We start from the raw sequence: 72,089 nt of genomic DNA, 5'->3' as shown, positions 1-72,089 counted from the left end.
GTTTTCATGGGACCTACACCTAAATTCTCACCAATTTCAAAATGTTTTGTTCTTAGGCCAAACAAATATTGTTTGGAAAATTTCCTGACAATTGGATAACAAAATGCATAAATCGACTCAGAAAGTGGTTCTATGAAGATCTTCAAAAGTAACTATCACGATTCCTTCTCCATATTACAAACAAATGCACAATGTGGTGAAGGGTATAAAAATAATTTTTAAAACTCCACTAATGTAGATGTAAAAGACCATTCGGTATCCACTCAAAATCCACCAAAAATAAGTCTAATTGAAGAAAAAAAAAAAAAAAAAACGCATGCGATAAAAAATATGACAAAAATTGAAAAAATCGACAAAAGTTATTCACTTTTTTGTTGTTATATTTTTCCGCGATTTTCTGCTTTTCTGGCAAAGGACCACTCCGGTTTTTGATTTATAAGCAGAATAAGTAAGATCAATTCTTTTAAATATATATTGTACCTATTTTGCTATATATCCGATTTCTTGGCTATTAGCATCACTGTAATTGTCAGAAGTGATCTTTTAATGTATTTGCGATTTGGCTGGGGTTGAAATTATTCGAGGTTTAGTGGAAATTTTCCTATTTTCTTACATAAAAGTTAGGGTCTATTTTATCCGCTAATTATTGTCCGATGGCCGCCCAAATTGGTAGGTTTCTGCCCACTCCTACACTCTAACTCCATATACGATTGGTGCATAATTGTGTCCTATAGAGCAACTGCAAAATCAGGAAATTTTTATGTTTTTGGTCCATTTCAACCCCTAAATATCGTGCGATCATCTCCAAAAACAATAGGGTTCTATTCTTACCTTAAACCCACCTACATTTTAAATTTCGTGAAGATTGGGCCATAATTGCGACCTGTAGAGTGATTACAAATTAACATGGACAGACGGACAGATGGACGGACGGACATACATAGCTAGATCGACTCAGCTCGGCGAGATAGGAAGATCCATATATACTTTCCTATGTGGGAAATCAATATTTCGTGGTGTTACATAATTTTTGGCCCAATCAAACTTATAATACCCCCAACGTATAGTGCTATAGGATATAAAAATCTGCAATTTTACCTATGGAAGTCAATTTACAATTTTTCTTAAAATATAATCTATTAGAATATAATTTCCTTTTTCATTATTTCTTTTCGAAATAAGAAAAACGTTACTTTTGAAAGTTACCGAATTTTACCCAACTTTACATACGCACCTCATATACACTTGAACGATGACATTGTTGTACTACATCAATTCTGGTTGCATAGGGAATTTCATATGCATAATTTAACATTAAGTTAATACATTTTTTGTTTTTGGTCCCCATTTCCATATTGACATAACCCCCCTCCGAAAAGGCTAGAATAAAGGAAGCAAATAAACCCGCCAACACGGTGGTCTTGCGACACCGTGTGACACCGCTACTCGGCAACCAAAATACATACACACGTCCATACACTCAACAATTGTGATGTGAAAACATATTCCTCGCTGGTGGCCCATATTGTGGCAGATTCGTATTGTCGTTGTCGCAATCATCCTGAACATCATCGTGAACACCGGAAACTAATGTGTTCTCCCATAGAAACCTTCAAAATCAAATATCTATGGATTCCCGGCTCATGGAGATCTTGAAAAAAATCGATCTATGCATTGGTTTCTTGGAAAATTACATTTTTTCCCTTTTACAACAAATGTTCAAAAGTGAAAATACCAAACAATGGGTATATTTCCCAAATAACTGTGAATTACAACTGTCAACCTCTTAATTCAGGTGTAAGTGTGTGTGTGTGTGTGTGTAGTCCTGGCGGTGGGTTTAGAGGATCTTAGCAGGATGATGACACTACAGAAATCAACAGAACAAAAGGGGGACAATTGAATGTTGTTAAAACAAAAACTCAGGAAATGTCATCGTCATTTGTTCGTAACGTTTCTATTAAGACAGTCAACGACAACAAAAGTAATATAAAGGAAAACAGAGAGAAGGTGAGAGAGGGAGAGATTGAGAGAGAGAGAGACGGCACAATGCATGTAAATGACAAAAAGTCATTTATGTATGTACTAGGACACACACCACATCCTACAGCCATTGACTAATTCTCACACATGCCCACAAATGGACAGCAAATATGTTACATTTCATTCATTAATTCAAATACACCATCGCACACACACATTTGGTGTTTTGGTTTTGTATTTTCATTTGTCATTAACTTCCAGTTGTGATCTTAACCAAATAATGTCATTAAAAACGATGTAATGGTTTTTCAAAAGATTAGAATTTACAAGATACGCGGTTGGAAATATATAGTTTAAAGTATTTATTTATTATACCCTCCACCCTCCATGGAGGGTATATTAGTTTTATCATTCCGTTCTTGACTCCTCGAAATATTTATAGACCCTACAAGGAATATATACAGGGTGAGATAAAAAAAACCAACCAACTTCAGACATGATGTCATTTCTAAGCCACTCGTCCGACAGCTATTAACATTGTTCCAGTGACAGCTCATTATATTGTTTATAAGCGTACAAAAGCATTTTGGTGAGAATTTTCCAGAAAAAAAGTTATTCGTGATGGAATTCAAGCGTGGTGGTGTGATTTCTTTATATTTGGCTGGAAAACTACAAGTGGCTATCGTTAGAGCATTCCAGCATTTGAATGTTAAAAAAATATTTTATGTCTCGTACTATCGCTCGTTATCGTGATACGGGTAGTGTAGCCCGAAATCAAGGGAGTGGACGGAAGAAAACAGCAACTTCAGCATAAATGGTTCGAAAAGTAAAGAAGCGACTTGATCGTGTCGGAGTGGCCGAAAAATGGCTCGGCCATTTTTCAATTCGGCGAATATTTAAAAATAAGCTCGGGGCAAAGCTATTGAAATCCCAAAAAGTGCAAATATAGACTCAAAAGACCTAAAGAGTTCGCGTGGCCGAAAGTGGTTACCTACCGAATTTGGTTTTCTACGTTGAGAAAACATTCGTTGCCCAGCAAAATGATCGTGTTTACTTGCACAAAGAGGTCAGCTGAAAATGTGCGCCACTATAACAGCCGCTTGTATTGATCTACCGTGGCATCAGAATAAATGCCGAATATTATCGTGAAAATACTCTGGAGGGTGTATTAAAGCCTTGGGCTTGCAAATATTTTGACCGCAGACCTTGGACATTCCAACAGAACTCCATCGCACAGCACTTTCGCACTCAGCACGCGCCACCAAAGAATGGTTACAAAATGAGGTTCCTCCTTTCATTTCCAGCGCACAATCGCCACCAAAATCTCCGGATACCAATCCGTTGGACTATTCTGTCTGGAGTATTTTGGAAAGCAAGGTTGGCACTAAAAGTATCAAAGTGTGGATCACCTCAAGCAAGCGCATCGCCGTGAATGGTCCAAAATACCACAGAGCAACATTCGGGCAGCGTGTGAAGGTTTCACTGGCCGTTTGAAGGCCATAATTCATGCCAAAGTTGACCAATCCGAACAAATCTAAACTTATTCTAAAAATTGATGCTACTTCCGACATCATTCAATAAAATTTAAAATACGTAAAAATTATGACTTTTGACTTTGTTACAGTTTTTATACCCTACACCATAGTATGGAGGGTATATTAACTTTGCCATTCCGTTTGTAGCTCCTCGAAATACTCATGTCAGACCCAACAAGGTATATATATTCGTGATCAGCGTAAAATTCTAAGTCGATTTAGCCATGTCCTTCTGTCTGTCCGTTTGTTGTAATCACACTGTCTTTCGAACGAATTGAGATAGAAGGCTAAAATGTTGCACACGTTTATTTTTCCAGTAGGTAGTTTAAGTTCGTAACTGGGCCATGTAGGTCCACGTTTTAATATAGCCCCCATATAATGGTACCTCCCTATATTCGGTATTTTGATAATTTTAGCGACATTATTCACCGGAATTGTTTCAAATTTGATATTTGATATTCGTAATGGATACCACAGCCTAAGACAGAAAATTGTCTGTGCAGGTCCATGTCTTCATATAGCTCCCATATAACGGTACCTCCCTATATTCGGTATTTTGAGGATTGTAACGACATTATTCACCGGAATTGTTTCAATTTTAGTATTAGAAGTTCGTAATGGATAATACAGCGTGTGATAGAAAATTGTCTGTGCAGGTCCACGTCTTCATATAGACCTCCGGATATTCGGTTTTTTGATGATTTTGGCGACATTATTCACCGGAATAGTTTCAAATTACGTATTTAGAGTTCGTAATGGGAACTACAGTCTGTGACAGAAAATTGTGTATGCAGGTACAGATCTTCGTATAGGCCCCATATATGAGTACCTCCCTATATTCGATATTTTGACGAGTTTAGGTACAATACCCACCGAAAGTGTATGAGATGTCGTATTTCAAGTTCGTAATGGATGCTACAGCCTGTGACAGAAAATTGTCTATGCTGGTCCAGGTCTTCGCACAGCTCCGATATAACGGTACCTCCCTGTGTACGATATTTTAATGATTTTAGCTACATTATTCACCGTTTATTTCAAGTTTTCAAATTCGAATATGGTAGTGGCTTATGACAAACAACGCCTATGTAAGTCCATGTCGTATAGACCCCAATATAACGGCTATATTCCGTATTTTTAAAAAATTAACAGAATTTTTTAAGGATTTTTTTCTTGAAAATTTCCAAATTCGTTGCAAATGTTGGAGCGTATTCAAAGTTCGGGAGGGCTGCTTTTTAACTTGTTTTATCTCACCCTGTATAACCATGTATCAAGTTTGAACTAAATCGGATACTCACCTTGAGAGTTATGGATAGATGGACACCTCTAGATCAAATTCAAATGTCCTGAAACAGATTTGCGCCAAGATCGTTATTCCGATGAGGCACGTTTTGGCCGTATCAAATCTGGCCACATGGCTGAGTGTATAAAAATTATATTCTCAATTTACAAATCAAATACATTTAATGGAACATTAATCGTCAACGTAATCACATCCACTGTTTTGTAAACAAATACATTGTCTAAAACAAACAAAGAGCATTTTGGAAAAAAGAACCCATTGCCCGACAAACGCAGGGATCAGCAACGAGGTGATGTGAAGTGTAGAAAATCATGTTAGGTTTACTGACATTTGTTTGTTTAACAGATTTTGATCATTTTTTAATGAACTTCATTCATGTTTGTGTGTTTGTATGTATGTACAAAACCGATTAAGTGATGGAGCTAGTAAGTGAGTGTGAGAGTGCATGAGTGTGTCATGTGTTTTTACTGTTCTTCCTCTCTATGCATTCATGTATGTATGTATGTATGTCCGAGTAGCCTGGATACGTACCATGTAGACGGGGTAACATACCTTTATTTTTTTGAATGACTTTGATCCAAGCCGTTGTGTGTGTTTTTCACTTGACTGTTGTTTTCTAGTCTGCTATATTGTATTTGGGTTTTTATTTCTCTTGTTTTTTGACGTACATATATAAAACTGTCAAAAAATTGTTTGGGTAAACAACGTTGAAGTACCTCTCTGTTGCTGTGCGTTGCTATGATTTCTTTAAGAGATTGCACGGGTGAGAATTATGAATGAATGCGGGAACGAACGAGGGAACGAGTTGTTTTAATGTGTTTTAAATTAACGGAAACGAAAGGAAGTTTATTTTGATGTCGAAAATGTAAATAACTGCGCAATAGAGAGTTTCAGCATTAGAATGTGTGTTTCGATAAGAAAGCTTATCTGCATTAAGAACAGAATACAATACAATTGTATCATTGACTGAACTATCAATTGCAAGACACAACGGTTGATTTTTGCACCATGAGAGTGATTGATGATGTGACGGGGTGAGATAAGGTGAGATTTTTGAAAAATTCTAGTGCGGTTCTATTACCAAGCAAATTTGAAATTTTGTGTGTCGCCCCTGATATATGGAATGATTTTAAAATGATGAATGATAGTGTCGATAAGAGCTAGGCATTTGAAATTAAGCCTGATCGTAATTTTTATACCCTACATCACACAGTGGTAATTACTTTTAAGGATCCTCATAGAATAACTTTATGAGTCTATGCATGCATGTCAGTCCGTCCGTCAGTCTGTCTTTGTAATATTGTAAACAAAATATCGGTCGCATTTATTGGCCGATCAAGATGGAACTTTGCACAAATTATTTGCTTGATCCAAGGACAAACCCTGTTGAAAATGGAGATAATCGGTCGAAATTTAGATACAGCTCCCATATATATCGTTATTCGAGTTCGGGCCAATATCAGTCCCCAAGTTACCTGAATTTTGACACATCCGACTGACTTCAGTCTAGAAGCAAGTACATGAAATTTAATGAAAATCGGTTTAGGTATAGTTGTAGCTCCCATAGACAGAGCGAGATAAAAAAAAAAACTGCAACAAAGTCGAATGCCATAATTTTCAATTTTTTTTTTTAAATTTTATTGAATGAAGACAAAAAAATGTCGGAAATAGCATCAAATTTTAGAATAAGTTTAGATTTGTTCGAATTGGTCACGTTTGGCACAAACTATGGTCTTGAAACCGTCACACGCCAATGAAACCGTCACACGCTGCCCGAATGTTGCTCTGCGATATTTTCGCCATTCCCGGCGAAGCGCTTGCTTGAGGTGATCCACACTTTGGTATTTTTTTAGTTTCAATACTCCAGACACAATCGTCCAACGGATTGGTATTCGGAGATTTTGTTGCCCACTGTGCGCTGAAAATTAAGCGGGGAACCTCATTTTGTAACCATTATTGGGTGGAGCGTGCTGAGTGCGATGGTGCTAAGTCCTATTGGAATGTAGAAGGTCTGCGGCAAAAATGTTTGCGTGCCCAAGGCTTTAATACATCCTCCAGAATATTTTCGCGATAATATTCGGCATTTATTCTGATGCCACGATCGATAAATACCAGATCTGCAGAAACTTGACCACAAATTGTAGTGTATCAAATGGTCGGCCCGCCCGGCTATGGGTTGAAAACTAAAATTCAATTGGTATCTACGGTAAAGTTAATGGCTATGGCGATATGCTATGTCACCAATAATCAGTGATACCCTATAAGTTTGGTTTCAACAGCTGCTTTATGTGACTATCTATATTCTACAAATTTGTTTGCTCTCCTTATATATCCTACAAACTATTGTGGAGGGTATGAAAATACAACGATTAATTTTTTATACCCTCCACCATAGTATGGAGGGTATATTAATTTTGTCATTCTGGTTGTAACACCTCGAAATATACATCTTAGACCCCACAAAGTATATATATTCTTGATCAGCATAAAATTCTATGTCGATTTATCAATGTACGTCCGTCTGTCCATCTATCCGTCTGTGAAAATCACTCTAGCTTCCGAACAAAATGAAGTAGGTTGATAAAATTTTACTCAAATATTTACTATGTCTGCATTACTTTTGGTATTGAAAATGGGCCATGCACCCATATAACGGTACCTCCCGATATTCGGTATTTCGATGATTTTAGCAACATTATTTACCGGAATTGTTTCAAATTTAGTATTTGAAGTTTGTAATAGATACTACAGCATAAAACAGAAAATGGGACATGTAGGTCCACGTTTTCGTATAGCCCCCATGTAACGGTACCCCCGGTATTCGGTATTTTGATGATTTTAGCGACATTATTTACCGGAATTGTTTTAAATTTCGCATTTGAAGGTCGTAATGGATATTACAGCCTATGACAGAAAATTGTCTGTGCAGATCCATGTTTTAAAACCACCATGGTGCCTCCCTATATGACGTATTTTAATGATTTTAGCTGCATTATACACAGATAGATATACCCTAATATACAGGGTTGCCCATATTCGACGGACCCATCTGGCAACGCCATAACTTTTGACAGAGATGTCACATCGCTTAATGACATACCGCGGACGATCGGCGATCGGCCGAGAATATCGCTGCCGTACGAACCAGTGTTGAGAGGTCCCCAAGAACATCCCAAAAACGCCGTTCTGAGCAGTTGGGCATGGCTCGGTCCACTTTACAACGGATTATTCGCATTGATTTGCATTTGTTCCCGTACAAAATTCAATTGACGCAAAGAATGTTGCCTGCGGACAAGCCTCGTCGATTGGAATGGGTCATGGGTCCGTGGAATATGGGCAACCCTGTAATAGCTACATTCGGTATTTTTAAGATTCTAACAGAAGTTTTAACGGATTTTATTGTTTTTGAGAATTGCCAAATTCATTCCAAATGGGGTATTCAAAGTTCGGCCCGGCCGAACTTTCAGATTTTTCACTTGTTTTTATCTGTTAGCAAAAATATACAATAAATATAGATTTTTCTTGTCTTTGGTTTGAAAATTCAGGATTGAAGAGTTTACTGGACGCAATTGAATGAAGCGAAAAATCGACTTTTGAACTCAACTTGAAGAAATTTTAAGGGCGAACAAATAGCTGTAATTTCGAAACATGTGAAAGTGAAACTAAATTTTGATCAATGTTGGTTTTTCAACTTCAACTGGCGTAATGGTAGGAGGATTTTGAAAATATCCCAATAAATTTGAAAATTTTTTGAAATATCATTATTCGTATATTATTAAGTAGAATAGAGTATATTTTTCACAGATTTACCATATGGTCGTCTTCCTCTGAGTGAAATTATATTCCAGGAAACCAGCCACCTCTAGAGACTCATATGCAATATTTCTAGTGACAATATCAGGCATTGATTTTGCGAAGGACACTTTTGTAAGGTTAGCATTTTCTATGCTCAGTGTGCTATTTAAAATCCATAAAAATAATTCTAAAAATTCCCTTTCATCCCCAATGCACACGCCATATGGTCAGGCAGTTAATCAGTCAAATTCCGCAGACACTTGTTGCATATTTACTTTCCCCTGATTGGCGAATCGACCAAAATCAACAAAGTATCAAATATTATTTGGGGCCATCATCATGAAACATGCAACACTTAACCAAAATATCAAATTTCTTGGCCAGTTTTTTTCCGACACTGGCTAACCTGTCAAGAATTATGAGAACTATAAAACGTTAACGGTGGTGATGGTGTCGTGGTGGTGGTTGGTGGTGATTGTGGCGATGGCGTGTGCAACAACCGCAAATTTGCCAACCTGTCAACTGTGCAGCAAAAACACACATCACCACCAGGACAAAGAAATGTTGATTAAAACATGGTCGAAAATAAGTGTGGATGATATTAAATGTCAGCGCAGACAGTTAAAGTCACATCATAAAAACCAACGCACACTCACTTCGGCCAAGAATTGTTGAAAGAACCCTTTCAGATAAAATTTAAAAATGGCGGCAGCATAAAAGTGAAGCCTTGTTCTTTTACTGTTCCACCATCCATAAGGCCTCGTGTCCGTCCACAGATGGTTAGAGGGAAATGACAAGTCTTTATTAACTATCGCCCTTTATTTGGGGGTCTTGTTGGTATTTTATTTCAGTTTCACACAAACCCTTTGATGTCCATAAAAATGTTATTTTTATTTCGAGACTGGCAATCTTATGAGAATCATCTCTTTTTTGTTTTATTTGAGTGGAGTTTCTGGGTTTTAGAGGCTAATAATATTTTTTCGCTTTTTATAATAATCAAACTTATCTTAGGAAAACATCATGTCTGTCCCACCCGTACTTTAATATTTTGTGATAATCGGTGGGTGATAAGAGAAATAATCCTGCTGCTGTACAGGTGACAGTTTAATGAAAAGGGAACGATAGAAGAAAAGTTACCCAGCACAGTTTTTGGTAGACATATGTGCCACTTTCAGCATTACTAGTAATGACAACTACATTCTCATTCATTCAAAAATGTTTCTATACAACTAATCTGATCTGATTTTTTAGAGTAGCTTCATAGCGAGTTAAAAATAATGTAAACTTAAAATAGGGAAGATTGGTTCCATATAAAGGTACCCTCCGTTTGAATGTAATTTGAAGATTTTAGGCATATTTTGTAATTGAAATGGACTGATGGACCTGATGTTCTTGAAAATGATGTTAATATGGGACCACGATTTGATATAGCTCCCACAGCAACCAAACCCCTATTTTACTTCGTTGAAGGGTTTTTACCATATATTTCCAATCGATTTTGCTGAAATTTAACATTCTTATTTGAGATAGGGTAACAAATTGATGTGTCATAAATCTTCAACATTGCACAAGTTTTTGATATAGCTCCCATACCAAAAGCTCCCTACCCAAAATTTGAGGAATTTTTCAAGATCTTGGAAAAAAAGTTTAACATATGTAATTTGGATTTTGCATAAATTATACAGGGTGAGATGAAAAAACTACAACCAACTTCAGACTGCTGTCTGAAAACCAATCGTCCGACAGCTGTTAAAATTATTCCAGTGACAGCTCATTGTTTACAAGCCTACAAAAGCATTTGGGTGAGAATTTTGCAGAAAAAACAGTTATTCGTGATGGAATTCAAGCGTGATAGTGTGATTTCTATATATTTGCCTGGAAAACCACAAGTGTCTATCCTACGAGCACTCCAGCATTTAAATGTGAATAAATCTTTTGTGTCTCGTAACATCGCTCGTTACCGTGTCACTGGTAGCGTAGCCCGACGTCAAAGAAGTGGACGGAAGAAAACAGCAACACCAGCAGAAATGGTTAGAAAAGTCAAGAAGCTACTTTATCGAAACCCGCGTCGCAGTGGCCGACGAGCTGAAATGCCTCGTGAGCTGGACATATCACAATATTCCATTCGGCAAAAATATTTTTAAAAATGAGCTCGCGGTAAAGCCATTGAAATTCCAAAAAGTGCCAGAACTTACACCGCAACAGAAAGAAAATGGACTCAAAAGAGCTAAAGAGTGGCTTCGCTTGGCCGAAAGTGGTTTTCTCCGCTCCGATGAGAAAACATTCGTTGTCCAGCACTTTGTAAACAAACAAAATGATAGTGTTTGATTGCCAATGGGGGTAGCTGAAAATGTGCACCTTTGGTTGGCCCCCAGAACTCAAGGCCGGCCATGGTGATGTCGTGGGGCGGCCATAACAGCCGATGGTCGCTGTCCGCTCGTATTAATCGTCCGTGGCATCAGAATAAATGCCGGACACGCAAACATTTTGGCCGCAGACCTTGGACATTCCAACAGGACTCAGCACAACACACTCAGCACGCGCCACCCAAGAATGGTTACAAATTAAGGTTTCTCGCTTCATTTCCGGCTCACAATGACCACCAAAATCCCCGGATACCAATCTGTTGGACTATTGTGTCTCGAGTATTGTGGAAACATATACCAAAGTGTCGATTACCTCAAGCAAGCGCTTCGCCGGTAAAGGGCCAAAATACCACAGAGCAACATTCGGGCAGCGTGCAACGGTTTCATTGGCCGTTTGAAGGCCATAATTCATGCCAAAGGTGACCAATTCGAACAAATCTAAATTTATTCTAAAATTTGATGCTATTTCCGACATTTTTTGCTTTCATTTAATAAAATTAAAAAAATCATGGCGTTTGACTTTGTTGCAGTTTTTTATCTCACCCTGTATGGGAGCTATATCTATATCTGAACCTAAATTCTGTCTTAATTGCCGAAATTCAGTCCATTTGGGCCAGCTTTCGAAAATAAACAGTATGGTACTGTACCGTAGTGTTCTGTACCGTTCCGAGGTGGAGTGGTACACTAAGATAATGTACCGTACCGGAGCACAACCTTTATAAAATATTTTAGTGATACTGTACCGGAACACAACGAAAATCGTACTGTACTGCAGTCGGAGCACTACAAAATCGCTCCGACTGCGGTACACTACGATCATCGTTGTGTTCCGGTATCACTAAAATATTTTTAGTGGTAGTGTACCGGTACACTACAGCTAAAATTTTTTTAGTGACACTGTACCGGCACGGTACACTATGTTTGTGTACTGTTTATTTTCGAACGCTGATTTGGGCTGATATTATCCATTTGATGCACAATAAACCTGATATCGGAAAAATATATATGGGAGCTATATCCTAATCTGAACCGATCTCGAAAATTTGACAGATGTGTATTTGAGCAGTATCTGATGGGTGGTACCAAATATCATTCTTTTGGGGTGCATATTACGCATGTGAGGGACTTAAAACCCCAAATCGGATGAAACATATACATGGGAGCTATATCTGAACCGAATCCAATTTTGATTAACTTGCTGCTGGATTGAATTTGGTGGGATGTACCGAAACACAGGCCAATTGGACTTATATTGGCCATTTGGTGCACAATTAACCCGAAATTATTGAAGATATATGGGAGCTATAAATTTTATATTAATCGGATAATAATTGCGATCCGCATTTTGTTCACCAGACGGACTGACATCATAGATCGACTCAAAAAGTAGTTCTATGAAGATCCTCAAAACTGACTACGGATTTATCTCGCTTCCTTCTTCATGTTGCAAACAAATGCCGAAAGACATAATACCCTTACCACTATGTGGGTATAAAAAGGCTTAGAGCTATGGAGAAGTCTTCTAATTTTGATTGATATTATTATATAGTGGGTGAAATAGACCATAACATTTGTTATAAATAAATTTTTCTCAAGGCTGGGATTAGGCTCAGAGGGTCTAGGCCTATTGTTTTCAAAGATGTCCGCAATATATTTAGGGGTTGAAATGGACAAACAACCAGCCATTATAAAGGTCACAAAAAGATACCAAAGGACACAAAATCGTGCTTGAAGTTCGAGCATAGGACAGCGGGTTGAATGGACCACTACTTTTGTGTGAAAAATACCAACATTTCCATTCTACCGAAACGCTGAAAATAACTTACAGACGATATCCAAAATACACATAAAGGCGAAATTCTGGCTTTTTATGCTGGTTTCGTTGACGAATATAGCCAAATATCGTAGACAATCAAATCATATAGATGAGTCTAAATTTAGACATTCAATGGGCCCTCTTGGATGTGATCGCAAAATATTTAGGGATTCAAATGAACCAAAAACAGAAAAAATTTCCTTGTCACACAAATGACGCCAATCGATACGCCTGGGAAGAGAGTTTAGGGCAGGAAAGAATTGTAGAATTTTGGCTGACTATTCGATTATATTTAGCTGTAAAATGGACAACAACAACAGTAACAGCATGATGAGTGCGTAAATATTGGGCAAATATCCCTTGTCAATATGCTAAGGGTGGTAATATCCGGACAGTGCCCCGTGACATAATTTCAAAGGAGAAATCTTCCAATATCGATTTGGACATAAGTGGTCTTCTAACATATTGTAGTGTTGTAGGGTAATATATGGTTGGCCCGCACGCAGCCTTTGCATACTTGTTTAAATTATGAATATTAAAATAAATCCCTTTTATATTTCATAAACATAGTAAATCTCGGAAATTTTAAAAAAAGGAAAAAGAACCAATAATAGTACACCATACAACAAAAGGGAAAACGAATAATAAAGAGCACCCAACAATGAAGGCAATAATCACAAGAGAAAAAAAACGCACGCCCTCTTATCTGCGTAATGATCTGTAGAAACAAAATTGTCATTATATTAACCGGGCTAACAAGGCTAACCAACCGAAAAAAACCAAGACACAATGTAACCCACAAAAATTCAAACGGGCGCGATGTGATTATATGCATCATCTTCATCTGGATGAAAAGGAGTCACAGTAAAATATTTTATCATTTTTTGTTTCTGGTATTGTGTCGGCGGTCGTAATGTAGTGGTGGCACTTAATATGCAACTGATGCAACACATAACCCACCAACAAAAAAAAAAGAGGCTATATAAAAAAGATTCCACAGAGATGATTATCGCTGGGACACACCACCAAACCAAAAAACAAAAAAAAAAACCATAGCATACCGCATACAACTATGACAAATCGTAGCCAAAGATACGTTGCCCAGTTAACAGAACAAAGATCATCTTGGCCATTGATAAAAAAGACGACACAACAAAGTACGGCATTTTACGGGGCGGATAAGCTAAAAAAAAACGGAAAATCTGTGTTTCTTTTTCCAACCATGTCCACCTTCCATTTTTTTTCTCGTTTTGGCTTCTACTTCTGTTGCTTGCTGTCTGACATTTAACAAGTCTTTCTTTTTCTTATTTTCGGTTAGATGGATGTAGTTTATCTAACTGCGTACGTGTGTTTATAATGATTTTATTTGTAGTATTTAAGGTGCCACACGTACGCATGCGCAACAAACATGTATGAATGTCAGCCAGCCTGCACTAGATCTATTGTTGTTGTTGCTGTTGCTTGACGTTTGATAATGTTGTAACCAATTTTTTAAATGTTTTTTGTTTATGTCATTTTATTATCAGTTTCCTTTGCCTTTGTTGTCGTAGTTTCCTTTATTATGGACCTAGTTATTATTTTGGATTCCATAATTGGAGAAGTACCATAAAACGATATAATCTCTGCCATGAAAGGAATGTATATTCTTATATATATGTATATTCGAATTATATGAAAACTATGGAAAATTATATTTTTAAGTCATGACAATTTTACAAAATAATTAATAAAACGGCGCTAGGTTCGCCCGGAACGAACTTCGAATACCTTTCAATTCTAAGGAAAAGGAAGCCTTGGAATATAAAAATAAAAGAGTCAAAGAGTCAATTGGAAATAACAGTAAAATGATGGAATATATTAAATTCGGTTAAAGCCTTTAAGGTGCACACAAGTAGCTGGTGCCGTTATGTAGCGGATAAACAAAAATGGAATTTCACTTCCAGATTTTTGCATGGATATTGTCTAAATTGTAATTTCAAATTACAGACATTTCGAAATTTCATTTTGAAACGTTCAGAATACCAAATACCAGGCGATATCGTTTGCACTTACTTTCTGATGGATAGGTACCTATTAAGAACTAAAATACCAAATTGAAAACAATTCTGGGGGAAAGCGTGAAAGAAGTCGCCAAAATGCCAAATATAAGGATGTCCATTAATAAGGCGGTTTTCAGAATTAAATTGTCATAGCTGCTTGTCGGCACCGATTTTTTATTTTCATGGGGATCTTGATAATAAACATATCAAAACCAGTAAAGAAAGATTAAAAGTCGGGCGGCGCCGACTTTATGATACCCTACACCACTTTGCTAATGTAGTAGAGCTCCACATAACAATTATAAGTTTATATGGGCGAATTCAATCATACACGCTATGATTATAATTATAATCTAAAGTTCAAAAGACTAAATATGCCGAAGCATTTGTATCTTTTAAATTCGGACTTGTATTGCCCATTTGATATATATGGGAGCTATATCCAAATCTTAACCGATCTTGATAAAATTTGGCAAAGATATTTCTGAGCTGTATTTGATATATTTCCCTGAATATCGTTGTTACATAGTGCATATTACGGCTGCGGAGGACAAAAATAACAAATCGGATGAAACATATATATGGGAGGTATAGCTATATCTGAACCGATTTCGATCAAATTTGGCATACTTATTTTCAGGCCGAATCTGGTTGTATGTGCATATCGATATTATTCGGGCTGATATTACACGTTTGGTGCACAATAAAAGGCAAATCGAACGAAGATGTATATGGGAGCTATATCTAAATTTTTAACGATTATCTCCAATTTCAATAGGGTTCGCCCTTGGGCCAAACAAATGATTTGTGCAAAATTTCATCTAGATCGGGTAATATATGCGAACTGTACTCTGTTCACAAAAATACATGGACAGACTGACGGACAGACGGACGGACATGCATAAATCGACTCAGAATGTGATTCTATGCAGATCATCAAAAGGAACTATGGGTCTATCTCGTTTCCTTTTGTCTGTTACAAACAAACGCACAAAGACATAATATCCGTATTACCTTGTGGTGTAGGGTAAAAAAATAAGGATTCCAAAATGGCGGGTCAAAATATTTCGAAAATATGAGATGTGTTGTGGCCCTAAAAATGAAAAATGTTCTCTTTCGAACAATAAATAAACAATTTTTTTGGAGAAAGAACAGCCGTATAATATCCTCTACCATACGATGGTGGGTCCTTTTAGATTGTCATTTCGTTTGAAACTGCTCGAAATATCCAGTTGAGACGAAACAAGATAGCCTTGGCCGGGTTTCTGTCTCTCCGTCCATGGAAAAGATGTATTTTAGTCAGTAGAATTTGTAGGTATTGCAAATATAATAACTTTCCAACCGAAGTTGCTGGTTATAGGCAGTTGTAGGTTCTGAGTATGTAAAAAGTATTCTTGCAAAGAACTATCAATATAGGTCCAATTATGATATAGTCCTCATATATTTATGCATTTTCGTACATTGTTTAACAAAATTACATCAATGTTTAAATTTGGGCCCAGGGTAGATACCTTCTACGCTGCGAAAAATCATCAAAAAGGTGTAGTTGCTGTTATTATTACTGCTCTTTTTAAGAATCACCTTTGGCACGAATTATGGCCTTAAAACGGCCAATGAAACCGCCACACCCGTTTGCCCGTATGTTGCTCTGCGGTATTTTGGCCCATTTCCGGCGAAGTGCTTGCTTGAGGTGAATGACACTTTGGTATTTTTAGTGCCAACGTTGCTTTTCAAAATACTCCAGACATAATAGTCCAACGGATTGGTATCCGGAGATTTTGGTGGCTATTGTGCGCTGGAAATGAAGCGAGGAACCTCATTTTGTAACCATTCTTTGGTGGCGCGTGGTAAGTGTGCTGAGTCCCGTTGAAATGTCCAAGGTATGCGGCAAAAATGTTTGCGTGCCCAAGGTGCACATTTCCAGCTGATCTCTTTGGCAAGTAAACACGATCATTTTGTTTGTTGGACAACGAATGTTTTCTCATCGGAGTAAACCAAATTCGGCAATTCACCACTTTCGTCCAAGAGAAGCAACTCTGTAGCTCTTTTGAGTCTATTTTCATTCTGTTGCGGTATAAGTTCTTTCACTATTTGAAATTTCAATGGCTTTACCCCGATCTCATTTGTCATTATTTGCCAAATGGAATATTGCTATGTGTTCAGCTCTCGAGCCATTTTTCGGCTACTACGACGCGACGGGTTTCGATCAAGTCGCTTCTTTACTTGTCGAACTATTTCTGCTGATATTGCTGTTTTCTTCCGTCCACTTCCTTGACGTCGGGCTACGCTAATAGTATTACGGTAACAAGCGATGGTACGAGACACAAAAGATTTATTAACATTTAAATGCTGGAGTGCTCTAACGATAGCCACTTGTAGTTTTCCATCCAAATATAAAGAAATCAAACAAAGAATAACTCTTTTTTTCTGTAAAATTCTCACCAAAATGCCTTTGTTCGCTTGTAAACAATGTAACGATCTGTCACAGAAAAAATTTTAACAAATATCGGACGAGTGGCCAGGAAATGACAGCTGTCTGAAATTGGTTGCAGTTTTTTCATCTCACCCTGTAATGTTCAATTCAATATTGTAAGTCAATTTGAAAAAATCTCATGCGATAAAAATATGACAAAATATGAAAATGAAAATATGAAAAAGCAAGTAAAAAATTTGTCATTTCAACCGGACCGAACTTTCAATACCTTTTACTATTCGCAACGAATTTGGAAATTTTCAAAAACAAGAATTTAGCCGTTACATTAAAGTCTAGCAAAAAATCGGTGAATTGTTTCAAATTTGACATTTGAAGTTCATAATGGATACTACAGCCTATGACAGAAAATTGTTTGTACAGGTTCACGTTACCAAAACGTGAACCTGTACATACAATTTTCTGTCATAGGCTGTAGTATCCATTGAATTGAATTGAATTTGTTTTTATTAAATTGGCAAAATTTGCAATTTTACTAAAATAGTAGTTTTTTGCCAGTAGTCGGCCCCATTTTCCAATGCTCGGCATGTCTATTTGCCAGTAGTCGGCATATGGTATTTCAGTAAAAAAAATATTATTTTATATGTTTTTTTATTTCAAATGGTATAAAACAATGCTATATTTAATCCAGAATTTTTAATTAATTTCGATTTTAAATAGTGTTTTATTTAACTACCATTACCTTCAGTAACGTGTGATTTTTCAATTAAAATAAAAATGAGATTAAATAAAAAAAGAAAAAAGTACCATTCTTATATTTGGAATTGGTGAATTGTTTTTTTTTTTTCCTCTAGATAGCCAACATTTTTTTTTTTCAAAAATTTCTCAGCTGTCTCATAAGTCAAATAGCTAATTTAAAAAACTTACTTAATTTAGAGAAGTTGGTCAAAAAGCACAAATAAAAGCAATTGCCGACTAAAACCTATTTTTTATTTGAGTAGTTTTTGGATTATTTTTGAATACTTTTCTCAAGTTTTGGTGAAATTGGTCAAAAATGATATTTTTCTAGTAGTCGGCACCTCCAGCCGACTACTGGCAAAACTCATTTTTTCTGTTCCTAATGTCGGCATTAAATAATATAACAGAAAAATGCTTGATTTGTATATTTTTAAGTTATAAAATGATCTTTAGACTGTTATTTACTACTATAGAATATTTCTGATTCCTAAAGTATTAAATTTAATTTACTTAAATCGATTACTAAGTTGACGCCACCACTATTTTTTTCTTTTCTTTTTCACTCACTGACAAAAACCGTTATTCTCTCGTAATAAATGACCGGAGCTCATTGTTTTTTACAGAAAGAGAGCAGAGAACACTGTTGAGGTTTTTTTTGCAATTATTTAATTATTTGGTCAATTCTATTCTTAGTGATTTTAGTTTTAATTTCAAAACTGCCGACTAGTGGGACATGCCGAACTTAGGCACACTTACATCCCTACATCCCAAAATTTCACGTCAACAGTTAAAGGTTGACAAGAACACCTTCTTGCTCAACGTTGATTTAAATATAGATTGGCAAGCCTACAATATTTTGATTTTTCCTTGTAAACTTGATATCATTTTGAAGACCTGCTATTGAATTCTTCCCGTAGATGATGAAAATTACCTCATGTCATTTGTATTTTTTTTTTAATTAAAATTTAATTAAAAAAAATTAAATTTTTAATTTTTTTCCACAATTACAATATTTTTTAAGGCTGGTTAATGATTGATCAAATATGCTATGAATTGAATACACTCTTAATAATGCAGTACTTGTTCGGGTCTCAAATAAAACATAACCAATTATTATTAAATATTTTCTCTAGGGTGGCGCTCAATGAACCCATCCACTTTTGTTTGGTCTTGTTTCAATGAGGATTTTGTCACATACAAAATGGAATGTACAAACGCGAGTGTACCCATACAAGAGAGAAAAATAACCTTTTTTCGGGGGCAGGGTAACAACACGAAGTGACATGTACAACATTGTCATGTTCTTTCGTGTTGGTTGGTTCGGTTTTTTTTGTGTTAGCTGATTTTTATCTAAATGTTTTATTACGTTTGTTTTTTCATTAGCTACAAATACGTGATTACATTTGCCAAAGAAATGCCCATAAAAATTGGTAACATGTCTAGGCCAATTTCGTAAGGAATGTTCGAAAGAATGAAGACTGCATTGAATTGGTTCCCAAAAGGTTAACCAACCATTTATTGTTTGGTATATTTATTAAATATGTTTTTTTTTAAATTTCATTTTGTTCTTGATATTTTGAATTATGATTTCCGTTTGTTGTTGATATGATTTTCCTGATAAGGAGACACCAAAACATGTTTTGTTTTTAAGTTTTCTGGGTACATATATTAAATCTGGAGTGAAGGGAAAGACACATAAAAATTATAATGTGATATTGATCGATTTTTTGTTGTTTTATTTTAAGAATCATAAATATTTCCTTAGTTTTACACTCCGTCTCATAATTGAATATCCTAAAGTCATTAATAGTTTGTTTTTATACCCTCCACCAGAGTGTGGAGGGCATATAAAGTTTGTCATTCCACTTGTAACACCTCGAAATATACATTTTAGACCCCACAAAGTAAATATATTCTTGATCAACATAAAATTCGATTTAGCGATGTCCTTCCGTCTTTGGATATCACTCTAGGAGGTTGATAAAATTTTAGCCAAATGTATATTATGTCTGCAGGAATTTTGGTATTGAAAATGGGCCATGTAGGTCCACGTCTTCGTATAGCCCCTATATAACGGTACCTCCCTATATTAGGTACTTTGATGATTTTAGCGACATTATTAACGGGAATTGTTTCAAATTTGGTATTTGAAGTTTAAAATGGATACTACAGCCTAAGACAGAAAATTGTTTGTGCAGGTCCACGCCTTCATATAGCCCCCATATAACGGTCCCTTCCGATATTCGGTATTTTGATGATTTTATCGACATTACTCACCGGAATTGTTTCGAATTCTGTATTTTGAAGGCAGGGTCTGTGCCGGTCCACGTTTTCGCATAGCCCCCATATAACGGTACCTCCTGATATTCGGCATTTTGGAGATTTTTTTTTCAGTTTCGCATTTGAATATTGTAATGACTTATGACAAAAGTTTCCTATGCAGGTCCATATCGTCATATAGACCCAAAGATAACGGCTACATTTGGTATTTTTAAGATTTTAAAAAAATTTTAACGGATTTTATTTATTTGCCAAATTAGTTTCAAATGTTGAAGGGTATTCAAAGTTAGCCCTAGCCGAACTTACAGCTTCTTTCTTTGTTTATTTATTTATTTATTTTTTTTTTTTTTTTTTTGGCGGAACACTTTCGACCTTCCTGGTCTTATAAAATATTAAGAATTCCCGATTTTTTATCTGGAAGATTTATAAAAAATATTTTCAAAGAATCTACAATTTTTGTCGAGAAAGGTCTTAAAATTATTTTAAAAAGTCCACAATTTCTGTAGGGGATAATCCTACAATTCTCGGAAATCCACTATTCTTGGCCCAATAAGTAATACCAAGAATTTCAAAAAAAAAATTTTGGCCATGATCCTATTCAAATTTTTTTTTTCCAAGAGGAGTATAAGGCAGATGTATCCCATCTTTACAAAAACCAGTAAGGAGGAGTCAAAAGTCGGCGGGATCGACTGTATGATACCCTACACTAGTATGTGTATTTAGTGGAGCTCCCACAAGAAATTAAATTATTTGAAATTTTATTACAATTTGGTTCCGATATAAGAGGCATAACCAATTCTGAATTGATTTTCACTAATTTAGATGGAAGTATTTTATTTGTTTATACCAAATAACATTGCTATAAAGTACATGGTATCATTTCGAGAAGGATTATATTAAATGATGTTTCGCCACACGAACTAAGACCCGTTATGACCTACAAATACCAATTTTTAGACAAATCAGATGCTGATTATGAATATATATACTTTATGGGATCTACGACGAATATTTAAGGAAGTTACAAACGGAATGACATTGTTCATTTACCCTCCTTTCCAAGGTGGAGGGTATAAAAATATGTAAAGGAGCCGAGTTCCACAAAATGGAAACATACGTCCCGAAATTCACTCCATGTGGACTGATATTAGCCAAATAGTGGCACCATAAACTTGAACTCGAATAAAGAATATATATGGAAGCTATATCCAAATCTGAGCTCCGTAAGCTATCTGGTACCAAACATCATTGTTGTCGAATGCATATTTCAAATCAAAGGGACTTAAACCCCAAATCGGATGAAACCTATATGTGGGAGCTATAGCTATATCTGAAACGATTTTCACCAAATTTGATTCTAGACTGAATTCGGTTGGATGTGCCAAAATTCGGACGTATATTGGCACTTTGGTGACCAATGAACCCGAAATCGGCAGAAGATATATTGGAGCTATATCTAAATCTGATCCGATTATCACCAATTTCAGTAGGGTTCGTCCTTGGACAAAACAAATATTGTTTCCAAAATTTCATCTCATTCGGATAATAAATGCGACCTGCATTTGGTTCACAAAAATACATGGACGGACCGACATGCTTAAATCGACCCAGAAAGTGTTTCTATGAAGACCTTCAAAATTAACTATGGGTCAATCTCGCTCCCTCTTCATGTTACAAACAAATGCGCGAAGACATAATACCCTTGCCACTATGTGGTGTAGGGTATAAAATTTTTTATGCCCTAAACCATTTCGAAAGAAGTTGCAAAACGTTCCTCTCCATGGCGAACTGCAAATACCAAATTTTATGCAATTCCGTTAAAAATTTCGACATAAATCATGAAACTACCGAATATTTGGGGACTATACCGAAACTAAGTTCTATATAGACAGTTATATGAAAGGATGTTTCCTATGTGTTGTCCTATGACAAACTGACAATTTACAGCAAATTCGGTCTAGAATTGTGACGACAAGACCTTAACTCTAACACTATGTGGTGTAGACTATAAATATTGGGATTATGGAAAATCACGTCGCATATGGAGTGTAGTAGAATATTGCAGATGCCATAGTGGATCATAACTTGTAAATGCTCTACAATGTTTTGGAATCGTTTTAGTGAAGAAAATTCTGAGTTATATGTCGATATTTCGACATGGCCGGGTGTAGTTCTGATTCATTAAATTTTGATTTGCACTCAAAGGAATAATGAATTATTCGAAGTATTCCAAGTTTAAACGCCATTTGAATAAATGTTGTAGTTCCTGATTTCAGGAACACGCCATACCTTTAAATTTTTAAACTATTTTTACTGCGGAATCCCATTGGCCATCCATCATGGCCAATCCAAATAGCAAATGATTGTATTTCATTGAATAGTTTCAATCTAGCATATCCAGCTTTGAGTCGTTTATCGACTCAAAACCTAAATCTTTGAAAAATCTTCCACAGCAATTGTGTGTGTGTGTTTATTGCGCATTAGATCGCTTGCCACAAGACTAGCTTTTTAAAAGCCCATATCAAGTTCGTTCATTATTGTCACCTACCCATTAAGCTTCTGGTATTTTGAAATCTAAAATAAACAAAACATTTATTTTCGAGATTTCAACACCACAAGAGTGGCCAATGTGACACTTTTAAAGATTTAAAAAAAAAAAAAATAATGATTGAAATCTCACAAGATCAGCATAAAACCATTGCCAAATCCCTGAGAGTGGGAATTATTTCTCAGTGGCTACATTAAATGCGCGGTGATCTGTTCTTTGTTTGTTGAAATTTGCTGACTATATCTTTTCACAGCGTTTATTGCGAAGAACATTTGTAAATTTCAGTAGAATTTATTTGCTACAATTCAAAAAAGCATTGCAAAATTCGGACGACAATATATTTTTATTTACATGGAGCTAATGGAATATGGGTCAATGAAAAAAGTCAAGATTTGTTTCTCAATGTCACTTTGAGGAGTTGTTTGATATTCTCCTATATATGTTTGTAAAATGAAGAGAAAGTTATGATAGATGTAATGTTACATTATGTGGTTTTCTACTTTTTATCCATGTCTATTTATCCCTCTGCTGGGTCTAAAAATGGTGACATACCTACGTAGCTCAAAAAAAAAAAAAAACAAGTAAGCAAAGACTATAGACGTGCGAGGCCGACCATGTGATACCCTACAACATGTTCGAAGGCTCCTTATATCCAAATCCATTTTGGTAGATTTCGATTTTGAAATAATGTCAAAAAGGATCGGACGGTAATTTCGATATGCATATAATACCCTCAAAGCGTAGTGTTGAAGAGTGTAAAAATTTAGAAAATTTTCAATTCAAAATTGTAAGTCAAAATGAAAAAATCATATGCTATATAAAAAATTGACAAAAATTGAAAAAAATCGACAAAAGATATTCACTTTACTATTGATATATTTTTCCACGATTTTCTAAGATTTTATACTTTTCTGGCCAGAGACCATCCAGAATTGAGGGGAATTGGGTATGTTAAGTTTGTCATTCCGTTTGTAACACTTTGAAATGTACATTTTAGACCACACAAAGTATACATATTCTTGATCAGAATAAAATTCTATGTCGATTTAGCGTTGTCCGTTCGTCTGTGGAAATCACTTTAGCTTCCGAACGAAATAAAGTAGCTTGATAAAATTTTACTCAAATGTATATTATGTCTGCGGGACTTTTGGTACTGAAAATGGGCTATGTAGGTCCACGTTTTGGTATAGTCTCCATATAACTGTACCTTCCGATATTCGGTATTTTGATGATTTTAGCGACATTATTCAACGAGTTTCGCATTTAAATATTGTAATGGCTTATGACAATAGTTGCCTATGCAGGTCCACTTCTTTATATAGAACCTGATATAACGGCTACTGAGCCGATTTATGCATGACAGCCTGTCTGTCCGTCCGTCCATCTGTTACGTCTATTGGACAAGATTCGTTCTTATATTGGAGAATTTTGCCCTAAGATATCCGGGCAAAAAAAATATATATATACATAAATAAAACAGAGCTTCAAGGATTTCCGGCCCAAGACCTGTGGTTATATTCATAAAACTTTTTCACGGAATTCCGGACCCAGAATCGAATATCTTTTTATGAAAGTATTTCAAGGAACTCCGGGCTTAGAATTGTGGTTCTCTGTAGAAATATTTTAAAGAAAACCGCATCAAGAGTCGTGACTACTTTCAAGGATTCAAAGTCTTTGAAAAACATTTTCATGGACTGCTGGGCCTAGAAGCGGCCTTCTTTTCAAAACTGTGATGCAAAGACTTGTGGGACAAGAATCGTGTTTTTTCCATTAACTTTTATATTTCAAGGACTTTCGGGTCAAGAAATATTAATACTATATAAACTCATGGAGAAGGAAATGAGATATACCCATAGTTATTTTGAGGAGCTTTATGAGTCGATTTATGCATGTCAGTCCGTCTGTCCATGTATTTTTGTGAACAAAATGCAGGTCGTATTTATTATCCGATTGAGATGAAATTTTACAAACAATATTTGTTTGGCCCTATATCCCTGCTCTCACCTATATCTTTAACCGATTTCGGTTCAGTCTAAGATTAAGATCAATTCAAGTTGGATATAGCTCTCATATATCTATATCCGATTTTTCGTACGCCAAATGGCTAATATCAGCCCAAATGGACTGAATTGTGGCACTTCCTACGGAGTTCCGCCCAGAAACAAGTACTTAAGATATTGGTGAAAATCAGTTCAGATATGCCTATAGCTCTGATGTATATGTTTCATATGATTTGGTGTTAAAGTGCTTCACATGCATAATATGCACTCCACCACAATGATCATGACATCGGATACAGTTATATTTTATATATTATATTTTTTTAATATAATCCTTATCGAAGTCATATCATGCTGTATAAAGCATTGTTAGTTGATTCATAGTTGGTATGATCTACTTCAAATAAATTCCCAAATATGCATAGTGGTGTAGGATATCATATAGTCGGTCCCACCCGACTTTTGACCTTTAGATACTGTTTTTTTTTTCAATTACGATTTTTTTACCAATTTGTTTTCTAAAAAAATCCATGAATTTTCATTAGACATCTCTGATATTTTTTTTCAATATCAACGATTTCATATTGTTGGCAATATCATGGATTTGGAAAGACAATTTGTTTGGGGACCTCCAACGTAACTTCAGCCTGCGAAGAAAATTTTTCCATATCGTAACTCACATACCTATATAAACTCTCATAGACTGGCTGCTTTTATATATTTATCGATAAATCAAATTATATCTTCAAAACTTGTATTTTCGCATTTCAATGAATATTGAGTATTTGTAGTTAGGGTAGTTAATTCATGAATTCATTTATTTAATTATTGTGGAAGATAGAAAAATGGATCTTATTTTCGATAAAATATCGCTCTGTCCTAGCTAGATAATCAAATAATTTAGTAAAATTTAACTATTTGCCATTCGCCCAGCCAACAACCCTTTGTTACTGCACTTTAACTAAATATTAGACAATTTCTATTTCCTTGGCTAGGAGAGAGAAAGTTATTTGCTCTTAACATTGTTACGTTAAGTGTGATCACTTTTTTCTTCTTTTTTTGATATTTGATTGCCGAAGAATGCAATGCAACACAATTCGTCTGTCAACATGACCATAACCTAATAAGGCGGTGAGCCAAAGTCCTTTGAGACGCATTCAAGCACAACCAACATTGTTTTGCTGTTGTTGGTATTGTTACCCTTTCGTGTGTCTGTTGCATTCGACATTCATATTTACCCATAGCATTTTTGATGTGTGAAAAAGGGTCATTAACGTAGACAAACGAGGAAATGCGTCTCCGCGTTTTTAGATAGGGTTAAAGTTGGCTGAAAGGGGTTTTACAACACAAACACCAACCAAGAACCATGCCTACGTACATACATACATACCCGTACACACATCATTTGGCTAATGCTCAATCGGAATTAATAAATATTGACCGACAACTTGTTAAGGCGTAAAGATATTTGTCCAAGTAATGAAATGAATCGGTCTGGAGAAAAAGTAATGCGCCCGCTCACACACAAATCAAAACAAACAGACAAACAAAGAGACAGACAAACGGACAAACATATTAGGGAACACACATGGACAAAAAGAGTTTTTTCTTGTTTTCCTTTGCGTTGTGTTTGCAGAGTGTGATAAGAATGGCCAGTGTTTGAGAAACTGGGAGAAATGCCCGGGCACACTGCTTGGGCAAATAAATGCTGCCCTCCAGTTAAGTAAGGTGGGTCAATGGAGGAACCAACAGTTCATATGCAAATGTTGACAGTTAACTCACACACACACGCACATGGATGAACGTATGCCCGTTCATACACACATCTATGATAGACGTGATTGAAATGGAATTTTATCTACATACAAAGGGTGTAGTTTCGAAGTGTAGTTCCCAACAACTTTTTATCGATTTAAAACTATATTTCATACACATCTCAGATTAGAATTTATACAATTGTTCTATTGTGAAGCCTTTGGCAATATGTGGATCTACCAAAAAATCTATCTACAACTACAAAATCAAATAAAATTGGTAGAAGAATGAATACAACAAGGTAGATAAAATCTGGCGTTACCTTTTTTATGCGAAGCTATGTTTAGGCAAGGTACAGGGACCGACCATTGGATATCCTACATCACTATAGTTTATGGTAAAGTTTCTGTGAATCTGAAACCATTGAAATAGTAATGAACGAATCCCACAAGATATTGGGATACATAATAGGACTACTATCAGTCGTGGTTCTTTCGGGTTTACAAATAGTGTCATTATTAAATTACGCCGTTCGAACATGACCAGAGCCACAAGATAATGCCTGTCCTGTCCTAAACTTTCCAAAAATATGTTTCGATCAGTTTGTAATGTTGACCTATAGACCGACAGCAGAATCATAAAAAAAAACAAGTAAAAAAGTTTTAAGAGAGGCCAGGTCGAACTTTTCACACTCCATTATTAGGTTTTATATTAAAGAATTTGAGTTGAAGCATGTTCCACTTAAGTTACATACTACCAGTGAGGCCGTTTGAATAATGCAGTTAAACTTTTCAAAAAACCATAAAATGAGTTGATGCCATACCAAATACCGACTATCGGTGGGTACCGTTGTATGTGCGCTATAGGAAAACAATGACCTAGATATTCAATGTTTTGCCACCGGAGCGAGAATCCATTGAGAGCTACAGATAACCATTTTTAGACAAATCCGTGGAAAAATGTGACAAAAGTCATTAAAATTTCAAATTTAGTGAGGTACAGTTACATGCAATGTTCCGCCACAGCACCTAGAACCCATTACGAATAATACGTGGAAAAATGTGACAAACACGGACTATCGTGAGGTACTTTTATACGGGGGCTATACCAAAACATAGACCTACAGGAGCCACAGGAGCTAGAACCCATTATGACCTAAAAATTCCAATTTTTAAACAAATTCGTGGAAAAATGTAGCAAAAATCATCAAAACACCGAATATGGGGGGTATACGAAAACGTGGACTTATACATTTTATTTTCAATACCAACTATCCTGGACACAATAAAAATTGTTGTGCCAAATGTTGAAGCTTTACATCATATAATATTGGCTATATTGTGATTTCGACAGACGGACGTCGTTAAGTCGACTTAGAATATTATGCTGATCATGACAGGGTCGTAAATAAAAATAAAACTCTGCAATTTGGCGTAGAGTTTCTGCAGCTATGAAACCCTCTCGACTAGAATGACGATACACCTAAGAAACATTCAATACATAAATATAATCCAATGGTCATCCAAAATGCTAGACTTTTTTCCTGTCCTTAACTCTCTTCTCAAGCAAAATTCCGTGTCGATTGGTCACAATTGTGTGATCAGGAAAAATTTCCTGCGATCATTTCCAAATGCAAGAAGCCCCTCTGTTTCTCCAAATTTAGATTCATCTTATGATTTGCTTGTCTACGATATTTTGCTTTATTTGTCAACGAAATAAAATGGAAATGTAGGATTTTTTTCACACAAAAGTAGTATTCCATTCTACTCGCTGTCCTAAACTCTAACTTTATGCGAGATTTTGTGTCCTTTGCTTTCTATTTGTGACCCTTATAACGGCTCAAAATCAGGAACATTTTTAGTTGTTGGTCCATTTCAACACCTAAATACATTGCGGACATCTTTGAAAACAATAGGTCTAGCCCTTCTGAGCCTAATCCTAACCTTATGAAAATTTTCGTGAGGATCGGACGATAATTGCAATCTGCATATAATAACCCCAATCTGTGTTGTAAGGTGAAAAAATATTACAAAATATACACTTCAATATTATAAGTCAAATTGAAAAAATCGCATGCGATAAAAAAAAATATGAAAAAAAAAAAAAACAAAATATATTAACGTCATTTTCGGCATTTTTTATGCGATTTCTTTATATTTTATTCTTTTATGCCAAGAGGGCAATCTGAATTGACAAATTTTGTAAAAATCGGCCCAGCCATTTTTGAGATATAAGCATTCTAGCTGACATCCCTTTCCTTTGTATATACACATTGTATATTTTTCGCTATATATATCCGATATATTTACTATCGACATCTAGGCAACGGTCAGAATTGACCTGTTCGCCTATTTGTGATTCACCGTTATTAAAAATATTCGCGGATTAATATAAAATTTGATTTTTATTTAACAGAAATGTTATGGTCTATTTCACCCACTAAAGATAACCCGATGGCCATCCAAATTGGAAGACTTCTGCCCAGCCCTAAACTCTAGCCACATGCTAACTTCCTCTGCGATTGGTCTATAAGTGCGACCTGTGGAGCAACTGCAAAATCAGGAAATTTGGCAGTTTTTTGGTCCATTTCAACAACTTAATATTATGCAATCATCTTCAAAAGTAATAGGCTTCTATTCTGACCATAACTCCACCTCCATGCAATTTCGTGAGAATCGGGCATAACGTAGACCTGTAGAGTGATTACAAATTAACATGAACAGACGGACGGTCGACATACATAGCAAGATCGCCCCAGCTCGGCGAGATAGGAAGATCCATATTTACTTTCCTCTTTGGGAAACCAATATTTCGTGGTGTTACATAATTTTTGGCCCAATCAAACTTATAATACCCCCAACACATAGTGTTGTAGGGTATAGATATACACTTCAAATCAATTTTCAACAACATAAATTCAGTAGAAGTTGCATATTCTCTATTCAAAATAATTTCTGTTAGAAATCGAAATCGAAAATGTGACAAATCACGAATAACGGTGAGTGTGTTTTTCTTGGTAATTTGAACAAAATATGTTCCCTTAAAGTGATTACCAATAAATATTGGCCAATAATTCATGTTCTACACGGCGGCGCAACATCAAACGTGTAACAAAAAAGGACTGAGTGTCCATCCCAGTAAAACTCTCCCTTTTGTTTCAAATTTTTTTTTATTTCATTTTCTGTCCGTCTGTCTCAATTGACAAAAATCCCCTCAGACAATTGACAATTGTCACAGAAAAAAAATAACAAAAACACAAAATCGAAATTAAATTGAAATGAAACGAATTCAATTGTCCGCAATGTGAATTTGATTTGTTGGCATTTTAGTCATACACAGCACGTACCTCGTTTTATGGCAGATGATCGTGTACTCCGATAGCATTGATGGGTACAACATTACCTACCAAATTTATCCTCATCAGACTCACACTCACGCACTCGCATTCAATGCACTAAACTGCAATAATGCCCACCAATAACAACAACAACAACAATAACAATGCAATATTTAATTGTCAATGAATATATATGTGTGTAGGTACAATGTGTCGATGTGTATGTATAGTTGTGGGCCGCTTCGATGGCTGGTCGAATGGATAGATGAATGTGTGAAACGTTGTGGAACAATGTCAACCAGGACATAGATTTATAACGCTCATTAGACGCTCAATAGGATAACAATGAGTGGATGTGAGAGGCATTTACAAGGAGGCACTTCAAAATAAACCTTATTCCACAGAGGTAGCAGCAGCAGCGTTTTTAAGTGGCGCCTGTGTGGTCAACGTGTCAAAGGTGAACAATTGACAATGACAATTGTCCAATAGGTCAGTACAAATGTTTTCTTTTGTTGTCGTGATTTTTGTGAGGCCTGCACTAAAATTTACAGCTGAAAATTATTTCATTCGATTCGTAAGCCAAAAATTATGAAATATGTTATTCAACAATGGATGACGTATTTTTTGCAGCTGTAATTTCGCTGTCTATAGGGCCAATTAATCGAGACTGTTTTTAGCCATATTTAACTCGTGGGCAATATGGCATCTGCTAGAATAACCAGAAGATAAAGGCTAAATTCGGGCGGGGCCGACTTTATGATTTACGAATTTACAAATGATTTAATTCCAACTATGATCGTTTTGGAATGCGTATTATGGTTTTAAAGCACTCATAACTTAAAACTGAACGAAACTAACATATATGGGAGATATATCCTCCTCTGAATCGATTGGTAATAAAAATGACGGAGGCATTTGTGTCTGAAGCAATAATAATCAAAATCCATTCCATTTGAACTGATATTACACTTTTTAGGCACAGTAAACATGAAATCGGATGAAGATATATATAGGAGCTATATCCAAATCTGAATAGATCTCTATAAAATTAAGCAGAGATATTTCTATCCTGAATCTGATAGATGGTACCAAATATTGTTGTTGTGGAGGGCATTTTAGTGCAAGTGTGTGGTACATAAATGCCAAATCGGATGAAATATAAAAATATGGGACATATACTCGACTCCAGTTGACCTATATTGACTTCTTGAACTCCACCTAGCCTGTGTAGACTCCCTAGATTCTAGTTGGCCTATATAGATTTCTGGAACTACTCATAACCTATATAAACTCCCCAGCCCAGATTAGATTACCTGGATTGCAGTTGGTCTATATAGACTCACTGGACTCCAGCTGGCTAGTATAGGCTCCCGGACTCTATATAACCTGTATAGACTTCCTGGACTCCAACTTGGTTAAATAGAAACCTTGGACTTCAGCTGGTCTATACAACAATGGCCCGATCCTCACGAAATTTTTCCATATAGTTGGTGTTATGGTCAGAATAGAAACCCATAGTATTTAGGGGTGAAAATGGGTCTTAAGAAAAAATTTTCGTAATGTTACAGACTCGGAATTTAGCATGGGTTTAGGGCTGGGAAGAATCCTACCAATTTTGATAACCATCGAATATGTATGGGAGCTATACCCAAACATCAACCGATTTCAATATAATTTGGCAAATGTATTTTATAAAAAATCCCGTCACTCATTCCAAATTTCATTAAAAACGAACATACATCTGAACCGATTTTATTATTATCTGACAAATTTATTTTTGTACCAAATTTAGTCACTTATGCCGGATTTCATTGGAATCGGATATACGTAACGTGTTGGGTGCATCAAATATGTAAATCGGCCGAAAATATATATGAAAGCTATATCCAAATCTGTACTGATTACAATATAATTTGGCAGATATATTTTCTGATCAAATCCCGCCACTCATTCCAAATTTGGAGACTGTATCTGCAATCGATTAATTGCAAAATATAAAATCTAAATTTTTGGGAGGTACCTTCAATTCTGATGCTATATTTCCAGTTCCAAGTGGAATTTCAAAAATGAATATAGCATACGTTACTTTCAGGCGATGTAGTAGTATATTTGGAAATTTTCAAGGAAATCTGTGCGGCGGTTTTCGAGCGACATTATTCAACGGAATTGTTTTAAGTTTGTATTTGAAGGTCCTAATGCATGCTACAGCCGAAATCACAATTGAATTCCATCACGAATCATTCAGTGGAATAATTTTAACAGCTGTCGGACGAGTAGCTTAGCAAAAACAGCAGTCTATCTTTCGAACGAATAGATATAGAAGGCTAAAATTTTGCACACATGTCTATTTTGCCAGTAGGCAGGTTAAGTTCGTAAATGGGTCATGTAGGTCCACGTTATCATATAGCCCCCATATAACGGTACCTCCCGATATTCGGTATTTTGATGATTTTAGCGACAATTTTCATCGGAATAGCTTCATATTTGGCATTTGAAGTTCGAAATGGATACTACAGCCTCAGGCAGAATATTGTCTGTGCAAGTCCACGTCTTCGTATAGCCCCCATATAACGGTACCTCCCTATATTCAGTATTTTAATGATTTTAGCGACATTATTCACCGGAAATGTTTCAAATTTGGTGTTTGAAGTTCGAAATGGATACTAAAGCCTGAGACTGAAAATTGTCTGTAAGTCCACGTCTTCGTATAGCCCCCATATATCAGTACCTCCCCATTCTCGGTATTTTGACGATTTTAGGTACAATACTCACCGAAATTGTTTGAGATGTCGTATTTGAAGTTCGTAATGGATGCTACAGCCTGTGACAGAAAATTTTCTATGCTGATTCAGGACTTCGCACAGCTCCGTATAACGGTACATCCCTATATACGATATTTTAATGATTTTAGCTACATTTTTCACCGTTTATTTCAAGTTTCAGTTTTAATATTGTAATGGCTTATGGCAAACAATGTCTATGTAGGTCCACGTCGTATAGAACTCAATATAACGTGTATATTCGGTATTTTTAAGATTTTAACAGAATTTTTTAAGGATTTAATTTTTTTTAAATTTCCAAATTCGTTCCAAATGGTGGAGGGTATCCAAAGTTCGGCCCGGCCGAAATTACTGCTTTTTAACTTGTTTGTGTTATTTTTTACAATTTCAAGTTCTATCGGGCTTAAAAACACCCTTTATTAGATACAATCATTTCAGAAAGAAATAAAACAACAATAGTTTTTTGTCTTTTCTGTCTTCAGCATTTGCAATTTATTTTTTGTATTTAATTTTATTTTACATACTATGAGGCAAAATGTGTAAAAGAATATATATTTATAAAAAAATGCTACAATTTATAATAATAATAATAATGAATACTAACTATATCACAGTAGCTGTTAAATAAATAATTAATACAGGGTGATAATAATAAATATGGGCATGCATACAGTTGATAAAAAGGCGAACTAAAAAATAGCGAATAAAATCAATAACCAAAGAATTCGACTTTGTGATTGAATAAATAATTAATTTAAAATCCAAATGGAATATAATATAAACAGAAATTGATAATTATGTTTGTAATTCAAAATGAAATTGATGAATTCAATAACCTAAGGCGAAAGTTTTCATAAAAAATTGATGTCATGGAATTATTAGGTTTTGTAAAATAGAGAGGTTTTTTCTTTTCAAAAAATATATTCGTTTTGAAGCCTAAATCGGGTGATAGACTCATTCGAGTTAAGCTGCCTTGTGGGCGGTGGTGGGTGGTTGGGTTTCGGTTGTTTTTTTTTATTTCGAAACTTTTCATAATCTTATACTCTTTATTGTTTCCTTTGCTGCCTTCTCTGATTTTTTCTACCATTTCCGGCTTGTTTTCGGCCACTCTGATTTGCAGTGGAGCCTTGTGACATTTTCGACGTTTGATTCTTTGGCACACTCATTCGATTCGTTGTTCGGCGTAATAACTTAATGAATTTTCTTAAATAGGTTAAATAACGAGATTTAACAAATTTCAAATCTATTGGACTAATATGTTTCAAATTGTTGTCATTAATGTCTGCGTTTTTGTTCCATCTCAGCGGTGAAACCTTTTTAATGTCAGTGTCGAATTGCAGTAGCTTTTCCATTCTTCGCCGTGATATTAGCAGCGAATTAATGGTCCGGGCTGCTTTGGATTTCGATGTTGTATTGTTGACAGCATGCTCAATATTGCAGAGAATCGAACGGGCATTGTTACGCAATGTCAGAAGTTCACGTGAGGTTTGACTCTGCTGCATACCTTTGTTGTAGTCCCAATCAAGTTGGGCCCGATGCAAGTAGTCGAAGGCAGCAACATAGGTTTGCATTTGACGATGGCAGCGACGGAGAGATATCTGCAAGTAACAAAGTAAAGGACATTGTTTTAATATTAGAATATTTTTTAAAAAATATAAATTATTACAAAAAACGAAGAGGAAAAATTAAAAGTCGGGCTGAGCCGACTGTATGATACCCTACACCACTATACATATTTAGTAGAGTTGCCGTAAAAAAAGAATTTATTTGAAGTAGATCATACCACCTATCAACATTTAGCATTAGAGCAGTTTGAATTTGGCTTTAGAGGAAGTAATACATGGGGCAGCCGAGTTCCACCAAATGGAAACATACGTCCCAAAATTCACTCTATTTGGGCTGATATTGGCCATTATTTGCACAATAAACTTGAATTCGGATTAAGAAATATATATTGAAGCTATATCCAACTCTTGTCCGATCTCGATAAATTTTGACAAAGGTATTTCCGAGCTCTATGAGATATCTAGTACCAAATATCATTGTTATTAGCTACATATTACGAATGTGAGGGATTTAAACACCAAATCGAATAAAACATATATATGGGGGCTACAGCTATATCTGAACCGATTTTTACCAATTTGAACGTACTAGACTGAATTTCGCCGGAAGTGCCAAGAATAAGTCCATTTGGGCTGATATTGTTCATTTGGAGCACAAAAAAACCTCCAATCAGATAAAGATATATATGAAAATTTTTTTTGTTGTTGTATTCTTCGATATATATGAGAGATATATCCAAAACTCAACCGATCTTGAGAAAATTTTATAGATTTATTTTTGCGCTGAATCTGATATCTGGCACCAAAGATTATTCCTGTGGTCATGCATGTGAGAGACTTAAACACCAAATCGGATGAAACATTTATACGGGAGCTACAGCTATATCTGAACCGATTATCACCAAATTTAACAAAAAATTTTAAAATGCAGTCCATTTGACCTGATATTAGCCATTTGGTGCACAAAAAAAAAAAAAAAACATGAAATCGGATACATATGTGAGAGCTATATCCAAATCTCATCCGATCTTGACAAAATTTTATACACTTATTTCTGGGCAGAATCTGATATCTGGTACCGAAGATTATTGTTGTGTATAAAACCGATTTTCATCAAATTTGAAGTGCTGGCTTCTAGGACAATTTTCATCGGAGGTGCCAAAATTGAGTTAATTTGTGCTGATATTGGTCATTTCGGGTTCAAAAAACCTGAAATCGGATAAAGATATACAGGGTGATGAAAAAACTGCAACCAAATTCAGACTGCTGTCATTTCTAAGCTACTCGTCCGACAGCTGTTAAAATTATTCCAGTGACAGCTCATTATATTGTTTACAAGCGTACAAAAGCATTTTGGTTAGAATTTTCCAGAAAATAAGTGATTCGTAATGCAATTCAAGCGTGTTGGTGTGCTTTCTTTATATTTGGCTGGAAAACCACCAGCGGCTATTATTAGAGCACACCAGCATTTAAATGTGAATAAATCTTTTGTGACTCGTTGCCGTGATACTGGTAGCGTAGCCCGACTTCAAAGAAGTGAACAGAAGGGAAGATAACAGCAACATCAGCAGAAATGGTTCGAAAAGTAAAGAAGCGACTTGATCGAGCCCCGCGTCGCAGTGGCCGAAAAATTGCTCGTAAGCTGCTGAACATATCGCAATATTTCATTCGGCAAATATTGAAAAATGAGTTCGGGATAAAGTCGTTGAAATTCCAAAAAAGTGCAAGAACTTACACAGCAACCGAAAGAAAATAGACTCAAAAGGCCTAAAGAGTTGCTTCGCTTGGCCGAAAGTGGTGAACTGCCGTATTTGGGTTTCTCCGATAAGAAAACATTCGTTGTCCAGCAGTTTGTAACCAAACAAAATGATAGTATTTATTTGCCAAAGAGGTCAGCTGAAAATGTGCACCTTCGGTTGACCACCAGAACTCAAGCGCCGTCCAAGGTAATGGTGTGGGCCGCCATTACGGCCGATGGTCGCTCTCCGCTCGTATTAATCGACCGTGGCATCAGAATAAATGCTGAATATTATCGCTAAAATATTCTGTATGGTATATTAAGGCCTTGGGCTCGCAAACATGTTGGCCGCAGACCTTGGCATTCCAACAGGATTTCCCACCATCGCACTCAGCACGCGCCACCCAAGAATGGTTAAAAAACAAGGTTCCACGCTCCATTTCCAGCGCACAATGGCCACCAAAATCTCCGGATACCAATCCGTTGGACTATTGTGTCTGGAGTATTTTTGAAAGCAAGGTTGGCACTAAAAAATACCAAAGTGCCGATCACCTCAAGCAAATGCTTCGCCGGAAATGGACCGAAATACCGTAGAAAAACATTCGGGCTGCATATAACGGTTTCAAGTGCCGCTTGATGGGCATTTTTTGTGCCAAAGGTGACCAATTCGAACAAATCTAAACTTATTCTAAAATTTGATGCTATTTCCGACATTTTTTGCTTTCATTCAATAGAAAGAAATAAATTGTAAAAATTATGGCCTGATTGGTGAGCAATAACCGTAAAATCAGATGAAAATGTGTATCGAACTAAATCTGAACCGATCGCAATAAATTTGGCAGAGGTATTTTCGAGTTGTATTTTATGTGCGGCCCAACTATCATTGTTGTCGAGAGCATATTTAGCATTTGAGGGACTTTCACACCAAATCGAATGAAACTGAATGAAACTCGGGGGCTATAGCTATATCTGACCATATTTAATGTAGTTGCTTCTGGTCTGAATTTGGATATGCCAAACTTCAGGTCATTTCAGATCATTTGGTGCACAATTAATTCGAAATCGGTAGAAGATATATATGGGAGCTATATCTAAATTTTGAACCGATTCTCATCAATTTAAATAGGGTTCGTCTTTAGGCCAAACAAATATTGTTTGGAGAATTTCATCTCAATCGGATAATTAATGCGACCTGCATTTTGTTCACAAAAGTTCATGGGTAGATGGACAGACGGACGTACTGGACAAGGACATAATACCCTTACCACTATGTGGTGCAGGGTATAATCATATTTGTGTATTCTATGGTTCAAAATAAAAACAAAATATACAATTCCGTAATATTTTTCAATTAATTTCCGCTAGACATTGCGAATTGCCACACAAACACACACCGTTCACGATTTCAATGCGGCGGCACAGTTCAATGAACTTCTATTATTTGATCAATCATTTCGAATGACAATTCGAGTGCACACTCGGCTTACACCACACACTCATCTGGTGAATGATGTGTGCCAACACTGAATTCATTGATGGCATTAAAACAATTACAAAAAAAAAAAACTATTAATAATTCATTGAAAACAAATAAATAGCTATAGCTTTGAATAGATTCTAAATACATTGAGAGAAAAAGTATTTAAAAACTAATAAATCAATACGATTCGATATGCAATAGCTTGTGGACACCGCATTGTACAATACGATCATTCATGCCGCATTTGATAAACCCAACACGAATGTTCGAATGTTTTTATTTGAGCAAAGGCTCAAAAATTAGATAATAACGTCCTTATGGGGGCACTGCAAAAAATTTAATCTACAGTCTAGAATTTGTGTGGCAGTCATATCAGTTGTCACAGCCATTCATATAGGGCATACGCCAGTCACGTGCATATGTACCTGTAGGAAAAAATCAATTCTTGAGTCGATTTTTTAATCAGTTGGGGTTTTTTTATTCGATTGCAGTATTCATCATCACAAAACTTCAAAACACTCAAAATTCAAAGGAATTGTTATGTGAGACGATAATGTATAAATATTGAAAACCTTTGGCAGATGAGATTTTAGTCATGAAGAACAATAAATATCAAATTAGATTAGATTAGAAGAAGTTGGTCTTTAAATTAGGCTCCGTTATATAAGGACCGAAACGTTGACTTTAATTGATCAATATAACTTTTTTTAACAAATTTCAAGGTCCTATATTTCGTATTGTGTTCTCTATTTTGATTCCAAGATACAGATCAAAAATGTGTGGGGTCTCAGGCAAATATTTCGAGGTTTTGTAATGGGAATGTCTGTATTATGGAGAAGAATATAACAATTATTCAATAAACTATCCGAATAATTGTTTAATAAGTAAGTGTTGAATACCTCAACACCTCATTGTAGATAAACAACAAGTTTCGTATTAGCCGCAAATAAAGTAAAAAAAGTAATGATAATAAATAGCAACAACACCGCATTTCATTTAATCGCAAAATAAGCTAATTAAAAAAAATGGAGACTGGTAATGACAAGAGCTGGATACTGAATTTAAATATAAACAGGTAAACAGGGCTGAAGTTTTAATACCATCTACCATTTTGAAAGAAATTGAAAATTTTCAAAAAACCAAAAAGAAAAAAAAAAAACAGTAAAAAAAAGTCTTATAGTCGGGCGGGGCCGACTTTATGATACCCTTCACCACCTTGCTAATTTAGTAGATCTCCACATAACAATTAAAAGTTTTTATGGGAGAATTCAATCATACACGCTATGATTATAATTATAATTTAAAGTTCAAAAGATTAAATATGCCGAAGCATTTGTATCTTTTAAATTCGGACTTGTATTGCCTATTTGCTGCACAATTAATTTGAAATCGGATAAAGATATATATGGGAACTATATCCAAATCGGAACCGATCTCGATAAAATTTGGCAAAGATATTTCTGAGCTGTATTTGATATATTTCCCTGAATATCATTATTACGGAGTGCATATTATGGTTGTGGGTAATAAATATAGCAAATCGGATGAACAATATATATCGAAGCTATAGCTATATCTGAACCGATTTTCACCAAATTTATACTAGCTTTTAGACTCAATTCGGTCGTAAGTGCCAAATTCCATCCCATTTGGACAAATATTAGACGTTTGGTGCACAATAAAAGGTAAATGGGACGAAGTTATATATGGGAGCTATATCCAAATCTGAACCGATCTCGATAAAATTTAGCAAGTGGATTTCTGAGATGTATTTGCTATATTGTTTCCAAATATTGTTGTTACAAAGTGCATATTGCGGCTGCGGAGGACAAAAATAACAAATCGGATGCACAATATATATGGGAGCTATAGCTCTTTCTAACCGATTATGATCAAATTTGGGATACTTATTTTCAGGCCTAATTTGATTGTATGTGCAAAATTCCATACTATTCGGGCTTATATTACACGTTTGGTGCACAATAAAAGGCAAATCGGACGAAGATATATATGTGAGCTATATCTAAATGTTACCGATTATCTCCAATTTCAATAGGGTTCGTCCTTGGGCCAAACAGATGATCTGTGCAATCATCTGGATAGGGCAATAAATGCGAACTGTACTTTGTTTACAAAAATACATGGACAGACGGACGGACAGACAGACGGACGGAAATGCATAAATCGACTCAGAATGTGATTCTATGCAGATCATCAAAAGGAACTGTGGGTCAATCTCGTTTCCTTTTACCTGTTACAAACAAATGCACAAAGACATAATACCCTGACCACCTTGTGGTGTAGGGTATAAAAAAACTGATCCGTAGAAAAATACCTCACAAATGAAACCCCATACATGAGAGCTATACGAATAACTAAGTAAGTATTTTTTTGTCATAGGAAATTAGGAAATTTGAAACAATTCTGGTAAAAAAATGTCGCTAAAATCATCACAATGCCAAATATCGGAAGGTATCGTTATATGGGGGGTATACGAAGACTTGGACCTGCATACGCAATTTTTTGCACCTATTCCGAATTTTAAATACGAACTTTTAAATAATTGCGGAAAAAATACCGCTAAAATCATCAAAATACCGAATATTGGTAAGTACCGTTATATGGGGGCTATACGAAGACGTGGATCTACATGGCCCATGCCTACTGGTAAAATACACATGTATGCAGACTTTTAGCCTTCTATCTCCATTCGTTTGATTACAACAGATAGACGGACATCGCTAATCGACTTATAATTTGACCCTGATCAAAAATATATATGCTCTGTATGTACAAGGTTAATATACGCTCTATAAATTTGATAACATTTTACTCAGATATGTGTTTGGTCTGCAGGACTTTTGGCATTGAAAACGAGCTATATAGTTCCACGTTTTGGTATTGCCACCACATAACGCTACCTCACTACATTCGTTAGTGTAATGATTTTTGCGACATTATTCACCGGAATTGTCTCAATATTTGCAGCTTGTAATGGGTCCTACAACCTGTGACAGAAATTTGTTTATGCTAGTCCACGTTCTCATATAGCCCCCATATAACTTTATCTCCCTGTATTCGGTATATTGTTGATTTTAGCGACATTATTCACCGGAATTGTTTCTAGTTGGATGAAAATGTTTCAAATTTCGTATTTGAAGTTCGGACGCGTTACTGCAGCCTATGACAAATAATTATTTATGCAGGACCACGTTTTCGTATAGCCTCCAGATTTCAATTGAGTGGTATTTTCGACGGAAATTTTTGGAATTTTTGAAATTTCTTTTAAATGGTGGAGGATATTTAAAGTTCAGCCTGGCCGCTAGATGGTATATAAGGTTTGTCATTCCGTTTGTGTCTCATCGAAATAATAATTCTAGACCCTAAAAAGTATATATACAGTGTGAGATAAAAAAAACTGCGAATGCCATAATTTTCAAATTTTATTGAATGAAAGCAAAAAATGTCGGAAATGGCATCAAATTTTGGAATAAGTTTAGATTTTTTCCAATTGGTCACCTTTGGCACGAATTATGGCCTTCAAACGGCCAATGAAACCGTTAAACTCTGCCGAAAATTGTTCGGCGGCATTTTGGACCATTCCCGGAGAAGCTCTTGGTTGCGGTGATCGACAATTTGGTGTTTTTCTAGTGCCGGCCTTGCTTTCCAAAATACTCCAGACACAATAGTACAACGGATTGGTATCCGAAGATTTTGGTGGCCATTGTGTGCTGAAAATGAAGCAAGGAACCTCATTTTGTAACCATTTTTAGGTGGCGCGTGCTGAGTGCGATGGTGCTGAGTCCTGTTGGAATGTCCAAGTTCTGCGGCCAAAATGTTTGCTTGTCCAAGGCTTTAATGCACCCTCCCTTTTCGCGATTTCGGCATTTATTCTGATGCCTCAGTCGATTAATACGAGCGGAGAGCGACTATCGGCTGTTATGGCGGCCCTCACCATGGCCGGCTTGAGTTCTGGTGGCCAACCGAAGGTGCATATTTCCAGCTGAACTCTGCAATATTTTACCATCGGAGATACCCAGTTCACTACTTTCGGCCAAGCGAAGCAACTTTTTAGCTCCTTTGAGTCTATTTTCTTTCCGTTGCGGTGTAAGTTCTTGCACTTTTTGGAATTTCAATGGTTTTACCCCGAGCTCATTTTTCAATATTTGCAGAATGGCATATTGCGATATGTTCAGCTCACGAACCATTTTTCGGCCACTATGGCGCGGGTTTCGATCAGGTCGCTTCTTTACTTTTCGTACCATTTCTGCTGATGTTGCTGTTTTCTTGCGTCCCATTCCTTGACGTCGGGCTACGTTACCAGTATCACGGTAACAAGCGATGGTACGAGACACAAAAGATTTATTCACATTTAAATGCTGAAGTGCTCTAACGATGGCCACTTGTGGTTTTCCAGCCAAATATAAAGAAATCAACACTATCACGTATGACTTCCATCACGAATACCTTTTTTTCTGGAAAATTCTCACCCTAAATGCCTTTGTACGCTTGTAAACAATGTAATGAGCTGTCACTGGAATAATTTCAACAGCTGTCGTACGAGTGGCTTAGAAATAACAGCAGTCTGAAGTTGGTTGCAGTTTTTTCATCTCACCCTGTATTTTTCAAATTGACCATTTTCTATGGATGTCTCACAAAACATATAAAGAAAATATAACAAAAAAGAACGTTCTCTATTTTTTTTTCTGTACCTTACTACTTTTTGACTTGTTAACATTTCAATAGCGCTTAATACATCAGCCTATATTTGTAAATAATATATTTGAATTTTGGAATGCAAATATTTATGGCAAGCAAAAAAAAATATTGAGAGCACTCCACGCATCTTGTCAATTCTAGGTCTTCTAAAATAATGAAAAAAATTATTGAGTAAGCTACAAAATGCTTGCCCCCAACACACAAACACACCCTTCCACCCCCCATCCCATACAAAATAAAACAAAACAAAAACACAAACAAAAAACGATTGGGGATTCCGCTGAAACCAAAACAACAGCAACACCAACAATAACAATACCAACAACCGGCAAATTTATGTGATACAATTGAATGGTGATGATGATTCATTGGCAATTCTATGGCAACTCAATATCTCAATTATTGACGTTAAATAGTTTGTGGTGTGCGCTTTGCTTTATGTATGGAAGCATTGTTTTGACTTATGGCATATCAAAAGCAGACATATGTACTTACATATGCATGTATGTTATGGTGGGGAGTGGGGGGGAGGACAATCATGCTTCCATAAAATTATTGTATGTATTGATTTCCACGCAAAAAAAAAACCACTTTCGAACCCTTCAATATATATTTTTTTTTATATGGCTGTAAAAATTTACCACGTCTGTGACGTCAATGGGTGTCGTAGTTATTGGAATTTCTTAAAATTCTGGTAATTTTTAATGACAACATCATGACTAGGTTAAGTACGGTAAATGCTTGTGTGAATATTGTGAATATCGTCACCACCGACGTACCACATTATTTGATTTAGTTTTTTTTTTTTTTTCATTATATTTACTGTCGTTCAATGTTCCCAGAATTTATTTCGAGATATTTTAGAATTAACATTTTGTAGCTGGTACTTACATTGGATGGTATCTCAATTTGTGGCAAAAATTTATATTTCTCATCGTATTTGTTCCACATGCTCATATTTCGAATATCTATGGCAGCCAATTGTCGGACATTCAGAGAATTATATTCGATGACTGTGGCATTTTGAAGCTTTCGTAATGTCTGAAACAGAAGAGAAAAAACCAAATACAAAGGATTATTAATGGGAAAATGTCAGGGCAAAAGTTCAAGAGGTTCGGAGCGAGTTAGACGGATTAGCAGACAGCTGCATTTTCTCACCCTACGACCATGTACGTATAAAAAAGCAGCAAGTTCGGACGAGCCGAAATTTAAAACCTTCCACCATTTTAAAGGTCCTTGAAAAGTTTCTAAAAAATTCTGTTGAAAAATACCGCTCAAAGTAAAACCTTTATATGGGGGCTATACGAAGGCGTGGTTCTGCATAAGAATTTTTTTGTCCTCGGCTGTAGTATACATTACGAACTTTAAATACGAAATTTGAAAAAAATCTGGTAAATAATATCCCTAAATTCAACAAAATTACGAATACAAGGAGGTACCTTGTATAGGCGCTATATGATAGCGTGAACCTATCTAGACAATTCTCTTGCAGGGGGTTAGGTATTCAGAAGGTTCTCCTTGTGTGGATTTTCGGACAAAACCACCGAAAAATGTGGCTAAATTCATTAAAATCTCGAATATCCGGTGATATACGATGTAGTGGACATATATAGACAAATACCTTCCAGGGGGTAAACTACTCAGAAGGAACTCCTTTTATGGATTTTCAGACAATTCCATTGAAAATGTGCCTAACATCTTGAAAAGAGCGAATATCGGGGTAACCGTAATGTGGTTACCCCATATTCAAACCTGACTTGCCTCCATACAAAAGACTGATCTTTGCAAAATTGTAGCCTCCAATCTTTATTCGTTTATTAGCCTGATTACAACAGACGGACGGACAGAAAGGGCTAAAAAATCTGCTAAAATCATAAAAAAAAACCGAATATAGGGAATTACCGTTATGTGAGACCTACATTGACAGTTCAATGAAAGGAAGTTTCTTGGCTCGACGTCATGGAAGTGGACGGAAGAAAACAGCAACATCAGCAAAAATGGTTCGAAATGTAAAGAAGCGACTTGATCGAAACCCGCGTCGCAGTGACCGAAAATTGCTCGTGAGCTGAACATATCGCAATATTCCATTCGGAAACAATTAGCTTGGGTAAAGCCATTGAAATTCCAAAAAGTGCAACAACTTACACCGCAACAGAAAGAAAATAGACTAAAAAGAGCTAAAGAGTTGCTTCGCTCGGCCGAAAGTGGTGAAATGCCGAATTTGGTTTTCTCCGATGAGAAAACATTCGTTGTCCAGCAGTTTGTAAACAAACAACATGATCGTGTTTACTTGCCAAGGAGGTCAGCTGAAAATGTGCACCTTCGGTTGGCCACCAGAACTCGAGCACCGGCCATGGTGATAGTGTGGACCAACATGACAGCCGATGGTCGCTCTCCGCACGTATTAATCGACCGTGGCATCAGAATAAATGTCGAATATTATCGCATATTATCAAATATTCTGGAGGGTGTATTAAAGCCTTGGGCACGCAAACATTCCAAACCAAACATTCAAACAGGACTCAGCACAAATGCACTCAGCACGCCCCACCCAAAAATTGTTACAAAATGAGGTTCCTCGCCACCAAAATCTCCGGACTTTTGTCTGGAGTATTTTGGAAAGCAAGGTTGACACTAAAAAAATACCAAAGTGTCGATTACCTCAAGCAAGCGTTTCGCCGGGGATGGGCCAAAATACCGCAGAACAACATTCGGGCAGCGTAGGACGGTTTCATTGGCCGTGTGTACCAATTCGAACAAATCTAAACTTATTCTAAAATTTGATGCTTTTCCGATATTTTCGATTTAACGATGTCCGTCTGTATGTCTGTCTGTTTGTGGAAATCACGATACAGGCTAACATTATTTGACGTAGAACTTCAAAATTTGGCAGAGCAATTTGTATTATGTCTAGGATGGTTGGTATTGAAAATCAGATATATCGGTCCACGTTTTTGTATAGCAGCCATATGACGGTACCTCCCGATATTCGGTATTTCGATGATTTTATCGACATTATTCACCGGAATTGTTTCAAAATTTGGTATTTGAAATTCGTAACGGATACTACAGCCTGTGACAGAAAATTGTCAGTGCAGGTGAATGTCCTAATATAGCCCACTTATATTATGGTACCTCCCCATATTCGGTATTTTGATGATTTTAGCGGCATTATTCACCGGAATTGCTTCAAATCAGTTCGTAACGGATGCTACAGCCTGTGACAGAAAATTGTCAGTGCAGGTCAACGTTTTAGTATAGCCCCCATATAATAGTACCTCCCGATATTCGGTATTTTCAGGATTTTAGCTACATTATTCACCGATTTTTTCAAGTCTCGCTTTTGAATATTGTAATTGCTCACAACAAAAATTGCCTTTGCAAGTCTTATAGACCCTAATATAACTGCTACATTCGGAATTTTTAAGATTTAAACAGAATTTTTAACGGTTTTTATTTTTATTTTATTTTTATTTTTTTGAAAATTGCCAAATTTGTACCAAATGGTGTAGGGTATGCAAAGTTCGGCTTGGCCGAACTAAAAGCTTTTTTACTTGTTTTTATTTGTTTATTTATTTATTATTATTATTATTTTTTTTTTTTTGAAAAATGCCAATTTCGTTCCTAATGGTGGAGGGTTTTCAAAGTTCCGCCCGGCCGAACTTACAGCTTTTTTACTTGTTTTTTTTTTAGGTAATAACCCATTACCGGTAATCCCGAAGGTGGTTGGCTTACATTGCCTTGTAATGGGTTTTTTCGGCTCATATGGCAGCCAAGTTCTGGGAGGTTTTCGAAAAAAAAATCATTTATTTTGCTTCATTACTGAAGCCTACAAAAATATTCATGGGCCCGCCCTCAACATTTAATGTAAAATTATTATTCCCCAAATTATTCCCCATATTCACAGCTTCTACTTACCTTTTTCATTGGCGACTTCTTTTTGGCTGTTTTGCTGTCATTTATATTCACATAATGTCCACCGCAGGGATTATACCAGACAATATCATTCGAGTTCATGGTTTGGTCATACAAATCATGCCAACTTGTATGACGTTTGTGTATTAATCTCTCTTCACTTGCAATATCAGTCTCCGATTGGTGTTCGTAATGATGATGATTAGCGTTATTATGATGATTATTATTAATATTGTTGTTGTTGTTGTGGTTATTGTTATTAGTATTGTCCAATAACAAATTTAACTGAGCTTCAGGATGTTGCAAATGGCCATGTTGCATTCGTGTTAAAGGGGCCAAGGAATGGAGGTGCTTTGTGTGGTGTTGTAGTAAATTATGTTGTTGCACCGGAACAGATGCTAAAACCGATAGATCTTGGGCAGCTTGTGATGGTGCTGATGCTGGTGGGGCGGACGACGACGACGATGACGACGTCGACACCGAGGCTCGAACTGGAACTGCCATGGCAAATGCCGCATTTGATTGCTGTACACTTAATACTGTTAATAACATGGTAATCACGGCAAATAGTTGTTTGTAACTGTCTATAGTTAAGGAGGTAATTTTGTAGATTTTATGCGTGCCTAGAGTTAACATCCACCAAAACTGGCAACTACAGCAGCGGCCACCACCTAGGCAATGATGTCGTTGCTGGCAGTTACAATTATGACAACTAGTGATGCTGTTGTTGTTGTTGTCGTCGTTGTTGGTAAGTTGTAATTGGCGATGTTGTGGCTGGCTTTGATCTACAACCACTGCAGCGAGTCGTTGCTGTTGAGTCTTATCTTCGATGTGACGAGAGCTGTAATAAGCCGCCGACGACGACGATTGTTGTCGTTGTTGCTGCTGCTGCCTGTGTAACCGTTGTTGATGCCAGTTGTGTGCTTGTCGCCTTACATTGGCTGACTCAGGCAACGGCACACTTTGTGGAAAATTGAGTTGTTTTGGGTTAGCCGTTTTGTTGCTATCTCTCTGGTGGTTGCCTTATATTAGCAACCAACACCTGTTGTAAACCAAAAAATGGAAAAAAAGAAGAAAAAACAAATAAATTTAAAAAAAAAAATCAAAACACAACAAAATAACCGAATATTAGCTACCCAGTAAACAATTTTTTCCGACTGCTCTGATTTTAGATTTTTTTCCGAAATTTCTGACGTTTTTTTCAGAAATTTCTGATAGAAATTGGTCCGATTTTCTAAACGTTTTTTTTTAGAATTTCTGCACATTTTCCTATGTTTTTAAGCGAAAAAAACTCGAAAAATGTACAAACGGAGAGAGTAGATTGTCTATTGCTCTGGCATATTCTCTCCCACATGTAAACGGATGGTGGTGGTTTGACACATTCTCTCCCATTGTAGTTGTTGTTGTGATCATTCATTTCAAGATCTCAACAACAACAAAGCGCAAAGCAAAAATGCTATTTGTTATTGTTATTGTGAACTGTTAGATTTTCCGTTGTAAAAATGTGCGTTTTGTTGATGTGAATCAGCCTCTTTCTCTTTCGTTCCCAAAAAAATATGATGGAAAAAAATTGCAAAAACAACTACATACCGGTTTTCTGTGTGCACTGCTTTTTATTTTTAGTTCTTGTTTAGCAGTTGAAACAGAAACGTGCTACTGTATGTTATGTTCCTAATAAAAATAATATTTATAATGTAAATGTATTATAGATGTAATATTTAAACTACATTTTTACGAAACCCGAAATAAATTGTTTGTTTTTGAAATAAATATGTGTTTTTTTTTTTTCATTTTTAAGTGGTGTGACGATTTTTTTCGATATTTCTTCCGAATTCTGAACGATTTCTTTCAGAAAATCGGAACTTTCTCCCGAATTCTGAGCGTTTTTTTTCAGAAAATCTGAATTTTATTCCGAATTTTCTTTCGAATTCTGACCGATTTCTTTTAGAAAATCTGAATATTCCGCCGAATTTCCAGACGAATTCTGCCCGATTTCTTTCAGAAATTCGGAGTTGTCCTCCGAATCTTTTCCGAAAATCTAATTTTTTCTCCTATTTTTTCAAGAATTTTCACCGAATTCGGACCGAATTCGTCCAGAAAATCTAATATTTTTTCAGATTTTTTTCAGAAAATCTTTCCGAATTCGGTGACCACGTCCATACAACTTTCGTACCGAAATCGGAAGGAATTCGGAATCAGAATCGGACATTTTTTCAGAGATTCTGACAGAAATCGGACCGAATTCGGCAAAAATTGTTTACTGGGTATGAATTATTGTCATTTTTGTTGTCGTCGTCGTGTGTTGTTGGCAATGGTTGATTAGTTACTATTTGTTTGTTGCTTGTCTTACAAATATTTACAAATTATTGTTATTAAGTCTATGGCAAGCTTTGTCATGTTAATTGTTGGCTGGCTGACACACCACTCAAAAACTTTTCCCTTAAGGAAAAATTTTTATGAGATTTTTGTTTTCGTTTCGGTAAGTTATTGGCTGGTGGTCGGTCTCATTAACGATTGTATCTACTGTGCAAAGCTAGTTGACGTTTTTTTCCTGTGCCGCTGCTGCGGCTTGTTATTGATTTGTGGTGGCGATGGCGAGAGTCAAGTCAAGTTATAGCCGTATTGGAAAAAAACTTATTTTCGTATAAAAATCCCCATAAATTGGGATTTTCCAAATTTCGTTTGTTCGTTTCTATTTGAAAATTTATGCATGACGAAAAGGTATTTTTTTCGTGTATCTTGGTGGTGGTGGTGTGTGTGCGATTTTTTTTTCACTTGACGCAAATAGTTTTGCCACATTATTATTGTGTTGTGATGAATTCAAATGTCAAATATGTAGATATATTTTAGAAAGGTAAGTTTTTGAAGTAAAAACCTCGTCGATCATCTGTATAGACGTACCTCGGTAAATTGCATTAACTCAAATTATAATATTTGTTGCATTATCGCCACAATTTCATTAAGTGGGTTTAATTTTGTACACACAATTAAAATGATTTAATCTTAATTAGAGGGAATTAAAATTACAAACAAGTAAATAAGGTGTGATGATCGGAGAGGCCGAATTTTGCATACATTTCATCAAAAAAGAAGGAAAATACTTGAAAAACCAGTAAAGAAAGTCTTACAGTCGGGCGGGGTCGACTTTATGATACCCCACACCACTTTGCTAATTTAGTAGAACTCCACATAACAATTAAAAGTTTTTTTATGGGAGAATTCATCATACACGCTATGATTATAATTATAATTTAAAGTTCAAAGGACTAAGTATGTCGAAGCATTTGTATCTTTTAAATTCGGACTTGTATTGCCCATTTGATATATATAGGAGCTATATCTAAATCTGAACCGAACTTGACAAAATTTGGCAAAGATATTTCTGAGCTGTATTTGATATATTTCCCTGAATATCGTTGTTACGGAGTGCATATTTCGGCTGTGGGTAACAAATATAACAAATCGGATGAACAATATATATGGGAGCTATAGCTAAATCTGAACCGATCTTCACCAAATTTGACATACTAGCTTCTAGACTTAATTCGGTGCCAAATTTCATCCCATTTGGACAAATATTAGACGTTTGGTGCACAATAAAATTTAAATCGGACGAAGTTATACATAGGAGATATATTCAAATCCGAGCCGATCTCGATAAAAATTTAGTGAAGGTATTTCTGAGCTGTATTTCATACATTTCCCTGAATATCGTTGTTACAGAGTGCATATTACGGCTGTGGTTAACAAATACAACAAATCGGATGAAAAATATATATGGGAGCTATGGCAAAATCCGAACAGATCTTCACCAAATTTGACATATTATATTCTAGACTCAATTCGGTCGTAAGTGTCAAATTTCATCCCATTTGGACAAATATTAGACGTTTGGTGCACAAAAAATATTAAATCGGACGAAGTTATATATGGGAGATATATCCAAATCTGAACCGATCTCGATTAAATTTTCGCAGAGGTATTTCTGAGCTGTATTTGATATATTTCCCCAAATATTGTTTTCACAGAGTGCATATTACGGCTGCAGAGGACTAAAGTAACAAATCGAATGAACAGTATATATTGGAGCTATAGCTATATCTGAACCGATTTCGATCAAATTTGGCATACTTATTTTCAGGCCTAATTTGGTTGTATGTGCAAAATTCCATAATATTCGGGCTGATATTACACTTTTGGTGCACAATAAAAAGCAAATCGGACGAAGATATATATGGGAGCTATATCTAAATGTTTATCGATTATCCCCAATTTCGATAGGGTTCGTCCTTGGGCCAAACAAATGACTTGTGCAGAATTTCATCTGGATCGGGTAATAAATGCGAACTGTACTTTGCTCACAAAAACACATGGACAGACGGACGGACGGACAGACGGACATGCATAAATCGACTCAGAATGTGATTCTATGCAGATCATCAAAAGGAACTATGGGTCTATCTCGTTTCCTTTTGCCTGTTACAAACAAATGCACAAAGACATAATACCCTAACAAATATTCCAATAGGGTATAACAAGTAAACAAAGGCTATAGACGTGCGGGGCCGACCATGTGATACCCTACAACACCGCAATATGTAAGAAGCCCCCTTATGTCCCAATCCAATTTGGAAGATTTCGCCCACTGGTTTCTATTTGTGACCTTTATAACGAATGGAAAATCAGGAATGCTTTTAGTTGTTGATCCATTTTAACCCCAAATAGCCCTTCTGAGCCTAACCCTACCCTTGTGAAAATTTTCGTGAGGATCGGACGATAATTGCAATCTGTATAGAATAACCCCAAAATGTGTTGCAAATTCGAAACAAATAATTATTTATAAATTATGCCACATATATCCATTACTTTGTCTGCGAAGTTTGTTTTACCTTAATTATTTTGCCATACCTCGTTAGCATGACTAGAGTTAACAAATATTCCAATCGGCAATGATTTCTTCACTTATATTTTTTTCGCTTCCCACAAAAATTTGCCAAATCATTCAGGCTGACAAAAAAAAAAACACACCAGAGGGAGGTAAGAACGAAAAATGATTCATGCCCTACCTCATTTAAAACATTGGTACCGACCTTAATCAGAGAGCAACAATAACAAAAAATCATTAAAAAAATTGAGTGACACCAACAGCAATTATTTTATTTCAATTCTCAGGTTTCTCTCTGAGCGATATATGAGTGTTTCACGTTATCAACAGCACGTTCGATAACAAGCAGGTTATTGGCAGCATTTAAATTTTATTGGTTCTTGCGTTTAGTATGTCATTATGTTGTATGTAATTTATACCCTAAATGGTGCAAAATGATTTTAAACAACACGTAATCAGAGGTTGTAGTCGTGCGGGGTCGACCATGTGCTACCCTACAAAACTAAAATATAGTAGAAGTCCCCTTATGTCCAAATCTATTTTGGAAGATTTCGCTTTTGAAATTATGTCATTGAGAACTGCCCAGATATTACCCTTAGTTTTTTGACAAGGGACATTTATTAATATGTACGCACTTCGTCATGCTGTTAGTTACAGCTAAATATAAACCAATGATCATCTGAAATGCTAGATTTCTTCTCTCTTTTTAACTCTCTTCTCATACAAAATTCCGTGTCGATTGGTATCAATTGTGTGATCAGGAATCGGGATCAGAGGCCCCTCTGTATTTACAAATTTAGACTCATCTATATGATTAGCTGGTCTACGAGATTTGGCTATATTCGTCAACGAAATCAGCCCAAAAAAACCTCCATTTGTGTATTTTAAATCTCGCCTTTACAGGATGATACAAAAAAACTGCAACAAAGTCAAACGTCAAAATTTTTACATTTTTTTTTTTTTAAATTTTATTGAAAGAAATCAAAAAATGTCGGAAGTAGCACCAAATGTTGGTATAAGTTTAGATCTGTTCGAATTGGTCGCCATTGGCACGACTTATAGCCTTCAAACGGCCATAAAACCGTCATACGCAGTCCGAATGTTGCTCTGCGGTATTTTGGTCCATTCCCGGCGAAGCGCTTGCTTGCGGTGATCGACACTTTGGTATTTTTTAGTGCCAATCTTCCTGTTGAAAATACTCCAGACACAATAGTGCAACGGATTGGTATCCGGAGATTTTGGTGGCCATTGTCCGCTGGAAATGAAGCGAGGAACCTCATTTCATAACCATTCTTGGGTGGCGCGTGCTGTGTCCTGTTGGAATGTCCAAGGTCTGCGGCCAAAATGTTTGCGTGCCCAAGGCTTTAATACACCCTCCAGAATACTTTCGCGATAATATTCGGCATTTGTTTTTATGCCACGGTCGATTAATTGGAGCGGCTATCGGCTGTTATGGCGGCCCACACCATCACCGTGGCTGGCGTTTGAGTTCTGGTGGCCAACCGAATACATTTTCAGTTGACCTCTTTGGCAAGTAAACACTATCATTTTGTTTGTTTACAAACTGCTGGACAACAAATGTTTTCTCATCAGAGAAAACCAAATTCGGCAGTTCACCACTTTCGGCCAAAGGAAGCAACTCTTTAGCTCTTTTGAGTCTATTTTCTTTCTGTTGAGGTGTAAGTTCTTGCACTTTTTGGAATTTCAATGGCTTTACCCCGAGCTCATTTTACAGTATTTGCCGAATGGAATATTGCGACATGTTCAGCTCACGAGCGATTTTTCGACCACTGCGACGCGGGTCACTTCTATCAAGTCGCCTCTTTACTTTTCGAACCATTTCTGCTGATGTTGCTGTTTTTTTCCGTCCACTTCCTTGACGTCGGTCTATGCTTCCAGTATCACGGTAACGAGCGAAGGTACAAGACACCAAAGATTTATTCACATTTAAATGCTGGAGTGCTCTAACGATAGCCGCTTGTAGTTTTCCAGCCAAATATAAAGAAATCACACTATCACGCTTGAATTCCATCACAAATAACTTTTTTTTCTGGAAAATTCTCACCAAAATGCTTGTAAACAGCTGTCGGACGAGTGGCTTAGAAATGACAGCAATTTGATGTTGGTTGCATTTTTCATCTCACCCTGTATATACTTTTTGGGGTCTAAAACATATATTTCAGGGTGTTACAAACGGAATGACAAACTAAATATACCCTCCATACTATATAATAATATGATCAGTAATATAATAATAAAATAATAAATATATGGCCTATTTCCGCCAGGAGTGAATAATGCCTTGAGACAATTTCCAATATTTAAACCGTTTCGACTTTTACTTGGGCCAAACTCTCCCTCCCTCTCACTCTCATTTGCTATAATGACTACCTCCGCTTTGTTGACATAATAAATGTTTGTCAAATAAGATTAGCTCACTAATCAAAGCTGTATAAATTACAATTATTCTTATTAGCTTTAGCTGTTTAAAAATAACGAAAACAAATACAAAAAATCCCCGCCAAGTTAATGTTAGACATTCAGACGACTACCTGCCTTTTTTATTGTCTGTTATGAATGACGATAAGAATTTTAAGTAGCTCTACACTCAGAGAAAGAAGTCTTCACATAAGGAAAATATATAAAATGAGAGTGGCTCCTAAAGTTTCAAGATTTTATTAATGTTTAAAAGAAACACATTATATATCACTTTATAACCATAATTTTAATTATATCAACAATTTTTTCAGAGAAAAAAAATGTTCACATAAGGAAAAAATGAGAGTGGCTGCTAAAAATTTCAAGATTTTATTAATGTTTTTTTTTTTTTAATAAAAGAAATACACTATATATCATTTTAAAACTATAAATTCAATTATACCCACAATTTTCTTCGAGTGTACAACAAAAGTGTTTAAGAGCCAGTAAATTGGCATTAAAAGCACAAGATACATCGCCGTCAGGTGAAATTTTATATTTTTTTAGTCATCTGGAATATTTTTTTTTTTTTTTTCAGTTTTTTCGAAACCTTGTGATTTTTTGTTTCTCATCGCTAATCGTAACATATATTTTTTGTGTTTGGGTTTTTTAATCGCTCATTCTCTCAGCCTCTGTTGTTAACTCCATGTTGGTGTGTGTGTGCGATGAGATCTACCTCAACAGCCTACAGTCGTCATAAAATAGCTGAAGATGCGTTAACGCTATCATGACGTCTATAACACTTCGCTTTCATTCATCCGAGATTATAAATAAACATTAACACGCAAAGATGACTGAATGTTCTCATGACCACGTTCACATGGAGCCGGGGCCATAAACCGTTAATAGAAATATTAACAATTATACAACCTCTAATGATATTGGCTCTATTTCGGAAAATTTATCGAATACTCGATCGATGAAACTTAAACGCAATTTTTTCATTTACTTCAAAACTGAACTGGGCTTTATTTTTTTATTTTATTTATTTATTTTTATTTTATTTTATTTTATTTTATTTTATTTTATTTTTTTTTTTGAACTAACAACTCCAATATTTTTTTACGGAACCAGTACTCCGTCCGCCAGGCCAAGTATTTTTGTAAAACAAACTCAGGTCGCATTTTTTATCCGATTGAGATGAAACCATATTTTTTTGGCCCAAGGAAGAAACCTATTAAAATTGGAGAGAATCGGTTCAAATAGGGATAAAGCTTCCATATACAGGACAAGGTGAAAAAAAACTGCAATCAAATTTAGACTGCTGTCATTTCTAAGCCAACTCGTCCGACAGCTGTTAAAATTATTTCAGTGACAGCTCATTATATTGTTTACAAGGCAACAACAGCATTTTTGTGGGAATTTTCCAGAAAAGAAGTTATTGGTGATGGAATTCAAGCGTGATAGTGTGATTTCTTTATATTTGGCTGGAAAACCACAAGCGGCAATCGTTAGAGCACTCCAGCATTTAAATGTGAATACATCTTTTGTGTCTCGTACCATCGCCCGTTACCGTGCTACTGGTAGCGTAGGAAGTGGACAGAAGAAAACAGCAAAATCAGCAGAAATGGTTCGAAAAGTAAGGAAGCGACTTGATCGAAACCTGCGTCGCACTGGCCGAAAAATGGCACGAGAGCTGAACATATCGAAATATTCCATGTGGCAAATATTGAAAAATGAGCTCGGGGTAAAGCCATTGAAATTCCAAAAAGTACAAGAACTTACACGGCAATAGAAAGAAAAAAGACTCAAAAGTACTAAAGATTCGCTTGGCGAAAAGTGGTGAACTGCCGAATTTGGTTTCCTCCGATGAGAAAACATTCCTTGTCCAGCAGTTTGTAAACAAACAAAATGATCGTGTTGCAACTTCGGTTGGGCACCAGAACTCAAGCGCCGGCCATGGCGATGGTGCGGGCCGCCATAACAGCCGGTCGCTCTCCGCTCGTATTAATCGACCGTGACATCAGAATAAATGCCGAATATTATGGCGAAAATATTCTGGAGGGTGTATTAAAACCTTGGACACGCAAACATTTTGGCCGCAGACCTTGGACATTCTAACAGGACTCAGCACAATCGCATCCAGCACGCGCCACCCAATAATGGTCACGAAATGACGTTCCTCGCTTCATTTCCAGCTCACTATGGCCACCGAAATCTCCGGATACCAATCCGTTTTTTTTAGAAAGCAAGGTTGGCACTAAAAAATACCAAAGTGTCGATCAGCTCAAGCAAGTGCTTCGCCAGGAATGGGCCAGAATACCGCAGAGCAACATTCCTACAGGCTGTGACAGTTTCATTGGCCGTTCGAAGGCCATAATTCGTGCCAAAGGTGACCAATTCGAACAAATCTAAACTTATTCTAAAATTTGATACTATTTCCGACATCATTCAATAAAATTTAAAATAAAGCAAAAATTATGGCGTTTGACTTTGTTGCAGTTTTTTTTCTGATCTCACCCTGTATATCGGAGCTATAGGTATATCTAAACCGATTTTTACCAATATTTGGGTAGGCATTTGGTGCACAATATACCCAATATTGGATATTGGGGGGCTATATCATAATCTAATCCGATCTCTTTAAATTTTGACAGAGCTATGTTTGAGCTCCATAAGTTCTTTGATACCAAATATCATTCTTGTGGAGAGCATATTGCGCTTGTGAGGAACTTAAAAACTCCAAATCGGATGAAATATGTATATATATGGGAGCTATAGCTATATCTGAACTGATTTTTTATTTCAGGTCATTTCAGCTGATATTGGCCATTTGGTGCACAATTGACCCGAAAGCGGTTGAAGATATATATAGGAGATATATATATCTAAATTTTCAACCTATTTTCACCAATTTCAATATTGTTCGTCCTTGGGCCAAACAAATGCGATCTGCATTTTGTTCACAAAAATGCATGGACAGACGGACCTCCATCCGTCCGGCAGACATACATAAATCGACTCAGAAAGTGATTCTATGAAGATCCTCAAACGTAACTATGGGTCTATCTCGCTTCCTTCTCCATGTTCATCAAAATGTTCGAATTTTAACTTTCTCAAGGATAACAAATTCTTAGCCTTGCCTACACGTGGTGTCCGGTACAAAAAGTTCCGTATTGAGTCATTTGCACTTGTTGTTTAATGTTTTCGACCCGACATAATGTGTGTCACACTTGTTTATGTGTGGGGTATGACGACGTTATTTTCAAAAATTATTTTTAGATAAGATTAAATATGACAATTGTTTATACAAATAAAAATGATAACTAAATTTAACTTTTTTGGCCAAAAATATTTTTTTTATCACATGTCTACCCATGGAGCTTTTCTTCCTATTCGAAAGCAATTTCGGAAGGGCATTTGTGTGTGTGCGTTTTGTTTTTTTTTTTTTTTTGTCATAAGAAAACTAATAACACACGTTAATGCAAATTAGGTTCACACGCCCTGGATAAAATGAAGACGTTTATTTGTGACATAGCCTAGAAGTTTAATTTTCAATTCTCAATTATCACGCCAATTCGTTTCAACACACATAGCCAAGTCAAATTTGATTTAGTTTGGCTTGCTCTCATTGCAAGTAGTTTGAGCCAGTTAATTTTGAGCGTTTATAGGTGTTAATAGGCTCTTTTTGTTGGCACTCATTTTTGTTTACCTCAATCGATGATGTTGGCTTGAATGATAAAAAAACACACCTTTAGGTTTACACGCTTGCAATGACGTCAAATTGTTGTGATTTTTTGGGAATTAATTGCTTTGAGAGTGCGTGTGTTGCTGAGTTCCGTAAATTGTTACCAAGCGCGTTTTATGGATTTACAAGATCGTGTGTTGAGTCTGTGATTCAAATTCAGGTTAGATTGTATTTCAGAATAAAGGCAGTTTAAGCCAGTTGGTGTTGGGATCAAAATATTTTGCATTGGTTTTTATACCCTACACCGCATAGTGGTAAGGGTATTACGACTTTGGGCATTTGTTTCTAACCGGGAGAAGGAAGCGAGAAAGACCCTTAGTTACTTTGGAGGATCTTCATAGAATCACTTTGTGAGTCGATTTATGCATGTCTGTCAGTCCGTCAATGTATTCTTGTGGACGAACCCTTTAGGTGATAATCGGTTTAGATTTAGATATAGCTCCCTTATATCTCCAACCGATTTCTGGTAAATTGTGCACCAAATGGCCAATATGAGTCCTAGTGACCTGAATTTTGGTACATCCCACCGAATTCAGTATAGAAGAAAATACATAAAATTATAGCTATAGCTCCCATACAATGTTCCGTCCGTCCACTCCACATGAATGGTACTTGGTACCGGACATCAGATACTGCTCGAAAATACCTTTGTCAAATTTTATCGAAATCGGTTCAGATCAGAATATAGCGCCACATATATATCTTTATCCGATATCAGTTATATTGTACACCAAATGGATAATATCAGCCCAAATGGACTGAATTTTGGCAATTACGAGATCAGCACTTCAAATTTGGTGAAATGCGGCTCAGATATAGCTATAGCTCCCATATATATGATTTATCCGATTTGGAATTCAAAGTCCCTCACACGCGTAATATGCATTTCACAACAATTATCTTTGGTGTCAAATATCAGATACAGCTCTGAAGTAGGTGTATCAAATTTTGTCGAGATCGGTTCAGATTTGGTTATAGCTTCCATATATATTTTCAACCGATTTTGGGTTAATTGTGCACCAAATGGTCAATACCAGTCCAAATGACCTACATTTTGGCACATTCGACCGAATTTAGTCTAGAAGCAGGTACATCAAATTTGATGAAAATCGGATCAAATATAGCTATAGCTCCCATATATAAGTTTTATCCGATATGGTTGTTAATTCCCCCACATTCGTAATATGCATTGATATTTGGTACCAGATATCAAATGACCTACATTTTGGCACATTCGATCGAATTTAGTCTAGAAGCAGGTACATCAAATTTGATGAAAATCGGATCAGATATAGCTATAGCTTCCATATATAAGTTTTATCCGATATGGTTGTTAATTCCCCCACATTTGTAATATGCATTGATATTTGGTACCAGATATCATGTAGACCTCGGAATTACCTCTGCCAAATTTTATCGAGAACGGCTAAGATTTGGATAGCAGCCATACATATCTTTAATCCGATTTCAGATTTATTGTGCATTTGCAATGGCTAATGTCAAGTGGAGTGATTTTTGTGGAACTCGGCTCCGATATATATTTTTTAATGTAATCCTTCTCGAAGTGATATCATGCCCTCTATAGCAATAATATTTGTTTTAAGAGATTACAATGTCACCATAAAATTTAGAAAATCGATTCAGAATTGGATATATTAGTTCCCTTCGAAATCAAACTATAATTGCTCTAAAGCCAAATGTTGATAGGTGGTATGATCGACTTCAAACAAATTCTTTTGTTACGGGAGCTCTACTAAATATGCATAGTGGTGTAGGGTATCATATAGTCGGCTCCGTCCGACTTTAGACTTTTCCTTATTTTTTTTTTCTTCTTTTAAATATGTATGTATTAAATACAAGAGTTTGATTGAAATTTTCAACTTATGAATGGGAAAAATCCGGATTCATAGCATAAATGTTTTACCCAAAAAAATGTAAATCTTCTGGATTTCTTCACAAAATAACCAATTTCTATACTTGTAAAAAATATGTGACGAAACTTTTTCAAAATCAAAGTTCTACACTTTTCTTTTTGCGAGGGCACTTTAAAATAGGCTTTTAATTTGTAAATAAAATGATAGGTTTAAAAAAAAGCGGGTTGACTTTTATGTCTGCAATGACGTTAGTTTATTTTTCGTGTTTTCTTATGTGTTAATATTTGTTAGAATGTGTAATTTTCGTAGGGTCCATGAACTGTTGCTGTTGTAGGAAAATATCAATTGGAGCTATAGCTATACCTGAACCGATTTTCACCAAATTTGATATTTGTGATCCTTGATTGTATTAGGTTGGATGTGCCGAAATTCAGGTCATTTGGAATTATACTGGACATTTGGTGCACGAAAACGGTTGAAGAGATATATGAGAACTATATCTTAATCTGATCCGATTTCCACAAATTTCAATAGGGTTCGTCTTTGGGCCAAACAAATGTAGTTTGGAAAATTTCATCTCAATCGGTTAATAAATGCGACCTGCATTTTGTTCACAAAAATACATATAACGTTACCTCCTGATATTAGGCATTTGTATGATTTTAGCAGCATTTTTCACCCGAATTGTTATAAAATTCGTATTTGAAGTTCGTATTGGGTACGGCAAACTATGACAAAAAAAAATTTCGATGCAGATTCACATTTCATACAACGGTACCTCCAGATATTCGGTATTTTCATGATTTTAGCGGCATTTTTCAAAGGAATTGTTGTATTTGAAATTTGTAATGGATACCACAACATGTGACTGAAAGTTGCCTATGCAGACCAATTTGATGTTCGGAATCGGTACTACAGCCTATGACGAATTATTACTTATCTTCGTATTGGCCCCATATAAGGGGTTTCATTTTCCATCGGATTTTTTTTTTTTTTTTGAAAATTTTCAAATTCCTTCAAATTGTTGGAGGTTATTAAATGTTCGGCCCGTCCGAACATAGCTTTTTTTACTTGTTATACCCTCAGCCATATGGATTGAGAGGGTGAATATCATTTGATATGGCCAAAACGTGCGTCATCGAAATAACGGTTTAAGACGCTAGATCTCCTTGGACCAAATCCCTTTCAGGACATTTGGAGTCGATCTAGCGATAGTTTTATTAACCCAAGGTCTAGTGCTTAGATGGAATATATCGGTTCCCTGCTTTTGGTACTTCCCCCACAAAGGGTCGAAATTTTGAGTATTCATTAAGTTCATAAATCGCGAAAAAAACATCTGATTTCACATAGACTTGGCACATCTGAATATTTTTATCAACTTTTCTTTCTGTTTTTTTTTTTATCAACGCAGGATCTGTTATAAAGGCGGTAGAGATCGGACCACTCTATCTGGTACCTCCCAAACACAAAGAAAAAAATTTGCTGCACAGAAAGAAAACGGATAACCCAATTTCGCTTCAACTTTGCGAATTCCAATACTTGCATCAGTGCTAGGCCAGGTGCGAAAATGGACAATATCGGTCCACTCCGTCAAGTACCTCCCCTACAAAGTGTCAAAAATTTCAATAATTATAAAAAAAGTCCGATTGTCTTAAATTACACACCTCACAATACTTTTATTTACACCAGGTCTGGTGTAAAGATGAATATGGTATCCACATCCTCCCCCACAAAGGGTTTACAATTTTGAATATGCATGGAGCTCATATAACGCGAAATTAACAGTTCAACTCAAACTTGGTACATTGCAATATATCTATCAATACTAGATCAGCTCTGAGTATGGAATATATCGGTCCATTCTTTCTGCTACCACCCCCACAAAGGGTCAAAGTTTTAAACAACAAAAGCGATAATTAAATCCGAAAAAAGTTCCAGGTTCTCTTCATATTTTATACATCCCTTTATTTCTACTATCGCCACATCTGTTGTGAGTATGGAATATATCGGTCCATTCTTTCTGGTACCACCCCCACAAAGGGTCAAAATTTTAAATAACAAAAGCGATAATAAAATCTGAAAAAAGTTCCAGGTTCTCTTCATATTTTACACATCCCTTTATTTCTACTAACGCCACATCTGCTCCTTCTCCTTCTGTTAGATAAAAATGTTGTATATCCACGAAGCTCGTAAAACTCAAAATTGATATCCGATTCCATTCAGACTTGGTACATCTCAATATTTCCATAAACCCAAGATCTGTTATAGAAATAGCAGAGATCCGGCCATTTCTTCTGGCACCTCCCTTACATAGGGTTCAAGATTTTGAAAAATGAAAACGCTCAGATTAATCGAAAAAGCATTCAACTCTCTCTCTCTCTCACTCTCTCTTCAAATTTCACACATACAAACATTTTTGCTTATCAAAGATCTGTTGTGAAAATTATAGATATTTGCCAACCCCTTCTGGTACCTCTCCCACAAACGGTCGCAATTTGATTTAAGACCGATACAAAATGGGCAATATTGGCCGTTCCATCGGAACCTATCATAACAGAGGGTCACCAATCATAACACAAGTCAAAATATATTGAAATAACCGAGCACTGGCTGAGGGTATACATCTTCCGAAATCTGAGAAAAACCGACTGATTCTTCTTAACTTGTTTTCGTTTTTTTTTTACTATTTTTTTTTTTTTTGCAATGGTAAATCGATAATACCACCTCCAATTACACTTGTTTTCTGCAGTTTCAAATCATTTGGAAACTGTGATCATTTTCCCCAAATACAGTTCTGACATCATAGTTCAAGTTAAAAAACAAAACAAATCCAGCAGAATTTTTGAGAATCTTGCACCATACTGCACACTCATCTATAAAGCATTTCAAATTTGATAAATAAACATGCCCTTTGTTAATCGAAATTGTCCTCCCTCTGTCTATCAGCCCATATGAAAGATAAGAAAGAATAAGACAAACTTGCTTTAGGCAGCTGCTGATAAAAAACTGATAATAAAAAAGAAGGGTAGGTCATACCCGAAGATAGAAACGTCACATAAGAAATGTGGTATGTGTTCCTTTTTGCCAATTTTTGCAGATTTAACTACCGTTTGGACTCTGACCCAACACTTCGGATGAAATTGATCGAAACAATAGTAATTATTGGCTGTTATCGCATATGTATGTGTGTGAGTGCGTGTGTGTGTTCATAACTATGTTGTTAGCAAATTGATAATTGAAGTCTCTCTCAGCCAAGAGGAAAATAAAAAATTGGAAGAGATGGAGTGTGGAGTGCATTTTGAAGTTGGTAATTTAATGTTATCTTTTGTCAGGTGGTCTTAGGCAGTTATCTAAAATTAGGACCTTGCCTCATTAAAAAGTGATTTATGAAATAATATTCGTTGCAATGCTTCGCCTACACATCTAATCTAATCAGCTATTGCTTTTAATAAGAAAATTGATAATTAATATTAAGTCAAAATTATCTGTCACCAGAGAAATGTATGGGTCTCTTAAATATTCTAAGATTTGTTATATATTTTGCTGACATTTTGACAGGTTAGTATTCAATATTCGATTACAACAAGAGTTGTTATTTCTATAATTTTGTTCGCATGGTTTTTTAATACGATAATAGCTTTAGTTCAGCAGAGAAGCAAGTGCGTAGGTTCCGAAAGAATGGACCAATATTGTCCATTTCGTATCGGACCTAAAAAAAATATGATATAGACATTGCGACCTCTCAGGTTTGGACTATATTCGCTTTATATGAGTTATGTGATAATTTGTAGAAAATGTTGAAATGTGCGTGAGATATAGTAGATCGAAGTATATACAGGGTGAGATGAAAAACTGCAACCAACTTCAGGCAGCTGTCATTTCTAAGCCACTCGTCTGACAGCTGTTAAAATAATTCCAGCTCATTATATTGTTTACAATATTACTAAAGCATTATGGTGAGAATTTTCTAGAAAAAAAGTTATTCGTGATGGAATTCGAGCGTGATAGTGTGACTTCTTTATATTTCGCTGGAAAACCACAAGTGGCTATCGTTAGAGCACTACAGTATATAAATGTGAATACATATTTTGTGTCTCGTACCATTGCTCATTGTGCACCTTTGGTTGGCCACCAGAACTCAAGCGCCGGCCATGGTGATGGTGTGGGCCGCCATAACAGCCGATGGTCGCTCTCCACTCGTATTAATCGAGTAAATGCCGAATGTTATGGCGAAAATATTCTGTAGTAAAGCCTTGGACACGAAAACATTGTGGCCGCATACCTTGGACATTCCAACAGGACTCAGCACCATCGCACTCAGCACGGTTCCTCACGGTCTGGAGTATTTTGAAAAGCAAAGTGGGCACTAACAAATAACAACGTGTCGATCACCGCAAGCAAGCGTTTCGCCGGAATGGGCCAAAATACAGCAACATTCGGTTTCACTGGCCGTTTAAAGGCCATAATTCGTCCCAAAGGTGACCAATTCGAACAGATCTAAAATAATTCTAAAATGTGATGCTATTTCCGGCATTTTTTGCTTTCATTTAATAAAATTGAAAAAAAAAAAAGTAAAAATTATGGCGTTTGAATTTGTCGCAGTTTTTTTATCTCACCCTGTATATCTTCAACGGATTTCGGGTTAATTGTGCGCCAAATGGCCAATATCAGCCCAAATGACTTAAATTTTGGCACATCCAACCAAATTCAGTGAAGAAGAAGGTACATCACATTTGGTGAAAATCGGTTCAGATATAGCTATAGCTCCCATATATATATATATATATATATATATATATATATATATATATATATATATATATATATATATATATATATATATATATATATATATATATATATATATATATATATATATATATATATAAACTAGCTGAACCCGGTGCGCTTCGCTACCCCTTTTGATTTTATATGCATTCAAAATTTTATTTACGAATATATGTTGGTTAAAAAAAAACAAATTTTATAATTAAAAAAAAAAATTATTGCACTACTTTAATGCGTAAATATACAAAACCATTAGAAAAACGGTAACATGACATACATACACGAAGGGTTTGTCCTTCGGATTTATTTATTTCATAGCAAATACCAAGCGTGCAGTAAACTGCAATCTTTTGAAGTTGAGTGGTATTTCTGTTGCAATTAATGAATTCAAGATAGCAACATACTTCGCCGTAATAAGCGTATTTCAAATTAATTGTTGTGTTGTTTTTTAGTGTTAGCCTAAGGCGTTGTGGGTCAATGGTTCTTATTAAAATCATATCCCAATCTGATCCGATTTAAATATAATTTTAAAAAAAATACTTTTACACCAAATTCCGCCACACCTTTCATATTTCATTGAAATTGGTGCGTCAAATACGTGAAATCGGCCGAGAATATATATATGGGAGCTATATCCAAATCTTAACTAATTTCCAATTAATTTGTCACATTTATTATTGTAACCACACATATGTTAGCTATACCCAAACCTCAACTGATTTCAATAAAATTTGGCAATTTTTTCTGGTGCCAGATTTCGTCTTTCTCGCTTTGGGTGCATCAAATATGTGAAATCGGCTGAGTATATATGTGGGAGCTATAATTAAATCCGAGCGTATTTCTATATCTATAAAAGAGGAAAATGTTTGTACGTTTGTTTGTTTGTTTGTTTGTTTGTAATTTATGGACTCGAAAACTGCTGAATAGATTTTTCTGAAAATTTCCATATATACTGCAACATCGCCTGAAAGTTACATAGGCTATATACATTTTTGAATTTCCACTTGGAACTGGAGATATAGCATCAGAATCGGAGGTACCTCCCAAAAATTTAGATTTTATATGCACATATCTATTGATCGGTTAAAGATACAGTCTACAAATTTGGAATGTGTAACGGAATTTGGAACAAAAATAAGTTTGCTAAATTATATTGTAATCGGTTCAGATTTGGATATAGCTCCCATATATATTTTCGACCGATTTCGTTCATTTGAAGCCTCAAACACAATATGAATGTTCGATTCCAATGAAATTTGGAATATGTGACGGGATTTGATCCGAAAATAAATTTGTCAAATTATATTGAAATCGGTTCAGATTTGGATATAGCTCCCATATATATTTTCGGCCGATTTCAAGCATTTGATGCACCAAACACGCTATGTATCCCCAATTTCAATGAAATTTGAAACGTGTGATAGATTTTATCTAAAAAAATTTATTTCCCAAATTATATTGAAATCGGTTCAGATTTGGATATAGCTCCCATATATATTTTCGGCCGATTTCATGTATTTGGTGGACCAAATAAGATATGTATGTCCAAATTTAATGAAATTTAAAATAAGTAACGGAATCGGGAGCAAAAATGAATTTTTCAAATTATATTAAAATCGGTTCAGATTTGGATATAGCTCCCATATATATTTTCCGCCGATTTCACATATTTGATGCACAAAACACGATACGTATTTCCAAATCCAATGAAATTCGGCATGAGTGGCTAAACTTGGTACAAAAATAAATTTGACAAATTATATTCAAATACGCTCGGATTTAATTATAGCTCCCACATATATACTCAGCCGATTTCACATATTTGATGCACCCAAAGCGAGAAAGACGAAATCTGGCACCAGAAAAAATTGCCAAATTTTATTGAAATCAGTTGAGGTTTGGGTATAGCTAACATATGTGTGGTTACAATAATAAATGTGACAAATTAATTGGAAATTAGTTAAGATTTGGATATAGCTCCCATATATATATTCTCGGCCGATTTCACGTATTTGACGCACCAATTTCAATGAAATATGAAAGGTGTGGCGGAATTTGGTGTAAAAGTATTTTTTTTAAAATTATATTTAAATCGGATCAGATTGGGATATGATTTTAATAAGAACCATTGACCCACAACGCCTTAGGCTAACACTAAAAAACAACACAACAATTAATTTGAAATACGCTTATTACGGGGAAGTATGTTGCTATCTTGAATTCATTAATTGCAACAGAAATACCACTCAACTTCAAAAGATTGCAGTTTACTGCACGCTTGGTATTTGCTATGAAATAAATAAATCCGAAGGACAAACCCTTCGTGTATGTATGTCATGTTACCGTTTTTCTAATGGTTTTGTATATTTACGCATTAAAGTAGTGCAATAATTTTTTTTTTAATTATAAAATTTGTTTTTTTTTAACCAACATATATTCGTAAATAAAATTTTGAATGCATATAAAATCAAAAGGGGTAGCGAAGCGCACCGGGTTCAGCTAGTTTGAATATAATTTGTCAAATTTATTTTTGTACCAAGTTTAGCCACTCATGCCGAATTTCATTGGAATCGGAAATACGTATCGTGTTTTGTGCATCAAATATGTGAAATCGGCGGAAAATATATATGGGAGCTATATCCAAATCTGAACCGATTTTAATATAATTTGACTAATTCATTTTCTAATCAAAATCCCGTTACATATTCCAAATTTCTTTGGAATCGAACATACATATCGTGCATGGTGCATAAAATACATGAAATCGGTCGAAAATATATATGAGAGCTATATCCAAATCTGAACCGATTTTACTATAATTTGACAAATGTATATTCGTTTTAATTTCCCCTACAGATTCCAAATTTCATTGAAATTAGAGATACATAGCGTGTTTGGTGCATCAAATACATGAAATCGGTCGAAAATATATATGGGAGCTATATCCAAATCTGAACCGATTTCAATATAATTTGACAAATTTATTTTCGGATCAAATCCAGTCACATATTCCAAATTTCATTGCAATCATAGCAAATACCAAGCGTGCAGTAAACTGCAATCTTTTGAAGTTGAGTGGCATTTCTGTTGCAATTAATGAATTCGAGATAGCAACATACTTCGCCGTAATAAGCGTATTTCAAATTAATTGTTGTGTTGTTTTTTAGTGTTAGCCTAAGGCGTTGTGGGTCAATGGTTCTTATTAAAATCATATCCCAATCTGATACGATTTAAATATAATTTTAAAAAAATTACTTTTACACCAAATTCCGCCACACCTTTCATATTTCATTGAAATTAGTGCGTCAAATACGTGAAATCGGCCGAGAATATATATATGGGAGCTGTATCCAAATCTTAACTAATTTCCAATTAATTTGTCACATTTATTATTGTAACCACACATATGTTAGCTATACCCAAACCTCAACTGATTTCAATAAAATTTGGAAATTTTTTCTGGTGCCAGATTTCGTCTTTCTCGCTTTGGGTGCATCAAATATGTGAAATCGGCTGAGTATATATATGGGAGCTATAATTAAATCTGAGCGTATTTGAATATAATTTGTCAAATTTATTTTTGTACCAAATTTAGCCACTCATGCCGAATTTCATTGGAATCGGAAATACGTATCGTGTTTTGTGCATCAAATATGTGAAATCGGCGGAAAATATATATGGGAGCTATATCCAAATCTGAACCGATTTCAATATAATTTGAAAAATTCATTTTTGCTCCCGATTCCGTTACTTATTTTAAATTTCATTAAATTTGGACATACATATCTTATTTGGTCCACCAAATACATGAAATCGGCCGAAAATATATATGGGAGCTATATCCAAATCTGAACCGATTTCAATATAATTTGACAAATTTATTTTCGGATCAAATCCCGTCACATATTCCAAATTTCATTGGAATCGAACATTCATATTGTGTTTGAGGCTTCAAATGAACGAAATCGGTCGAAAATATATATGGGAGCTATATCCAAATCTGAACCGATTACAATATAATTTAGCAAACTTATTTTTGTTCCAAATTCCGTTACACATTCCAAATTTGTAGACTGTATCTTTAACCGATCAATAGATATGTGCATATAAAATCTAAATTTTTGGGAGGTACCTCCGATTCTGATGCTATATCTCCAGTTCCAAGTGGAAATTCAAAAATGTATATAGCCTATGTTACTTTCAGGCGATGTTGCAGTATATATGGAAATTTTCAGAAAATCTATTCAGCAGTTTTCGAGTCCATAAATTACAAACAAACAAACAAACAAACAAACAAACAAACAAACGTACAAACATTTTCCTCTTTTATAGATATAGATATATATATATGTATATATATATATATATATATATATATATATATATATATAGATATATATATATATATATATATATACATATATATATGTATATGTATATATATATATATATATATATATATATATATATATATATATATATATATATATATATATATATCGGGTGAATTGTGCACCAAATGGCCAATATCAGTCCTAATTGCTTGAATTTTTGGTACATCCGACCGATCCGAACAAATTTGGAGAATATCGGTTCAGATATAGCTATATATTCCCAAACGAGAACGGATATAGCTCCCATATCGGGATAAAATATGACAGGGCATTTCTGGCATGTATCTGATATCTGGTACCAGAGTGCATATTACACATGCGATGGAACCAAAAACCCCTAATCGGATATATATAGGAGCTATGGCTATATCTGAACTATTAAAAACTCTTCGATTTTTTTCGAAATTTTTCCCAGTGGTAGGTATTTTTACCCTCATTCGCGGAAACTATTTTTTTCTTGGGGGTTTTTTGACCCAAAATCCGGGTTCAGAACCCGGCGTGGACACGGACCCTATTACCCGATATAGACAATAAAGATATCGTTGGAAAGCTTATGAAAATACCTAGCATTTTTGGAAAGGTGAAAGTACCAGCTATAAATTGCCATCAATTTTGTTGACCCCCATAATGGCCTAATTTTTAACTATTTGGGGGTTTTATAAAAAATCCGGGTCCGATAATTTGACTATAACTTCCGAACCGTGACCACTTACCCCATCACTTGTTGGATAGGTATTTTCATAAGCTTTGCAACGATATTGTCTACATCGGGTAATTGGATCCGGGTCTAATCGGGGTCTTAAACCTGGACTTTGGGGTCAAAAGTCTGGGGTCCCGGGTCCGTCCCCTAAGAGAAAATAGTTTCCCGGGATCATGTTAAAAGTACCTACCACTGGAAAAAATTTAAGAGTTTTTACTAAACTAGAGTTAAGCCATGCACAAAGACATAATTCCCTTACCACTATGGGATGTAGGGTATAAAAATTAACCTTTATTAGTCTCAACCGAATTCTAATTTCAACAGTTCTTTACCCGCAATACACAATCTCTCGTTGGTGATGTGGTTAACTTCACATAAACGTGCATTTGTTACATATAGAACCAATATATTTGCATTTAATAGGCAGCACTTTTCTACAAAAAAAAAGTAACTAAAACACTTTAAAACTTAAGAAATAAATTATAACTCAATAAACTGTGGAGAGAACACTCTCACAGAAATTCTTCAATGTGAGTCATTTTAACTGTTTCATTTGTCTTGCAAGGTTATTGACGAAAAGGGTGATTACCTTAATAAATTTATATAGATTTTTTGCGATTAAGAAGTTCGAGAGGACACCCAACTACGAGAATAAAAACCATAAATGATCAATTATGCTGATATCATTACACACACAGCCGTCCTTCACATTCAGGTGCACATATCTAAGTAAACTGATAATGCATTTTTCAAACTGTTATTGTTTATTTAAATGTAGTTTGCAACATTTGACACACACCTGCGTCGCGTGGTGGGTAAATACCCACATAAACACACACTTAAGAATTTCATCACCCAAACTCTTATTGAAAGAAACAGACGGCAGCGAAGATGTGTAACTTCAGAAATGAATTTCACAATTTTTTTCTGATATTAAAAAAAATTTTATTATTGAATTATCAAAGAAAAACAATTATACTTACCATTAAAAAGAAGAAAATAAAATTCAAATTCATAAAAGAATTGAAAGGAGTTTAGAATTCCGTGGAAAAGTTTTTATCTACCATTTGGGGAGAACCGATTCAAATCACTTCATAAAAAACAAAACAATTTTTTTTTTCAATTTCACTTTCAGTTATTAATTAATTTATTTATTTTTATTTTCGCAATACCATGCAGAGGGTTTAGGAATTTATAAGTTGTTACCACTTTTATACGTTGTTACCACTTCCGATACGTTTGCAATACTAACTTATTTCGCAAGTATTAAATTCAAAAAATACTCTGGTTGGCTGGTTTTTGCTGAGAAAAACTGTTGTCCGTGTGGTCGTCGATGGCACTGAATAAACATTGCGCGTGTGTTTGTGCAAAAAAAAAAATAGAAACATACTGGACAACACAAGTTACCGTATAATAACAACAACGATAACATAAAGAGTCATCAAACAGGAGCACAGTCACAGTTATGAAGAGCAACAGAGAAAGAGGCTTTTGATTCAACGGTGATTTGAGCACAATTTTAACCCAACACTAAATAAACGCCAAATCAAACAAAACGACATTAGGTGTGTCTGGTTATCCTAAAATTTGTAACAATTGTTACAAATTGTTAGTGGAACTCGTATTTTCAACACGAAAGTTCTGCAAAAGAGAGCGGTTGGAGAGAGAGAGAGAAATATTGACAGTTCTTTCAGTGAGAGTTAGCAAATTCTTTCTGGACAAATTTCTCCTTATCTTCTTCTCATTCATCGACATTCAATCAAATGTTTTCCATTGTTTGTTTATTTCTTCCACCTCCACCATAGTACGGGGTAGCTCCCGCTACTCAGTATTTTGATGATTCTAGTTACATTATTAAGCGGAATTGTTTCAAATTTGGTATTTGAAGTTCGAAATGGATACTACAGCCTAAGACAGAAAATTGTCTGTGCAGGTCCACGTCTTCGTATATCCCACCTATAACGGTACTTCCCTATATTCGGTATTTTGATGATTGTTGCAACATTATTAACCGGAATTGTTTCAAATTTCGTATTTGAAGTTCGAAATGGATACTACAGCCTAAGACAGAAAATTGTCTGTGCAGGTCCACGTCTTCGTATAGCCCACCTATAACGGTACTTCCCTATATTCGGTATTTTGATGATTGTTGCGACATTATTAACCGGAATTGTTTCAAATTTCGTATTTGAAGTTCGAAATGGATACTACAGCCTAAGACAGAAAATTGTCTGTGCAGGTCCACGTCTTCGTATAGCCCACCTATAACGGTACTTCCCTATATTCGGTATTTTGATGATTGTTGCGACATTATTAACCGGAATTGTTTCAAATTTCGTATTTGAAGTTCGAAATGGATACTACAGCCTAGGACAGAAAATTGTCTGTGCAGGTCCACGTCTTCGTATAGCACCCACATAACGTACCTCCATGTATTTTCACCGGAGTAGTTTCAAATTATATATTTAGTTTTCATAATGGGAACTACAGTCTGCGACAGAAAATTGTCTATGCAGGTCCAGGTCTTCGTATAGGCCTCATATAACGGCACCTCCCGATATTCGGTATTTTGACGATTTTCGGTACAATAATCACCGAAATTGTTTAAGATGTCGTATTTGAAGTTCGTAATGGATACTACAGCCTGTGACAGAAAATTGTTTGTGCAGGTTAGGTCTTCGTATAGCGCCGATAAAACTGTACATTTCAAGTTTCGAATTTGAATATGGTAAGGCTTATGACAGACCATGCCTGTGTAGGCCCACGTCGTATAGACCCCAATATAACGTCTATATTCGGTGGTTTTAAGATTTTAACAGAATTTGTAACGGATTTTATTTTTTGAAAATTTCCAAAGTCGTTCCAAATGGAGTTGGGTATTTAAAGATCGGCCCGGCGAACTAACTATTTTTAAATTGTTATTTTACTGCTAATTTCCCTTTTAATTTATAAAACTTGTAAAATTGGTGGTGGTGCTTCCTTCCTTTTAATTCTTTTAATGGGAGACAATTTGGTTTATTTTTTGATTTGATTTTTTGATTAGTTGCAAGCTTCTGCAGGAATACCGTTTGTTTACATTTCGCATTTTCCTTTATCTCTCAGAAATATGTTTCTGGACAATTCCAGCAGTAAAAGTAACCAGACACACCTATTGTATCGGCTTTC

At 35.6% G+C, this 72,089-nt stretch overlaps 1 protein-coding gene across 1 annotated transcript; it reads right to left on the bottom strand.

The window, feature by feature from the left end:
• Positions 1–33,258: 33,258 nt before the first annotated feature.
• Positions 33,259–70,151, bottom strand: LOC101887889 (putative uncharacterized protein DDB_G0267716). The gene is made up of 4 exons (XM_011292088.3): positions 69,908–70,151; positions 46,121–47,159; positions 43,094–43,243; positions 33,259–34,298 (listed from the first exon to the last, which is right to left on the bottom strand). The coding sequence occupies exons 2-4, from the start codon at positions 46,751–46,753 to the stop codon at positions 33,747–33,749; spliced, it is 1,335 nt and encodes a 444-aa protein (XP_011290390.2). The 5' UTR covers positions 46,754–47,159; positions 69,908–70,151; the 3' UTR covers positions 33,259–33,746.
• Positions 70,152–72,089: the final 1,938 nt, after the last annotated feature.

This window comes from Musca domestica, unplaced genomic scaffold (assembly GCF_030504385.1).
Source record: "Musca domestica strain aabys unplaced genomic scaffold, Musca_domestica.polishedcontigs.V.1.1 18, whole genome shotgun sequence".
Classification (NCBI taxonomy): Eukaryota; Metazoa; Arthropoda; class Insecta; order Diptera; family Muscidae; genus Musca; species Musca domestica.
The sequence above is the reverse complement of the archived record's forward strand: the minus strand, read 5'-3'. Positions and strand labels throughout refer to the sequence as shown.

What these genes read in the sequence shown, in the direction of transcription:
- LOC101887889 (XM_011292088.3), bottom strand. Translation starts at nt 46,753, where the DNA reads ATGTTAACTCTAGGCACGCATAAAATCTACAAAATTACCTCCTTAACT. An exon ending in AGAAGTCGCCAATGAAAAAG is followed by an intron (nt 43,244 to 46,120) that starts GTAAGTAGAAGC and finishes CTTCTGTTTCAG; the next exon opens with ACATTACGAAAGCTTCAAAA. An exon ending in AAATTGAGATACCATCCAAT is followed by an intron (nt 34,299 to 43,093) that starts GTAAGTACCAGC and finishes TGTTACTTGCAG; the next exon opens with ATATCTCTCCGTCGCTGCCA.